The following is a 67,340-nucleotide window of genomic DNA, read 5'->3' on the forward strand; positions in this document are numbered from 1 at the left end:
CACCATATCGCATAACCATCACATCCACATAATGCAAAGGCACTCACATAAAGGCACGGGTCCCTGGGGGTCATCGTAGAAGGTGGCAGCCACTCTTAGGGAGGAAATTTAGCATGGATCTGTCTCTGTCTGTTTTTGCACTTAGAGGAATGTTTTACCTCTGCCGATGGAACCCTGTGTATTGTTACTTCCTCCAGGGAGTCTGCCCTGGCTTCCCCCAGGCTGTGTGAGGAGTCTCCCCTGGCTCCCATGTCCTGGGCAGCCTCCATGAGTGCCTGACCGTGCAGTGAGACCTGCTCAATAGGCCTTGGAAGTCGGTGGACTCTGGGGTTGGGCACATTCCTGGTCCAACCACTTCCGGGTTGCAGGAATTACTTCCTGGTGACCGGACACTACATTACTTCCTGGTTCTGTGGTTTGGCCATGAGACTTCAGATGGCCTTGCCTTACCCCGCTGTGAAACGGGGATCGCACCCCTTCTGAGTGGAAAGGCCCATTAGCTCGGGGCCTGCTGGGGCTGCCACAGGCGCCTTAAGAGACGTCAGAAGGGACGAGCATCCTGGCCGGGCACCGTGGCCCGCGCCTTTAATCCGAACACTTTGGGAGGCCGAGGCAGGTGGATCACCTGAGGTCAGGAGTTCAAGACCAGCCAGATTAGCTGGGTATGGTGGCAAATGCCTGTAATCTGAGCTACTCAGGAGGCTGAGGCAGGAGAATCATTTGAACCTGGGAGGCCGAGGTTGCAGTGAGCCAAGATCGTGCCATTGTTCTCCAGCCTGAGCAATAGAGTGGGACTCCGTTTCCAAAAACAAAAGAAAAAGAAGGGAGCCTCTTAAGCCTGTGGGAGGCATGGGCCTGCCCCCTGGGTCCCCTGTCCCTGGGGATGGCCGACAACCAGTGACTCTCTTGGCCCATCCACTCTGCCTTTGGTCTAAAATGCATCTCTGGTTCCTTACTCGACTTGTTTGAAAAAGGACGTTTTATTTTTAGTCTCTGGCCCTGGGAATCCAGTCATTACTCCAGATACCTTCTCTAGCCCCTGACCCCACTTTCTAGAGAGGGAGGGAAGGCGAGTGGCAGGTTCCTTCTAAAGCCTTCGGCTGATCCTCCTGGGATCGGGGTGGATGGAGAAGAACCTCCCAAGTGCAGGGCCTCTGGGCAGGAGTGACAGCCCTGTCCCCAGGGAAGGGTGGGTACCTAGAAAGGCTAAATGGTTTACCTGGCTGGCAGGCGGCAGGGCTCAGAGTCTGAGGCTGGACAAGGAGCCTGATCTAGTTGGGGTGGGGGAAACCATGCCCCCAAAACACCTGGTGTTGTTGGCTAGAAACAGAAACATCTGGGACCTGCAGGGGTGCAGGGGTGCGCATCTGGGCAACTGCTTGGTTGTGCATTTGAGGCTCTGGAGGTCCCCTCACTGCCCTGAAGCCATATCTCCTGCTTGGCCTTTCTCCACAGCACTGTGCAGTGGGTAGTCTGTCTTCTTGATTCCCACTGCATGCCCTGGGAGGTTTTGTGAGCTCACTGAGACGGTGAGGTTTTTTACTGGCTTTTCCCCTCCACATTGCTATGACCCCAGCTCCCAGGACAGGACCTGGGGTGGAGCCCCAGTCTGGACTGTGGGTGGGAGCGCTGCTGGGCCTGGAACAGCTGCAGCTGAGGATTCTGTGTGATCTTATCCATGTCTTTGGCTATTTGATTCTGTTTTTGTTTGTTTGTTCGAGACGGAGTCTCGCTCTGCTACCCAGGCTGGAGTGCAGTGGCACAATCTTGGCTCACTGCAAACCTCCGCCTCCCGGGTTCAAGCAATTCTCCTGCCTCAGCTTCCTGAGTAGCTGGGACTACAGGCACGTGCCACCATGCCCGGCTGATTTTTGTATTTTTAGTACAGAGGGGGTTTCACCATGCTGGCCAGGCTGGTCTCGAACTCCTGACCTTGTGATCCGCCTACCTCGGCCTCCCAAAGGCCTGGGATTACAGGCGTGAGCCACTGTACCCAGCTGATTCTGTTTACTTGTCAGCATGAGGGACCTGATGACATCCCTTGAAGGGCTACACAGAGGATCCGGGGGGGTTGGGGGAAAACTCCACCTCCCCATCTGGGTCCCTGAGACTCCTCCTTGGACTGGAAAGTGCTGGACACAAGGCTGGCCTGAGTTTCCTCCCGTCACTGTCTCCAAGGGGCTGCTAGGCTGTTCTGAAAACCAGTTAAATCCACACCGCCTTTTCAGGGACAGCAGGTTGCCCGAGACCATTGACTTCAAAACCTTTGTTCACCTTCTGGCTGCAAAGTGGAGAATGGTATGGAGAGTAAGCGCCAGTCTTAGCCACGCCCATCTCTCTCTCTCTCTTTTTTTTTTTTTTTTTTGAGAGAAGGTCTCGCTCTATTGCCCAGGCTGGAGTGCAGTGGTGCAATCTCAGTTCACTGCAGCCTTAACCTCCCAGGCTCAAGCGATCCTCTCACCTCAGCTTCCTGAGTAGCTGGGACTACAGGCATGTACTATCACATGAAGCTAATTTTTCTTTGTTTGTTTTTTAGACGGAGTCTCGCTCTGTTGCCCAGGCTGGAGTGCAGTGGCCGGATCTCGGCTCACTGCAAGCTCCACCTCCCAGGTTCACGCCATTCTCCTGCCTCAGCTTCCCGAGTAGTTGGGACTACAGGCGCCCGCCACCACGCCCAGTTAATTTTTTGTATTTTTAGTAGAGACGGGGTTTCACCATGTTAGCCAGGATGGTCTGGATCTCCTGACCTTGTGATTCATCTGCCTCAGCCTCCCAAAGTGCTGGGTTTACAGGCGTGAGCCACCGTGCCCAGCCACTAATTTTTTGTAGAGATGAGGTCTTGCTATACTGCCCAGGCTGGGTGTCCCATCCCTTTTGTAATGCCTCTGGGTGGGCAGGTAAATGAGGGGGCCTGAGCTGGGGACCCCTTTCACTATTGCAGAGACCCAAATGGCCTGAGGCAAAGGGGATGGAGGTGGGATCCGCACCTCTGGGCTTTCCTGGCCTGTCAGCCAGCTGGGCAGCACATTCCCATCTGTGTCCCCACCCCGCATGGCAGCCGCTTTGTGTGGTTAATGCTGACGTGAAAGGAATGTTTGGGGTGAGCTGGATGCCAGGGGTTTTTACACGCACGAATGCACGGAGACATCACCATGAAGACCCTGTAAGGTAGGGGTGGGTCCACATCAGACAGATCAGCCCTGAGTTCCAGCCTGCTTGTGGACTTGGGAAACGGTGTGGGAGGCTGGAAAAATCCACTCATTCAACAAACAAGTACCGTCTGCTTCTCCATCAGGGCCCATGCTGGTTGTCTGGAATACGTGGGCAGCAAAGACGTGAAAGGTCCCCGCTGTCATGGGACATAGATAAATGTCGCTGAGCATGTAAGAGGGACACCACCTAGCACAGGAGGCTTTCCAGCGGGATCTTGCTGGGCAGGGATGGGTTAAGGGCAGGAGGGCCTTCTGGCCTGAGAAACAGCATACGGAATGGCCTTCGGGCCGAGCGGACTGCCTTTGAGCAGTGGCTCTCAACTAGTGCACATTTGGCAATGTCTGGAGCTATTCTTTTTTGTTGTTGTTGTTGTTTTGACACGGAGTCTCACTCTGTCACCAGGCTGGAGTGCAGTGGCACGATCTTGGCTCACTGCAACCTCCAACTCCTGGGCTTAAGCGATTCTCTTGCCTCAGCCTCCTAAGTAGCTGGGATTACAGGCACCTGCCACCGTGCCCGGCTAATTTTTGTACTTTTAGTAGAGTCAGGGTTTCACCATGTGGGCCAGGCTGGTCTCGAACTCTTGACCTCAAGTGATCTGCCTGCCTCAGCCTCCCAAAGTGCTGGGATTACAGGTGTGAGCCACCGCGAAGATCTCCATCTGGAGATATTCTGAGCTCTCCTAAGGGGTGTGTGGAGCGGGGCTGGGGAATGCTACCCGCATCTAGTGGGTGGAGGCCAGGGATACTGCTCACCACCCTACAGTGCATAGGACAGTCCCCACGGCAATGAGTCCATCCCAAATGGCACTACTGCTCTGGCTGAGAAACTGCGTTGAATGACCCTCAGAAAAGCCTGCGTGGCTGGAAAGCTGGGTTGGGGGGGGTTGAGTGTGGAAAAGGGTTCTGGAGCAGCTCGGTCTCCCACGAAAACCCTAGACCCCGTAAGGGGTCTCTGGATTCCAGGCTCCCTGAGAGGACCTTTGCCCAGCAGGCACCAGGTTTCTGCAGCGTCTGGATGAGCATGCACGAAGCACACGCCCGAAAATCCTGAGCACGTGGCTCTACTGAGGGACGGGAAGCGCTCCAGGCCTCGGTTTCCCGCAGGAGCGATTACACCCTGGGGGCGGGGCCCGCTTCATGGGAGGGAGTTTTGTACAACTGTGGTGCATGGAAGGATTTTTCTGCAGATGAGAGGGAATCGGGACTAATAAAGGGGAACTTGCGACCGCGCGTCTCGAGCTGGTCGTCCCCGGCCTTGGGCTCACCGGGGCCTGGGCCCCCAAGACCTGACAGCTGGAGTCGGGGACCACAACTGGGAGAACTACAACTCCCAGGATGCCGCGCACCGCCTGCGCCCGACCTCGGCGAGGACTCGGGCAGCCAATGGGAGGGTCCGGGGGCGGGAACTCGGCGTACGTGCGTCGTGACGCGCCGACGGCGACGTCGGGGTTTGTGTGCGCGAGAGGCCGCCGATAAAGGTTGGGTGCCTCGCGCCGGGGGCCGTTGGGAGGGAGTGCGCCCCCGCCCCCCCTCCCCGGCCCCCACAGCTGCACCGCCGCTGCCGGGGCCCCACCTTCCCGTCGACCCCCGCGAGAAGGTCCTGGGGCTGCCACCCTCGTTCCCCCGATTGGGGCCACAGGTGAGAGACCGGAGGGGTGGGGGTGGGGGGAGGGACCGGAGGGCGGAGACGTTGGGGGTGGGGGGGGGAGCGTGAAACCGGAAGGGGTACCTTAAAGGGGAGGTCGCTATTTCACCGCCGACTTTTGCCCGCTGGGCCGGCTCCGCCCTCTTAAAGGGCAAGGGGCTGCATTGAGAGGGCGGATCAGGCTTTGCATTTTTACAGAGGCTTTCTGACTTAAAACAAATTTCTTCCTTTAAAAGGCGGTTATCTCATTAAAGGCCAGTGGCCGTTTCCCAAACATTGAAGCAAAAACTCCTGAGTCCTGGTTGCTTCAAAACGATCCCTAGTTTAGCTCAACAAAGGTGGAGATGGGTCTGCAGTGGCAGCATCCCCTTAAAGGGGAAGTCCAGCCTGCTGAAAGGGTGTGGCGCGGCCTTTTAAAGGGGATGCCCTCTTCTTGCTAAATGGGACCCCGCTGTTTCAGGGCACGGATATCTCGTTTAAGGAGATGCTCGGCCTTCTCAAAGGCACGTGCAGCTTCTTAGGATCAGTAGGTTCTTTTTTTTTTCCTTTTTTTCTTTTTTTGGAGACGGAGTCTGTTGCCCAGGCTGGAGTGCAATGGCGCAATCTAACCTGCTTATATATTAAAGGGTACGCTTATCTTTTAAAAAGGAAGTTCTTGGCTGGGCGCGGTGGCTCACGCCTGTAGTGCCAGGACTTTAGAAGGCCGAGGCGGGCGGATCACTTGAGACCAGGAGTTCAAGACCAGCCCGGCAACATGGTGAAACCCCGTCTCTAGTAAAAATACAAAAATTAGCCGGGCGTGGTGGCACGCACCTGTCATCCCAGCTACTCGGGAGGCTGAGGCAGGAGAATCGCTTGAACCCGGGAGGCGGAGGTTGCAGTGAGCCGAAATCGCGCCACTGCACTCCAGCCTCGGTGACGGAGTGAGATCCTGTCTCAAAAAACAAAACAAAACAAAAAAACCAGGAAGTTCTTACAGCTTGTCCGAAGGGGATGCCCAGGTTTCGTTCATTTAAAACTTGTTTACTGAGTACACACTCTGCCAGACATTATTGAAGGCACTGGGATGGCATACAACAGTGAAGCAGACAGAAGCCCCTATTTTCGCGGCGTTGACATTCTAGCATGGTGAGACAGAATAAAAGAGAAAACACACACTGGTCATATAGTAGCGGTTCTCATCTGGGGGCAGCGGTGCTCCCCTGGGGCGACATTGCGGCTAAGACTTGGAGGTGCAGGAGTGCGCTTTGTGGACAGTGTAGAGGAGAGCTTCATAGGCCAGTGTCAGGCGTCCAGTGGGTCAAGGCCAGGGGCCAGGGATGCTGCTCAACACCCTACAGTGCACAGGACAGGTCTGGCCCCACAGACCATTCTGAGGCTGAGAATCCCTGGCTGTGAAGGTGATAATCGCTGTGGGGGAAAAAATAAGGCAGGAAAAGGGAATGGGGAGTTGGAAGGGATTGTAGGTTTCAATAAGGCTGTCGGGGAAGCTCTCACAGAGTGGATTTCAGTGAAGACTCGGAGGCGAAAGAGAGCAGCGGGCACAGGTGGAAAGGAAGGGCGGTTCTAGGCAGGTGCCCTGAAGTGGGAGCAGGCCTGCCTGGCCATCCTGGGTGACCAGAGTGACCAGGGGTAGGTGGCCAGTGAGGATAGCAGGAGGACAAGTCAGGGAGGGGACAGGCCGCAGCCTGCAGGAAGTCAGCAGGCTCGAAGACCAGAGCTGTGGCAGATTTCTGAGCACAGGAATGCAATGCCCAGCCCTCCCTGTTGACTGGTTCACTTCAGCTGCTGTATTGGGAACAGAAGGGTGGGCAGGGCACGGGTGGAAACACGGAGATCCGTGGGGAGGCTGTTGCAGCTGCCTGGGAGAGAGACAGTAGTGCCTCAGATCAAGGTGGAGGCCTGTGAGAAGCGGCCGGATCCCGGATATGTTCCGGCTGGAAGGGGAATCTGCTGACAGAGGTGATGAGAGGAGGCGAGGAGCCTCGGGCCTGAGGTAGAAGACTGCTGCCGTTTTCAGAGATGGAGAAGCTATGGATGGAGTAGAAGTTGGGGGCGAGGAGCAAAAGACTATAGATTTTGGGCACGTTAAGTTTGAGGTGTCTACGAGTCGTTCAGATGGCACAGTCTAGCAGGTGGTGTGGCATTCAGAGGGTAGGTCTCATAGAGCTGGAGACCTGGAGTCATTGTTTGTAGACGGTGGAGTCCTGAGACTGGGTAGGGGCTCCCAGGGAGAGAGGACAGAGAGAAGAGGACCAAGGGGTGCCCAAGCCCCCGATGCTCCCATATCTAGAGGTCAGGGAGGTGAGAAGGAACCAGGCTGGGGACTGAGATGGGGTGACAGGTGGAGGACAGCGAGGGAGCGAGGTATCCTGGAGGCCAAGGGGAGGTGGGCCACGGACCCAGTGACAGGTGAGCCATTGCGGGCCATGCACCACTGAGGCCGTGGTGGAGTGGGGGCACCAGTGTAGGACTGAAGGGGTTTGAACGGGGAAAGAGCGGGTTGACACTGGAGTTGCTCTGCTATGAAGGAATGGAGAAATGAGTTCGCAGCTGGACAGGGAAGTGGAGTGAAGAGATTTTTGGTTTTTAAAGATGGGAGACATAGATTGTTGGTTCTGCAGATGGGAATGGTCCAGGAGAGGAGGAAAAGTGGAGGATGTGGGTGGGAAGGCAGGGTCCATGGGCACAGGGTCAGGCCTGTGGGAAAGGACCATGCAGGGTTTCTGGACCTCGCACTGTTGACATCGTGGCTGGGATTGTTCTCGGCTGTGGGGCCGTCCTGTGAATTGTAGGGTGTTGAGCAGCATCCCTGGCCTCCGCCCACCAGCTGCCGAGAGCACTTTCCTCTCTAGTTAACAGATAACCCAGAATGCCTCCAGGCACTGCCAGATGTCCCCTGGGTCAGACGCACAATTTGTCCCAGTTGAGAACCACTGGTGTCGTGGTCAGAATGTGCGAACCTTTATTTTCACAGAGGCATGATCAAGGACAGGGTTGCCTGCCAAGAACAGGAGGGGAGGGAAGGGGCTGGAGGTTTCAGGAGAAAGAAGCACACTTGCGGAGTGCATGGACCAGAGACATGCAGTGTGAGCCAGGGAGGGTGATGGTGAGGGGGCCGCAGATTTCATGGGCATGAAGGCAAAGTGAGACTTAGGCCAGGCAAAGTGAGACTGAGGCCAGGCAAGGCGAGGCCAGGCAAGGCAAGGCCAGGCAAGAGGGTGCCTGTCATGGCCACCTGCAGCATTTGTGCAGGGTCAGGCGGGAGTGAGGATGTGGGCTGGCTGGAGGAGGCAGGGCGGGCTGAGTGGTAGATGGGGATGGGCTACAGTCTAAGGATTTTGGGAGTTGAAGCACCAAGCGGGAGTGACCTAGAAGGCTTTGCGGTGGTGGGAAGTAGATTGTTCCAGACTCAGACCATGAGGACAGTTTTTTTTTTTTTTGAGACGGAATCGCTCTCTATTGCCTAGGCTGGAGTGCAATGGCATGATCTCAGCTCACACTGCAACCTCCACCTCCTGTATTCAAGCAGTTATCCTGCCTCAGCCTCCTGAGTAGCTGGGATTACAGGCACCCGCCACCACGCTGGGCTCATTTTTGTATTTTTAGTAGAGACAGGGTTTCATCACATTGGCCAGGCTGGTCTCAAATTCCTGATCTCAGGTGATCTGCCTGCCTTGGCCTCTCAAAGTGCTAGAATTGATTACAGGCGTGAGCCACCGTGTCTGGCCCCATGAGGAGGATTTAGTTAGCAGGAAAAAGTTTAGGGTATGGCAGTGGGAGGAGTGTGGAGGCCGAGGCGGAGGATAAAGTCTTAGAGGGAGAGCAGCAAGGAGCAGAGCCAGGAGAACCCCTGTGTGTGTGGTCTTCAGGGACCTGCCGGTCTGTAGAGGGAGTGAGCAGGCTCCTAAAGGCAGCGCTTGCTGACTTGAAGGCGGGGCCCCGCCTTCTCAGACCTGGCCAGCCTCCTAAGGAGGGTGACCACCAATTTGCTGGGGAGTTTCCATTTCAGCACTGAAAGTCCAGCATCGCTGGCACCTGCTCAAGTTCCAAGCAAACTGGGACCACTGGAAACCCTAATCCTAAGGAAGGTCCCCTGCAAAGGGGGTGACCTGGGGAGGTAGTGTGTGGGTTTGGGGTTGAGATGACCCAGTGCGGGGGTGAGCCTCTGACCCGGAATCCCTCCCCCAGGTGTGATGGTTGGCTCCCACGCGGACATGGCCCCGGCCTCTACTGCGGAGGGGGCCGGGGAGAAGCCAGGCCCTGCGGCCCCTGCCCCGGCAGCCCAGTACGAGTGTGGGGAGTGTGGCAAGTCATTCCGGTGGTCGTCCCGGCTTCTGCACCACCAGCGCACGCACACAGGCGAGCGGCCCTACAAGTGCCCAGACTGCCCCAAGGCCTTCAAGGGCTCCTCGGCCCTGCTCTACCACCAGCGAGGCCACACAGGCGAGCGGCCCTACCAGTGCCCCGACTGCCCCAAGGCCTTCAAGCGTTCCTCCCTGCTGCAGATCCACCGCAGCGTGCACACCGGCCTGCGGGCCTTCATCTGCGGCCAGTGCGGCCTGGCCTTCAAGTGGTCGTCCCACTACCAGTACCACCTAAGACAGCACACAGGCGAGCGCCCCTACCCGTGCCCGGACTGCCCCAAGGCCTTCAAGAACTCGTCCAGCCTGCGGCGCCACCGCCACGTGCACACTGGCGAGCGGCCCTACACCTGTGGCGTCTGCGGCAAGAGCTTCACGCAGAGCACCAACCTGCGGCAGCACCAGCGTGTGCACACGGGCGAGCGGCCCTTCCGCTGCCCGCTCTGCCCCAAGACCTTCACCCACTCCTCCAACCTGCTGCTGCACCAGCGCACCCACGGCGCCGCCCCTGCTCCCGCCCCGGGTGCCGCCCCCGCGGCCCCGCCCCCCCAGCCCCGGGAGCCCAGCGGTGGTGGCGGCAAGGTCTTCGTGTGCGATGCCTACCTGCAGCGGCACCTCCAGCCCCATAGCCCGCCCGCGCCCCCCGCCCCGCCGCCCCCGCCCGTGGTGCCCGAGCTCTTTTTGGCGGCAGCGGAGACCACGGTGGAGCTGGTGTACCGCTGCGATGGCTGCGAGCAGGGATTCAGCAGCGAGGAGCTGCTCCTGGAGCACCAGCCGTGCCCCGGGCCGGAGGCGGCGCCCCAGCACCAGGACGCACCCGCCGAGGCGCCCAAGGCCGACCAGCCACCGTCCCCTCTGCCGCAGCCCCCTCCTCCTGCCGCCGCCCCCGCCCCTGGCTTTGCCTGTCTGCCCTGCGGCAAGTCCTTCCGGACGGTGGCCGGGCTCTCCCGCCACCAGCACAGCCACGGGACTGCCGGCGGGCAAGCGTTCCGCTGCGGCAGCTGCGACGGCTCCTTCCCGCAGCTGGCCAGCCTCCTGGCTCATCAGCAGTGCCACGTGGAAGAGGCGGCGGCCGGGCGCCCGCCTCCGCAGGCTGAGGCCGCCGAGGTGACCTGCCCCCAGGAACCGCTGGCGCCTGCCGCCCCCGCCCCGCCACCACCCCCGTCCGCCCCCGCGTCTGCGGAGCGGCCCTACAAATGTGCCGAGTGCGGCAAGGCCTTCAAGGGCTCCTCCGGGCTGCGCTACCACCTGCGGGACCACACGGGCGAGCGGCCCTACCAGTGCGGCGAGTGCGGCAAGGCCTTCAAGCGCTCCTCCCTGCTGGCTATCCACCAGCGCGTGCACACCGGCCTGCGGGCCTTCACCTGTGGCCAGTGTGGCCTCACCTTCAAATGGTCGTCCCACTACCAGTACCACCTGCGGCTGCACTCGGGCGAGCGGCCCTACGCCTGCGGGGAGTGTGGCAAGGCCTTCCGCAACACGTCGTGCCTGCGTCGCCACCGCCACGTGCACACTGGCGAGAGACCCCACGCCTGCGGTGTCTGCGGCAAGAGCTTCGCGCAGACCTCCAACCTGCGGCAGCACCAGCGTGTGCACACGGGCGAGCGGCCCTTCCGCTGTCCGCTCTGCCCCAAGACCTTCACCCACTCCTCCAACCTGCTGCTGCACCAGCGCACGCACTCAGCCGAGCGCCCCTTCACCTGCCCCATCTGCGGTCGCGGCTTCGTTATGGCCGCCTACCTGCAGCGGCACCTGAGGACGCACGCCCCGGCCAACACGGCTCCCAGCACCACAGCCCCCGCCGCAGGCTCCCAGCCCCCTGCTCCACTGGCTGCTGCCCGGGCCCCGCCAGCCACCCAAGATGTCCATGTCCTGCCCCACCTCCAGGCCACGCTCTCCCTCGAGGTAGCGGGGGGCACGGCCCAGGCCCCGAGCTTGGGGCCAGCAGCGCCCAACTCTCAGACGTTCCTCCTGGTGCAAACTGCCCAGGGCCTCCAGCTGATCCCTAGCAGCGTGCAACCCCCTACACCTCCGCCCCCTCCCGCACCTCCCAAGCTCATCCTGCTGTCCTCCTCCAGTGCTGGGGCTGGGAGCGGCCGTGCAAGGCAGGGCCCGCGGGCAGTGGGGAAAGCGGGCCAGGGGGCGGGAGTTGTCTGGCTGCCAGGCCCTGGGGGTCTAGGGGTGCAGGGAGCGGCCAGCGCAGGGGCCAGCGGGGCAGCGCAGAGCCTCATCGTTCTGCAAAATGTAGGGGGTGGGGAGGCAGGGCCACAGGAAAGGAGTGGGGTGCAGCTCCAGTCCCTCCGGCCAGCCCCAGAAGTAACCACGGTCCAGCTCCAGCCAGCACAGGAGGTGACCACGGTCCAGCTCCAGCCAGCACAGGAAGTAACCACGGTCCAGCTCCAGCCAGCACAGGAGGTGACCACGGTCCAGCTCCAGCCTGTGGCCAGCCAGCTCTCCAATTCCAGTGGGGGAGCTGTGGCTACTGAGGCGCCCAACCTGCTGGTTGTTCAGAGCGGGGCAGCTGAGGAGTTGCTCACGGGCCCCGGCCCCGGGGAGGCGGGGGATGGTGAGGCCAGCACCGGTGTGGTCCAGGATGTCCTCTTTGAGACACTCCAGACGGACGAGGGCTTGCAGAGCGTGCTGGTGCTGAGCGGGGCCGATGGCGAGCAAACCCGGCTCTGCGTACAGGAGGTAGAAACTCTTCCCCCTGGGCTGACGGAGCCGCCTGCCACCGGCGCACCCGGACAGAAACTCCTCATCATCCGCAGCGCCCCAGCCACTGAGCTGCTGGACAGCAGCAACACTGGAGGAGGCGCCGCCACGCTGCAGCTCCTAGCCCCACCGCCGTCAGGCCCAGCCTCGGGCTCCGCGGGGCTCCCCGCGGCTCCAGCCTCCCAGATGGTACAAGTGGTCCCCGCAGGAACTGGGCCTGGTGTTATGACCCCTCAGGGCCTGCCCTCCATCCAGATTGTCCAGACTCTACCCGCAGTCCAGCTGGTGCACACGTTTTGAGAAGAGCCAGTGATTCTCCTCCCGCCCCACACAGAGACCCCGACTCACTGCCAGGCAGGGCGCGGCGGGGTGCTGCAGGCTGGGCTTGCCTAATAAAGACCCGAGTCTCCCCGCCTGTGTTCTGTTTTCCTGAGAGGAGGGAAGGGGGCAAAGTCATGGTCCTGGCCCCCGCCTGGGCGCGTGGAGTCTTAACACTTGCGTCCTAGGGCCAGCCACTACGTGGGGCTCAGTTCCCCTGTCCTGAAACCAAAAGACGTAGGGGTCATTATAGTGGGGAGGTGGTGGCATCTGACTCCAGGGAGTGCCACTTGTTCACTGTAGGTCGCCCTGCTGCCCCCCTCGTCTGAGAAATAGGGGGATCTTTATGCGGGAGGGCCCTGCGAGCCCGGGCGCCCCGTGGGTGGAATGGGGTCCCTGGGGATGGGGGGTCGGGCGCCGCTGGGCTGGGGGATGCTGAGCGCGGCACCCAGGAGAATCCACCCGCGGGCATCGCTGCCCGGCGCTCAGGTTGCTCAGCAACGAGGGAACGTGGGACTGGAGCTCACGCTGGTCCCCAGCTCGGCGTCCGTCTCCTGCCGGCGCCCGCTCCCGTTTTTCCCCAGGTCCCCTTTCCCCGTTGCTCCTTCTCTAGGGACAGGAGAGGTCACCTCCCGGCCCGCCGCAGGGTCACTGCTCCCCGCCCGCCCTCCGGGGAGCTTAGCAACGGTTGCTACGACCCGCAGCGGGCAACGCCCCGTCCCCAGCGCGCGCGGTCTGACGTCACTTCCGCCGGCGACCCCCTCCAGACCCGCTCCCGAAACCTTTTCAAAGGACCAAAGGCGACCCGTGCAGGTGCTTGCGGGTCCTTGTTCTTGTGGCGCGGGACGGGGACGACTGTCGGGGAGGGGGCGCTGGGGACCGGGGCGGAGCGAGCGTGGTCCGTTCTCTGGCATGTGGGGAGGGGGCTCGTGGCTCCGTGCCTGGGAGGGAGCCCCGTGCTGCAAAGTGTGGGCGTCCACAGCGTGTTTAGGAGTGTAGATCGCTGAGTAAAACGGGGGAGGGGGATCCCAGGAGACTAGCAAGGTCGCTGAGTATTGTGGGGGGCGCCTGTCCTGTCCAGATCCTCGCTTGTGGGTTCCAAGGGCTCTCATTGTCCTGGTCGGGGAAGTGCTGCTGCTGCTGCTCCCCACCCCTCGGGGGGCTTTGGGGACAGAGGTGCCCCCCTGGCGCTGACCTGCTTGTGTTCTCACCAGGTGCACGACGCCAGCTCCCTTCTGGGGGGCGGGGGCCTGGGGGCTGCCATGGCCCCCAGCCACCTGTCAGTGCGGGAGATGAGGGAGGATGAGAAGCCCCTGGTGCTGGAGATACTGAAGGTGAGAGGCAGGGGCCCCAGGGGGCCTGGGAGTGGCTGGAGTGGGGGGCATTGCAAGTGGATTCAGCCACCCCCTCCCACCCACCTGAGCCAGCCTGAACCCCTGGAGCGGGATCTTTTCTTCCTGATCCTCAGCTGCACTGGGGGTTGGGAAGGTGTTCGGCAGCTCCAGGTGCTGCTGAAAACCGCAGCAGGTGTGGCAGCTGGGGACTCACCCCCCAGCCCTATTGGGACCCCAGCACCATCGCCCTCCCTAGTCTCCCATCTCCAGTCGGCCCGGCACTCCAGCACAACAGCCAGCTCTGTGCCTCCGACCCCAACTCTTCAAAGCACAGCCAGCCCCCCAGTCTAGCCTAGCAGCCCCCCTCCAGCCTCCACTCCAGCCTGAGGCACGCTCCCTGTCCTTACTTCCCTGGCGCCTCACTGCGGCATTGCTACTGAATTGAGTGCCCCCACAGCTCCTGATTCATTCTTCCATCCATCATTCACTCTCGTTCATTCACTCCATACCCAGCGTGCCACACTGGTGACCATCGGACTATACTGCCTTCCCTTCCCATTTGGGAGCCCTCGCCCCGCCCCGGCAGGGTCTATCTCTCTTTGTCCAGGAGGCCTAAGCGTTTTGGATGGCTGAGCCACCCCTCCTGCCCACAGGCCGGCGTGAAGGACACGGAAAACCGCGTGGCCCTCCATGCCTTGACACGGCCACCGGCCCTGCTCCTCCTGGCAGCGGCCAGCAGCGGCCTGCGCTTTGTTCTGGCTTCCTTCGCCCTGGCCCTCCTCCTGCCGGTGTTCCTGGCTGTGGCTGCCGTGAAGCTGGGCCTGCGGGCCCGATGGGGCTCATTGCCTCCACCGGGTGGCCTGGGGGGGCCCTGGGTGGCCGTGCGGGGCTCTGGTGACGTGTGTGGGGTCCTGGCCCTGGCCCCTGGCACGAACGCAGGGGACGGGGCCCGGGTCACCCGCCTGTCTGTCTCTCGCTGGCACCGCCGCCGGGGCGTGGGCAGGAGGCTGCTGGCCTTCGCGGAGGCCCGGGCTCGGGCCTGGGCTGGGGGCATGGGGGAGCCCCGGGCCCGGCTCGTGGTCCCCGTGGCTGTGGCTGCCTGGGGGGTGGCGGGGATGCTGGAGGGCTGCGGCTACCAGGCCGAGGGAGGCTGGGGCTGCCTGGGCTACACGCTGGTGAGGGAATTCAGCAAAGACCTGTGACGGACAGCCAGGGCAGGGAAGGAGGGAGGGGCGCCAGCACCTGAAGAGCACCTACTGTGTGCAGGTACTTTTACGTGCTCTCCCTCAGTGAGTCCTCAGCCACCCAGGGCCCAGAAACAGAGGCCTGCCGAGGGGAGGAGCCTGGCCTCTGCCCGGCCGTCGGCAGTGTGAGGTCTGTAGTGTTTGAGCTTCTAAGAGTGAAATGACTCCTTTTCCCTCCTGGCCCTCAGGGGCCTCTCAAGGTCAGCCTCTCCAAAACCCCTACCTCAGCTCTGTCTGCACTGAGAAATCTCCCCGGTGGATGTCTGCACAGCCTGTGCTGTCTGTGCCCCAAGCCTGGGAGAGCTATTTGGGGAGGGGGAGAGGAGGCCCAGCAGAATATGCCCTAGAGTTAGGGTTTGCGACTCCGCCTCCCTGGAACCCGGATTGGGTCAGATGCCTGTGCTTGGAGGGGACAAGGTGGACTGCTTAGCGGGCGCGGTGCACAGGGCTGCCAGGCCTGGCCCCTCCCCGGGAAGGTCAGTCGAGAGCTGAGATGGGCAGCGCTGTCCCTTCCCCCAGACCCGTCTGGTTTTTTACACCGTTTGTTAATAAAGCCCGAAACTGCTATGTGCCTGCCTCATCTCTGATGCCTTTCCCAGTCTGTCTCCGGACACCCCCCGCCCATTTCTGTCTGGCTCCTCCTTTCCCCAGTTAACATGAATTGTTGGGGGCGGTGCTGGACTGGGAGAAGGGGAAGCTGTGAGCTCAGGGGCAGCCCCGGGCCCTGCCAGCCCTTCTGAGTCACGCTCCCTATTACCGAATTTTTTCCACCTCACAGCTGCCTGGTGTGCAGGGAGTGGGGTGTGTGTGTGTGTGTGTGTGAGTGGAGGAGTGTGTGGAGCCCCTCCCCTTCCCAAGCCTTGACCCTTGTGCTGCTTATCCCCCGACCCCAGCTCCCTCTGGGACGGTGAAGTTCAAACTCCTCTCTCAGCTGGGGACTGAGGGCTTCACACTCAGATCCACCAGTGACGGGGAGGACTGGAGGGACGGGCCTTTCAGTCTCTTTTCCTAACCCAGGAAGTCCCTCCTGGTGTCTGGCTGCAAATCTTCTTGCTGCTGCACCAAGAGCCCCCAGGTCTGCCCAAGCCCCAACCCTAGCAGTGGTCTCACTGGATTTCCCTGACCAGACAAGAGAGGAGACAGAGGTGGGCGCCCTCTCCTGCTCATGCTGCACCCCCACGCACACGTCCCCCAACCCCTGTCCTGTGCCTTCCTGCAGCCAGCCACCCCCTGAGCATCTCTGAGCACAGCACTTCGCTGGCTACAGCCTGGCCGGCGTCTCCGTCTCCCGTGTGGGTGTCTGCAGTTGGACACCCTCCCTCCCGCCCGCCACCCCCCTTCCCCCCATGCCTCAGCCGCCGGCCAGCCCCCTCCCGCACCCCCCCCCCCCCCCCGTCCCCTGCCGCCTCCCTGCAGCCTCTTTCTTTCTCCTGGCAAAGCGTCCAGCCCTGCCTGCTTCTCCTCGGGCCTGGGCGCCTCCGGCAGGCGCTTCCCTCCCTCCCTCTCTCCCCAGTTGCCTCCTCCTCTTCTCTCCCGCTCTCCTTCCCCTTTCACCCCATCCCCTGCCCTGGCTGCAACCATGAGGGTCTTGGCCTGCCTCCTTGGTGAGTGATCCGTTCTCCTTGGGGACTCAGGGGGCCTAGGCCCCCACCTCTGACCCCTTAGCTTATCCAGTTTAGGGTTTCAAACTTCCGGGCCTGGTCCCTGGTGCTCCTGCACACCCTGACATCCCTTCTAAGGATCCCTGCCTGATCTGCTCAGCTTTCTGCGAGCTCAGAAGCCCAAGGGACCTGCCCCCTGCCCGTCCCCCAGCCCTGAGCCTGCAGGGGATATCCCAGACATCTGACCTTTAGCCAAGCCCATGTGAGAGTACCAAAGCCGTGGTCCCCAGCCCTGACTTCAGGGGCCAGGCATCTGCAGCCCCACCCGCCTCAGAGACCTGTGCCTCAGCCAGCCCCTCTGTCCAGAGTCCTGCCTCCCAGCAATGGGGTTTCTGGTTCAGAGGTATGAGGACTCTGTGTGTGTGCGTGCGTGTGTGTGTGTGTGTGTGTGTGTGTGTGTGTGTTGGGGTATTCAAGATGAGGGGCCTGCGCTGGAGAAAGGGCCACCCCCCGCCTGCCCCTCACTCTGCCCCACCCTCTGCCCTCCCTTCCAGCGGCACTGGTGGGGATCCAGGCTGTTGGTAAGTGCCCAGACTCCTCCCATCTCCCCCCTCCACCCAGCGCCAGGACTCCCCCTTCTGCCCGTCCAGGCCTGGCCTCACCCCCACTGGATGCCGGGCCCACCTGAATTTCACTGTGACCTTGGCCCCTGCTCTGCCCTGGGATCCCCCAAGTGTCTGGCCGCATCTCTCTGAGCACCCAGGAGTCTGGACCCAGGGGCCAGTGAGCAGGGCCACTGGCCTAACGACAGTACCTGCAGGATGGCCCCCTGCCCCCAGTCACCCTGGCCCTGGGACCCCAAGGATGCCCCTCCTCAGTCACAGTCATTCCTCCAACCCTCAGAGCGCCTGCGCCTGGCCGATGGCCCCCATGGGTGCGCTGGCCGCCTGGAGGTCTGGCATGGCGGGCGCTGGGGCACCGTGTGTGATGACGGCTGGGACCTGCGTGATGCCGCTGTGGCCTGCCGGGAACTGGGCTGTGGAGGGGCGCTGGCCGCCCCCGGAGGCGCCTTCTTCGGGGAGGGGGCAGGGCCTGTGTGGCTCAGCGAGCTGGCTTGCCGGGGCAACGAAGGGCAGCTGGGCCTCTGCCACCACCGGGGCTGGAAGGCCCACATCTGCTCCCACGAGGAGGACGCGGGCGTCGTCTGCGCAGGTGAGGACACCCTGGCTGCTCCTTCAGGGGGAGTTCCTTTGGAGATGACCCAGGAATCCCAAGTCCTTAGCCCCAGAAAGTCTGAGTGTGCAGCAGTCCAGAGACACTCAACCTCCCATCCCCTCCAAAGCCAGGTGTCTCAGTCCCTCTTCCAGGGACCCAAGTGACCTGGATTCCCCTACTCTTCTCATAGCTTCCGTCCCCGCCTCCCCCGCCGCAGGTCAGCGTGTGGCTAACTCCAGGGACGATTCAACGTCTCCCCTGGATGGGGCTCCCTGGCCAGGGCTGTCGGTGGAGCTGAGCCCCAGCACGGAGGAGCCCCTGGTGACACATGGTGAGCCCAGGGGACTGCCCTGCCCACCCCCACCCAGTACGCCCTCCTGCTCCCGCCGAGAGGAGAGGGACCTCTGCACTAAGAACTCCCAGGGGACACACTGCCCGCCTCTCCGCCCCACCCAATCTCCTTCAGAGCCCAGGGAGTCCTCCATCACTTCAGACCCTCCGAGACAGAGGCCTGGCCCCCAGATGGGAGGATGAGGGGCTCAGCTCCTGACCCCTGGCTGTCTCCCCTCCCAGTCCCCCGCCTAGCTGGGAACCCCCAGAATGCCTCCCGGAAGAAGAGCCCACGGCCCAAGCAGGCCAAGTCCACCCGGGCTCCTCTGCTGACAACTGGAGCCCCCCGCCAAGGTAAGCTCCCTGCAGGCTCCCCCGACCCCAAGCCTGGATGCTGTGAGGCCCAGGGCCCAGACAAACGGAGGACCTGCGGGTGCCCTCTCCTTAGCCGGGATCCTGGAAGGATCCCAGTGTTCACCGCGTCCCTCCCCTGGAGATTTAGATGGCCCTGTCAGGAGGCCCAGGTGTTCTGGCCCACTCAGGTCGTGGACTCATCTCTTAACGGGCTGCTGACGGGCAGATCTCAGGCCACCACTCCCTCAGGCCTGTTTTCCCTGGGTGGAAATCGAGGAAGGGGTGTTTGAATCATTTCTCATTGGCCGCACCGTCCCCTCCCTGCTCACCCCACAGAGCGGCTGCGCCTGGTCTCTGGCCCCCACAGGTGCGCTGGCCGCCTGGAGGTCTGGCACGGCGGGCGCTGGGGCACCGTGTGTGATGACGGCTGGGACCTGCGTGACGCTGCTGTGGCCTGCCGGGAACTGGGCTGTGGGGGGGCGCTGGCTGCCCCCGGGGGTGCCAGATTCGGGCCTGGTGCAGGGCCCGTGTGGATGGACGATGTGGGCTGTGGAGGAGGAGAACAGGCCCTCCGAGACTGCCCCCGAAGCCCCTGGGGCCGGAGCAACTGTGACCACAGCGAGGATGCTGGGCTGGTCTGCACTGGTACGTCGGGGCTGGGGCCTAGCCCCCTCCCACCTTCCTCAGACCCCGGCTCCCTCTCCCCACTCCAGGAAGCTGCAGAGGGCCTGCTCCCAGCTCTGCCTCCTGCCCGCCTGCTCTCTGCAGGTCCAGCGCCCACTCGCCACGCTCTCCAGCCCCTCCTTCTGCAGCTCCTGCTGTTCTCCTTGCCAGGAACGGGAGGAGAAGGCTTGAGGCTTGGGCTAGCGCTCACCCCTGTCCCGGGCCCTAGGCCAGTTGACAGTTTGTTTAAGCCTCAGTTTTCCTGAAGGAGCGATGGAGCTAAGAATGCCTGCCTCAGGCTCGAGCCAAGTCCTGGAATGCAAGAAGCCCTGCCTGCCCTCTGCCACTGGGCTGGCCACAGCAGGGGACCCTCTCGGAGAGCCCTTGTCTCTGTGGTCAACCTCTGCTCCTCCCCTGTCCTCAAGGGAGCTGGTGGGAAGGAGGGAGGGAGGGCGGTGACTTGGGGGCATGGAGGGAGACTGAGGCAGGGTGGGGACACCCACGGGTGAGCCTCTACCTCCCCTCATACACGCCCCCTCAGCACAGGGTCTAGCTGTCTCCCAGGGGTCCCTCCCCGTTCCTGTCCCCCTTGGAGGTGGGATAGAACCCAGCAAACGGCTGTTGGCGGGGTGTTAGGTGAGAGCTCAGGGGCTCCCTCCCTCCTCTCCTCCCTTCTTCCCTCTCTTTCCCTTTCTCTTTCCTTTCTTTCCTTCCACAAATCTTTACACAGCACCATGGCAGGGCCTGGAAACCACAGGAGAGAGGCCAGTCCCCACCCTGCTGGACTTTGCGGTCCATTGACTGTAGGAGGCCGGCAGGCGGAGGGCACCCACCTGGCGTTTCATCAGCGCTGGGCGGGGGGAAGCACAGGGGCTGCAGGCAAAGCTGGGTGCCTGCCCAGGAGGGGTGGGAAACGCTGACGTCAGTGGGTGTCCATGGGGAAGAGAAGAGAGAAGGAGGCTGACTCAAGTCCCTTCTGTGTGCTGGGCCCTGCGCTGTGCACGTTACCTGGGGCCACTCTGAGCCTCCGGCAGCCCCAACGGGGTGGATTCTCATCCCTCTCTTCACAGATGTGGGGCCCAGGCTCAGAGTGGTGATGTAAATGGCCCAAGACCCACATGCCTAGCAAGCCCCAGCCCCAGCCGCTGACCCTTCTGGGTCTGTATAGACCCACGGCCCACGCCTCTCCCACCGCACACTCGGCCATAGGGACGTGGTGGGGATGGAGACCAGGACGCGGAGGTCAGAGTGGGAGTGAGGGGCAGAGAAGGCTTGTGTGGGGTGGGGGTGGTGCCTTCGTGTACAAGCTGTGGGGGCAGAAGTGGAACCTTCAGGGCAGAGTTCATTGGAGGGAAGTTAAGGCTCCAGAGAGGAGAGGGTGAAGGTGCCAAGAGAGGAAACGAAGGAACTAAGGCGCCGGGTGAAGCTGGGAGCTTCGCCAGCATCTGATTTAATTCTCATGGCAACCCCGCGAGGGAGACGCTCCCCTTCCCTGTCTGCAGATGAGGAAAAGCAGACAGGTGTGTTAGAACCCTCCCTAGTTCTGTGCTCTTCTCTAGAACAGTGACTGGGGGCGATTCCACACCCCCTACGTTGGGGGACAGAAAGAGGGACTCCAGAATCCTCTATTAGACGCGTCAACTCTTACCTCAACAGAAATGTACCCTAAGAGTCAGGCATGGTTACAGGTTCACACCTGTAACCCACATGCTTTGGGAGGATTTCTTGAGGCCAGGAGTTCAAGACCAGTCTGGGCAACACAGTGAAACTCTTTCCCTACTATATATATAAATAAAATAGCAGGGCATGGTGGCACATGCCTGTGGTCCCAGCTACTTGGGAGAGGCTGAGGCGGGGAGGATCACTTGAGTCCAGGAGGTTGAGGCTGCAGTGAGCCAAGATTGCACCATTGCACTCCAGCCTGGGTGACACAGATCCCCTCCCCTCAAAAATAAAAAAATGAAATGTACCTTATGCACCCCAAGGCCAGCAAGAGGTTAGTATCTAGACTAGTGGCTCTCAGCTGGCGATGGAGTGAAAGCTTTCTCATCCTCTTCCTCCCCAAAGGACATGAGGCAATGTCTGGAGACGTTTTTGGTTGTCACAGTTAGGGGAGGGGTCGCTACTGGCATGTGGTGGGTAGAGGATGCAGCACAGGACAGTCCCCATGATAAAGGAGGATGCCCAGTGCCAGTGGTGCTGAGACTTGGAAATCCCGCTCTCTAGGATCTGGGGGGCCAGGCATGGGAGGTGGATCCAGGGGACCAGAGCCAGAGCTCCCAGCATTCCCAACCCCCACCACCCCGAGGCAAGGGACATGGGGTATGCGCTGGAGCTGGACTCTGGGCCAATGACTTCCTGTCTTGGAACCTTTTCCTCACTTGGATAGTGAAAATGGAATATTTGCTCCCCAGAGTCATCTTGGGGTTGCAGCCTGCCCGAGCATAACTTAGTCCCGGCTCATCCACCCTCGTTTCCTGGCCCTGTGTTCCCTCTCCCACTATCCAGGCCCAGCACCTCGGCTGCGCCTGGCCGATGGCCCCCACGGGTGCGCTGGTCGCCTGGAGGTCTGGCACGGGGGGCGCTGGGGGTCGGTGTGTGATGACGCCTGGGACCTGCGAGACGCTGCTGTGGCCTGCCGGGAGCTGGGCTGCGGGGGGGCGCTGGCCGCCCCCGGGGGTGCCTTCTTCGGGGAGGGGTCTGGACCCATCGTCCTGGACGACCTTCGGTGTCGGGGAAACGAGACGGCCTTACGATTCTGCCCAGCTCGGCCCTGGGGCCAGCATGACTGTCACCACCGTGAGGACGCTGGGGCCGTGTGTGACGGTGAGGGGGCTATGGAGGAGGACTGGGAGGTGGGCGTGGTGGTGCTTGGAGCAGAGGGACAAGACGGGGGGGTCCCTACACGCCCTTCCTGCCCTCTGTCCGGACTTTCCATTCCCCCATCTTCTTCCACTCTGAATCCTCACCCTGCGTCAGTGGTTCTCAGCTGGGGGTGGCTTTGCCCCCCAAGGGGACATTGGACAGTGTTGGAAACATTTTTGATGGTCACAGCTGGGGGTGGGGGTGCTCCTGGCATCCAAGGGTTGGAGGCCAGGGGTGTTGCTCAACATCCTGCAGTGCACAGGACGCCCCCACAGCCGAGAACAATCCAGCCCCAAATGGAAACAGAGCTGAGGATGAACCTCAGCCCTGTGACAGCCCTGGCTGGCCCTGCCTCCTGGCTCCTGGTGGAAGTCAGCCTTCTCCTCTGCATAAAGTCACCTCCCGCTTCTCTGTCACCCCTAAGCTACCATGCCCTCTGCTCTCTCTGCTCTCTTGCCCCCCATTCACACCCCCTCTCCCCAGGTCAGGGACGTGGAAAGCGTGGGCTGTGTCTAGGGAGGAGGTTCGGCAGGAAGAGATCTCCGCGTGCAGCTGAGAGGACTGAGGAAGGATGATGCGGGAGGTGGGGATGCCAGCTCCAGCTCCCGGATGGGGCGTGTGGGTGGCAATCACTCATCCCCTGCTCCACAGGCATGCCCCTGGGCTATGTCCCTCCCACGGCCCCCACCGACAGCAACAACTCTACGCCCAGGGAGGCTGCCTCCAGGCCCCCGTCCACCATGACGAGCCAGGCTCCAGGGACGGCAGGCGTTTCAACTCCTCCAGCCTCCCCTACTGTCCTTTGGGAGCCTGGACCGGAAGCCGGTGAGTCCCTCCATGCTCCCCAAGAAAGCAAGGTCCTTCCTTCTGTTTCCTTCCCTCAGCTCTGAGACTGTCTCATGGGGGGCCTCTCGCAAAGAGAAAGGTGGAGAAGAGGAGCACAGAGGCCTCGCCCAGGACATTGAGCTGGGTTCAATGCTCTGCTGTCACGTCTGGAAGCGTGTGATAATTTTTGAACAAGGGGTCCTGACTTTCATCATTTACTGAGCCCCCAAAATTCTGTAACCAGTCCTGGATAAGAGAAAGGATGGTGGGCTGAGAGTCTGCTCTATTCCTGAGCTGCACGGTGTGGCTGTAGGATCCATCATGGGGTACTCGGGTCAGCTTCAAGGAACAGCCCTGCTCAAACATTACCTTTACTTTCCAGAGTCTCTAGTTTTTTAGCAAATATGATCAATTGTTCTGCCTGCCTCCTTTCCACCAGTTTTTATTTTGTTTTGTTTTGTTTTCTTTTTTTGAGACAGGATTTCATTCTGTCACTTAGGCTGGAGTGCAGTGACGTGATCATGGCTCACTGAAGCCTCAACCTGCAGGCTCAAGTGATCCTCCCACCTCAGCTTCCTGAGTAGCTGGGACTACTAATTTTTTGTATTTTTTGCAGAGATGGGGTTTTGCCATGTTGCCCAGGCTGGTCTCGAACTCCTGAGCTCAAACCGTCTGCCCACCTCGGCCTCCCGAAGTGCTGGGATTGGAGGCGTGAGCCACCGCGCCTGGCCTCTTTCATGAGTTTTGAAAGGATTGTTGTTTTAAAATATAGGTGTTATTATTACCCAGGTGTGGTGAGGCCAGGAGATCAGGAGATGACAGCCACTAAAAAGATTGTGACTCACGGTTCTTGAAAGGGCAGCGTGCACACGGGGCCACACAGGGAAGCCCCAGGGCCAGGCAGGAGGTAGAGGAAGTGAGAGGGAGGCATGGCAGGAATCTTTATCTATATATTTATTTAGAGACAGGGTCTCACTTGGTTGCCCAGGCTGGAGTGCAGTGGTGTAGTCACAGCTCCCTGCAGCCTCAAACGCCTGGGCTCAAGTGATCCTCCCACCTCCGCCTCCTGGGTAACTAAGACTACAGCTGCATGCCGCCGTGCCCAGGTAAGTTTTTTTTTCTGTAGAGACAGGTCCTCACTATTGTCCAGGTTGGTCTCAAATTCCTGGCCTCAAGTGATCCTCCTGTCTTGGTCTCCCTAAGTGCTGGGATTATAGGCGTGAGCCACCATGCCCGGCCAGGTGCAGGGGTCTTTCTTGTGTTTTTTGCAGGAAGGAATAGGTGAGACAGGGTAAGCAGGCTTAGAATTGGCTGTTTTGAAGAATTTCAGCGGGGGGTGGGGGTGGCTCAGAAGGGTTGTCCTCAGTCGGCTGGTACTTGGCCCTGGGGCAGTGAGGACAGGTGCAGAGTGGCCCAGGGTGTGAGAGCCCAGTGGAGAGGGTGGTTTGCACACAGAAGGCATGCTCAAGCCGTTTACCATCTCTAGGAATTAGCTAACCCTGGGAGGGGCAGTCCCTCAGGATCAGGAATGCTCCAAGATGTCAAAGCATCAGAAATACAGAAAATAAGAAGGCGTGGTTAACACAGCTGTCTCCTCAAGATGGGAAAAGGCCGAACAAAAGCAGCAACTTGTTTTCACCATGGTCACCATTCCCAGAGGCCTCTTTCCCCTTTTCCTGAGTAATAACGTCATCTAACACTGATGGAGCATGCGCTGGCTCCTGGTCACTGATGCTGTTCCCAGTTCTCTCCATGTCTCAGTCCAGGTGATGCTTGCAGCCACTGTGGTGTGGGTATTGACAGGTCTTCATGTTACAGATGAGGCAGCGCAGCTGAGAAATGGGAGAGCCAGGATTCAAGCAAAAACACTTGTTCCAGGGCTCACGTTCTTTTAAAAAAATTGTGATAAAACATACATGACATAAAATTTACCATTTTTACCAGCCTCTTTTTTTTTAAAAAAAAAAAAAAAAAAAAAAACAGGGTCTCGCTCTGTCACCAAGGCTCGAGTGCAGTGGCTGCTCACTGCAACCTCCGCCTCCCAGGTTCAAGCGATTCTCCTGCCTCAGCCTCCTGAGTAGCTGGGATTACAGGCGTGAGCCACCGCGCCTGGCCCATGCCTGGCTAATTTTTGTATTTTTAGTAGAGACAGCGTTTCTCCATGTTGGCCAGGCTGGTCTCGAGCTCCTGATCTCAGGTGATCTGCCCGCCTCAGCCTCCCAGTGCTGGAATTACAGGCTTGAGCCACCGTGCCTGGCCTGCTGCTCCCTGTCTTTTAAAGGACTTCCTCTGAGAAGGCTTCTCCAGCTTCCTCAGGCAGAATTTTTCTCACCTTCTCCTCGTTGTGTGTCTGCCTTGCCTTTTGGTACTTCCACTACTCCCTTTAGCTCGCTGAGTTGTGATGAAGTGTGCGCATGCCACCTTCTCTAAAGACCGAGAGTTTTTCAAAGCAGAGGCTGTGCCTGACTCAAACAACAACAAAACACCTTATTATCCCTGGTGGTCTAGTTGTTAGGAAAATAAAATCTAAAAAAGAAGAAAAAAAACCCCTTATTAAACCAATAATAATGAGAGAAAATTAAGGGTGGTGAACAATTGCAGGGAAAAAGACTTTTATTTTAATTGAGGTGAAATTCATGTAATATAAAGTTAACCAGTTTAAGTATACAACTCAAGTGGTATTTATACATTCAAAATGTTGTGCAACCACTACGATTTGGCTACTGTGAATGGTGCTGCTGTGAACATTCACATACCGGCGTCTGTCTGAATACCTGTTTTCAGTTTATTTTGGGTATATCCCTACTATAGACTTTCTAGATTATATGGTAATTCGACGTGTAGCTTTTTGAGGATCCTCCAAACTCTGCCTGGCTCATTATCCCTCGTGCCTAATGCAGAAAATGGCACAAAAAAGGCTTCATTAAATACTTGCTGCCTGGAGGAAAGGATGGTTGAATGGAGGGGAGGCCTAGATGGATGAACGGATGGATGCATGGAAAGGAAGATGGAGGGAGAGAAAGGTAGATGAAGAGTCAGGAGGCTGGGCGGCTTCCCTGACTCTGAATTCTTTGGGTCTCTTCTACCCCAGGGTCCCCCCAGCTGCGCCTGGTGGCTGGGCCCAGCAAGTGCTCAGGTCGACTGGAGGTGTGGCATGACCAGCGCTGGGGGACCGTGTGTGACGATAGCTGGGACATGCGGGACTCAGCCGTGGTCTGCCGGGAGCTGGGCTGTGGTGGACCTCGGCAGCCAGACCCTGCTGCTGGCCGCTTTGGCTGGGGTGCGGGTCCCATCTGGCTAGATGATGTGGCCTGTGTGGGGACCGAGGCTTTGCTGTCTGACTGCCCTGCTGCTCCCTGGGGAAAGCACAACTGCGCTCACAATGAGGATGTTGGGGTCACCTGCACTGGTAAGGAGGCCCTAGCTATCTGTTGACTCCAGGAGGGCTTCCTGGAGGGGGAACAGTAACTAACATGGGCACTAACATTGATTGAGCACTTCCTAAGCCCCAGCCCTGTGCTGGGTGTTTTTGCACATATGACCACATTGAAATCACATAATAAGTCTAAGGTGGTATGTGTTATGCCCATTTTACTGATAAATAAGCTGAGGCACAGAGAGGTTAGGTAACTTGCTCAAGATCACACAGCAACAATTAACTGGCAGACCTGGGATTCCCACTCAGAGAAGCTGCTGCTTCCTCTTCCTTCCAGGAATCAAGGAAATCTCCCACTAAGAAGGGAGCTTTAGCTTTCCTAAGATGAAAGGAAGCAGGCAGGACACTGGGAGATGGAGAGAAGCCAAAGCGAGAGCCAGTTAACATAAATTCAGGCAATGCCTGTTATTACATGGCAGAGGCTGAGCTAGGTGCAGGGTCCTCATGCTGGGCTCATGAATGGAATGAACATAGTCTTGGTCTTTGAATAGCTCACAGCTCATGGAGAGAAAGAAATACTCTAACAAATCATTGCAAACCTGTGTGACTCGTTATACTCTGGGGTCACCAAGACCACTCTCAGAGTCAATAATTTGCTAGAATATCTCATAGAACCAAAGAATCTGTTACACTCAGGGTTATCGTTTATCATAGTGAAAGGATACAGATTAAAATCAGCCAAGGGAAGAGGCGCCTGAGGCAGGGCTCAGGAGAGAGCAGGTGTGAGCTTCCAACTGTCTTGTCCCAGTGGAGTTGTGCCGACAGCACTTCATTATCCCAGCGACGAAGTGGGACAACACACACGAGGAACCGCCAACTAGGGAAGTTCCCCCGAGCCGTGGTGTCCAGAGTGTTCATGGGGGCTTGGCCATGTACATGTGGCTGACCATAAATCACACTGTTAGCATAGGCGATCCAGCATGGCCCAAGTCCCCCAGGGAAATAATCTCTTATCAGGCAAGGTGTTCCAAAGGCTTCGAAGCCATCTCCCAGGAGCCGGGGAAAGGGCCAAACCTTTCTTTGGGCAAGGTTAATCCTTTACTGCACACGTGTGCTAATCAGAAGGATGGAAGATGGAGTGTGGTGCCTCAAAGGATGGAGGTATCACCTCTGCTGGAAGCTACGGCTCTTCCCTCTGTCCCCATCTTCCTGAGGGCCATGGGGGCACCACAGAAGGATTCTGAGTTCAGGAGTGGCCTGTCGGACCTGGGTACCCCTCTGGTGGTAAGAACTGACAGGGAGGTAGGGAAACCCATCAGAAGGTACAGGAAATGAGGCCCTGACTCAGAGCAGAAGCTGAGGAGATGGAGGGGGGGGGCGTCAGATGTGAAGGGGTGAGGGGGTCAGTCATGTCCAGATTGTAAATGCCAAGAAGGCAGGGGGTGGTGTCAGGTTGGGCTTACCACAGGCTCCCCAAGGTCTAACATAGTGTGTGGCTCATAGGAGGTGCTCGATAAATATTTGTGACAATAAATGAATGAATGATGAATGAATGGGAACTGGGCAAGTGACTGGAGAGGAGGGGTCTGGGTAGATGATCTTGTCATCATGGCATCTCTGTCTTCTCTTCCTGCCCCACACACCTTCCAGGGCCCCCAGGCCTGGACTCCATCTCAGACCCCTTCAGCTGGAGCTGGATTCCTGGACTGGGGAGAGATCGGGATGCCTGGCTCCCGGGAGAGCTGGCCACCAAACCCTCTGCAAGTGTGACTGCCAGTGTTCTGGAGAAAACAACCACGAAGGCCCCAGGGAAAATGCCTAAGAGTACTAAGAAGTGGGTGACAAAATACACAAAGAGACCAACCACCCAACCTCCACTGACGCCAACCACAAAACACTCCAGGGCCCAAAGCCCCCCAGACCTAACCTCACAGACCACGACAGCCCTGACCACTGAGGCCTCCCGAAGACCCACTGCTGAGTTTACCAGAAGGCCGACCACGGAGGCCCGCCGGAGATGGACCTCTCACACCACCGCCACGCTGACCCCTCAGGCACCCCGAGAACGGACCACTAAGACCATAGCAATGCTGACCACTCAAGGCCCCCAAGAAATGACCTCTGAGGCCACTATCAAGAGAATCCCTCAGGCCTCCCTGGAGCCATCTGCTGAGATACCAGAAGGTTCTCCAGAGTCACCCAAAGACCCAGCCCCCTCTCCCAGTGCTGGCACCACCGGGGAATCAGGTGAGTGGCCATGAGGGGTGTGGGGAGAGAATGGGAGAGGCTGACCCTCCCTCCTAACCTCAGGGCCTTCCACGCAGGCCTGTTCCGGGTTCGTCTGGCCGATGGGCCCAACCGCTGTGCCGGCCGGCTGGAAGTGTGGCATGCCGGACGCTGGGGAACAGTGTGTGATGACAACTGGGACCTGCGGGATGCCACTGTGGCCTGCTGGGAACTGGGCTGTGGAAAGGTCCGGCCCCGAGTAGGCAAAACCCATTACGGCCCTGGGACTGGGCCCATCTGGCTGGATGACATGGGCTGTAAGGGAAGTGAGGCCTCACTGAGCGACTGCCCCTCGGGGGCATGGGGGAAGCACAACTGTGACCACGAGGAAGACGTGGGGCTCACCTGCACTGGTACCAGGGCATGGTGGCGGTGGTTGGTGGGTTATGGGGGGTGGTCAGGAGAATGGAGTCAAGGTGGGGCCAGGTGACCGCACCATGGTAGACTCTAAAGAACTGGGCTTGAGGGGTCTGGAAGATTCCAAAAGGGGAGGGAAGAGCAGCACCAAGGACCTCTGAGAAAGAGGATGGGGTCAACCATTGCCCAATTTCTCCAAAGGCTACACAGACTATGACGATTATCCCCCCTGGACCTGGGACCCCACCTCAACAGAGGACCTGGCCAAGGGGACCACCACAGCACGGGTACCCGGACAGACTCTCCCCTGGGGCACCACCAGGCGCATGGGGATCTCCTCTCCAGCAACATCGCGCCTGCCAGACACAGGTGAGGGGCGTGATTGGGGTGGCCATGGGGGGCCTCCATAAACCTCCATTCGCTTCCCTGCAGGGTTTCCAGAAAGACCCTTCTCAGTGAGCTCGCTGAGGTCTCGGGGCACCCCGGAAAGGTTTTCCTCGGCTCCTGAGACTCTAAACGCATCATCTCCTTGGGCTCAATGGTGACACTTCTCGAGAGCCGAGGACACCATCTGAGAGATCAGGCTAAGCTCAGCAATCCTGAGTCCATGGCCCTCCTGTAAACCACACAATACGAGAGCCTGGGTCCCTCAGTCAAACCCACAACCAAGGGCCACTCTGTCATCACATAATCGTCCCCACCCCAGCTCCCCCAAAGCAAGCGAAACCTTACCCATTCTTGAAGCTCATGCTCTGGTCCGGGTCTGGTATGGCTCAGACAGAGGTGGGGACTCCTGGAGTATAGCTTCTCTCCCTACCCTGGCCATCCCCTCCCTCCGGCCTGCAGAATCAGCTTCCAGGGACACAGCTCCGTCCCCCTCTGCTCTGTGGCCTCTTTTCTTTGCCTGTCTTCCTTGTATCCCCATCTCTCAGGGTCCCTCTGAATCCATCTCTGCTCCTGTTTCTCACTTGCTATTGGTCTCTTTTCTTTCATTATCCATTTCGCACCCTCATCATCTCTATCTTTGTGTTGCCCAGGATGGAGTGCAGTGGTGTGATCTTGGCTCACTGCAGTCTTGACTGCCTGGGCCCAAGCGGTCCTCCCGCCTCAGCCTCCTGAGAATTTGGGACTACAGATGTGCGCCACCACACCCGGCTCATTTTTATTTTTTGTAGAGACAGGTTCACTATGTTGCCCAGGCTGGTCTCAAACTCCTGAGCTCAGACGATCCTCCTGTCCTGCTCTTCCAAAGTTCTGGGCTTATGCTGGCCTTATAGGTGTGAACCACCATGCCTGGCCTCACTCCATTTTCCATGGTCAATTTCTCTATCTTTTCTTCTCTGTGCCAGTCTCTTTTTTCCTTTCATTTTCAATTCTCACGCTCATCTTTATGCCGTATTTTTTTTCCCATGGTCATTTCTCTTGCTCTCTCTATCACCATCTTTCTCATTTTTTTTTGTTGTCAGTTTCATATTCCCATTTCTTTTTCCCTACGTCTTTCTTTTTCAATTTGTCACCATTATTACCTGTTTCTCACTCCAGTTTTCGTGGTCAGTTTCTCTTTATTTTTTTCTCCCTTGTCCTTCTGTCTTTTTCTTTCATTATCAGTCTCACATTCTCATCATTTCTGTTTCTCACCTAGTTTTTCCTGGTCAATTTATGTCTTTCCCCATCAGGCTTTCTCTTTTCTTTCAGATCTCACCTTTACCACCTCTGTTTCTCGCTCCATTTTTTCATGGTAAATTTCTCTTTTTCTGAGACAGGGTCTTGCTCTGTTGCCCGGGCTGAAGTGCAGTGGTGTGATCTTAGCTCACTGCAGCCTTGAACTCCCAGGCTCAAGTGATCCTCCCACCTCAGCCTCCTGAATAGCTGGGATTACAGATGCACACCACCATGGCTGGCTAATTTTTTTTTTTTTTTTGAGATGGCGTCTTGCTCTGTTGCTCAGGATGGAGTGCAGTGGCGTGGTCTCAGGTGACTGCAACCTCCGCCTCCCGGGTTCGAGCGATTCTCCTGCCTCAGCCTCCTGAGTAGCTGGGATTACAGGCACTTGCCACCACGCCCGGCTAATTTTTTATATTTTTAGTAGAGACGGGTTTCACCACGTTGGCCAGACTGGTCTCCAACTCCTGACCTCGTGATCCGCCTGCCTCGGCCTCCCAAAGTGCTGAGATTACAGGCGTGAGCCACCACTGCCGGCCTGATTTTTACATTTTTTGTAGAGATGGGTTCTCACTGTGTTGCCCAGACTGGTCTCAAACTCCTGGGCTCAAGTTATCAGCTCGCTGTGGCCTCCCAAAGTGCTGGAATTGCAGGTGGGAGTCCCCGGGCCCAACCTGTTTCTCTATCTTCTGTCCTCTTGTATTTCACTTTCAGTTCTCCGCTTCGCCACCTGCTTCTCACTCCATTTTTCACGGTCGGGTTTTCCATGATCACCTCACACTCTCATAACCGCCATTTCTCACTGCGTTTCCTCCCCAGGCCCAGGGCTGTGGTATTTTTTCCTTTGTCTCTTACCGTTGTTTTCTCAGTCTCCATCTCCCGTGCTTTCCCGCCAGTCTCTCGCGTGCTGTCTTCTCTCTCCCCGTCGTTTCTCTTACGGTCGGCCCCCTTCCCTCCGTTTCTGTCTCCCGCGGGCTCCTCTGTCCGTTTCTTACCGTCCCCGCCGCCCTCGCCGCTCCCTCACGGGAGGTTTCACTCACCACCTGAGGGACAGCGTTTCTGCCCTCCCTCTGTGCCCGTCGCAGTCGCTGTTTCTCCGTCTTCTCCCTCCATTCCACTCTCCCGTCCTGCACGCCCTCCGGGACTGCCCGGGCTTCTGCCTCTGTCGCCCGCGCCCCGTACCTGTGCCCTCCTGAGAGGCCCAAGCCTCCCGCTGCCGTAGGCGAGTCTCGCCGCACGCGTGCTTTCCCGCCTTTTTAGTCTGGCGCGCAGCACGCATGCGCACCGCAGTAGGTCCGGGAGTGGAGGGATGGGAGGGGCAGGCGTTTATCTGCCTCGCACCTCATGACGTCACAGGCGCGCTGCGCCTCCTGATTGGCCAGCTGGCGCATCGGCCAGCGGTAACAATAGCTGAGCGAAGGGCAACCAGGCCCCAAGAAGCGGGTCTTGCGGTGGGGAAAGGGAGGGAGGAAGCAGGCCCTGGAGGCGCCTTGACTTGGGGATGAGTGGGCTCCAGTTGTGAGCTAGAGCTATCATTCCGTTTCCAGAGCCAGAAGCTGGAGCTCCGAGAGTTCATGCTCCTCGTTCAGGGACTGCCAGGGTTGCAGCGCCTCCCTAGTCCATAGCGCCCCCTCGTGGTGGAGGCGGGCACGTGCCGGGCACGGCAGCTGCGGAGACAGCCGGTCCGGCCTCGGTACCCCTCCTCCCATAGGGGAGGGAGGCAGCCAGCCAGTGAGCAGAAATAAATGCAGAATTGGCCGGGCGCGGCGGCTCACGCCTGTAATCCCAGCACTTTGGGAGGCCGAGACGGGCGGATCACGAGGTCAGGAGATCGAGACCATCCTGGCTAACACGGTGAAACCCCGTCTCTACTAAAAATACAGAAAATTAGCTGGGCGTGGTGGTGGGCGCCTGTAGTCCCAGCTACTCGGGAGGCTGAGGCAGGAGAATGGCGTGAACCCGGGAGGCGGAGCTTGCAGTGAGCCGAGATCGCGCCACTGCACTCCAGCCTGGGCGAGGGAGCGAGACTCTGTGTCAAAAAAAAAAAAAAAAAGAAAAGAAAGAAATGCAGAATTACAAACTGCCCCGGGGAAATGAAAAGACAGCCGTGTATACAGCCTTATCAATAGGAAGGCTTGGAGGTGTGTGCGTGGTGGCAGGCAGGCATTCTTAGCTTCAGGAGCAACATAACCTTGAAAAAGTGACTTCGTCTCTTTGAGTCCCTCCTGAGTAGCTGGGACTACAGGCGTCCGCCACCACGCCCGGCTAATTTTTTTGTGTTTTTAATAGAGATGGGGTTTCACCATGTTAGCCAGGATGGTCTCGATCTCCTGACTTCGTGATTTGCCCGCCTCAGCCTCCCAAAGTGCTGGGCTTACAGGCATGAGCCACCGTGCTCGGCCCCCGTTTCTTATTTATATTGAATATTTTATTTTATTTTATTTACTGATTGATTGATTGAGACGGAATCTCACTCTGTCACCCAGGCTGGAGTGCAGTGGCGCGATCTCGGCTGACTGCAACCTCCACCTCCTGGGTTCAAGCGATTCTCCTGCCGCAGCCTCCCGAATAGCTGGGACTACAGGCGTCCGCCACCATGCCTGGCGAATTTTTGTATTTTTAGTAGAGACAGGGTTTCACCATGTTGGCCAGGCTGGTCTCAAACCCCTGACCTCATGATCCACCCGCCTCAGCCTCCCAAAGTGCTGAGGTCACAGGTGTGAGCCACCGTGCCCGGCCACCCATTTCTTTCTCTGGGGGAAAACAAAGGGCCTCCAGGGTTGTTGGAAAGGCGGAAGAAGAGCTCACCTGGTCTGTGCTGGGCATGCATGACTCCAACTGCAGGTCGTAGGAACTGTTGCTACACCTATGTTTCAGATGGAGAAAAAAGTGAGACTCAGAGAAGTTTAACTTAAGAGCCATGATTATAATCTGTTTTAAGTGATTTCACACGTTTTGCTCCTTGGATTGGGAACCATGTATGCTAAAATAGAAGCACGAGTCTGGAGTCCGACTCTCCTACTGGGTTCCAATCATGGTTCCAACCTGGATTAGAACTAGTTGGGTGACCTCAGGCCCCAATTCAATGAGCAGAATGTGTGTGAAATCGTTTAAAACCGCAGAGTATTGCTATGTTAGGGTTATTTGCTGAAAATGAACAACAGCTGCAGGATTCCAGGGACGGAGTGATTATTGTAGTAGAGAAATCAAGGGAACCTCACAGGGGATATGGTATTATTTCATCAGCAGACCACAAGGAGAAATGAATTCTCAGAGGAGCAAAGGGTGGGAGAAATTTGCATTGCCAGAAATTTGCATTGCCAGAAATTTGCATCGGTTATCCATCTCTGCTAGACTTGAAGCTCTGTGAAAGATCTGTATCTATTTCCATTGCTGCCATAACACATCCCCACAAATTTAGTGGTTTAAAACAACACAGACTTACTATCTTGCGGTTTTGTAGGTCAGAAGTCAGACTCGCTTAGTGGGCTAAGCGAGTCTCTTAAGCGAGTCACAGTTAAGGTGTCAGCAGGATGGTTCCCTTTGGAAGACTCTAGGGGAGAATCCGTTCCCCTGTGTTTTCCAACTTCTAGAGGCCACCTGCATTCCTTGGCTTGTGGCTTCATCCCCCATCATCAAAGCCAGCAACATTGCATCTCTCTGACTTTTCCTCTGCCTTCGTATTTTTCTCTCTCACTGTGGCTTGAAAGGTTCTCTGATTTTATTTGGCCAACATGTTGGCCAGGCTGGTTCTGAACTCCTGGGCTCAAGTGATCCACCTGCCTCAGCCTCCCAAAATGCTGGGATTACAGGTGTGAGTCACCAAGCCCAGCTTGATTTGTGTTCCTTTTTTTTTTAATTATTATACTTTAAGTTCTAGGGTACATGTGCACAATGTGCAGGTTTGTTACATATGTATACATGTGCCATGTTAGTGTGCTGCACCCATTAACTCATCATTTACATTAGGTATATCTGATTTGTGTTCTTAATGGAGTCTTCCTAAAACCCAGCATCTTGAAAATACATCTTTTTTTTTTTTTTTTGGATGGAATTTTGTTCTTGTTTCCCAGGCTGGAGTGCAGTGGCGTGATCTTGGCTCACTGCAGCCTCCACCTCCCAGGTTCAGGTGATTTTCTTGCCTCAGCCTCCTGAGTAGCTGGGATTACAGGCACATTCCACCATGCCTGGCTAGTGTATGTTTAGTAGAGACGGGGTTTCACCATGTTGGTCAGGCTATTCTCAAACTCCTGACCTCATGATCCGCCTGCCTCAGCCTCCTAAAATGTTGGGATTACAGGTGTGAGCCACTGTGCCCAGCTGAAAATACATCTTTAGTGATTCACTGCTAATGGGTTTTTTCCCGGACTAATTTTTCTTTTTTGTTTTTGTTTTTTGTTTTTATTTTTATTTATTTATTTATTTATTTTTTTGAGATGGAGTCTTGCTCTGTCCCCCAGGCTGGAGTGCAGTGGCATGATCTCAGCTCACTGCAAGCTCCGCCTCCCGGGTTCACGCCATTCTCCTGCCTCAGCCTCCCGAGTAGCTGGGACGACAGGCGCCCGCCACCTCGCCCGGCTAGTTTTTGTATTTTTTTTTTTTTTTTTTTTTTTTTTTTGAGGTGGAGTCTCGCTCTGTCACCCGGACTGGAGTGCAGTGGCCAGATCTCAGCTCACTGCAAGCTCCGCCTCCTGGGTTTACGCCATTCTCCTGCCTCAGCCTCCTGAGTAGCTGGGACTACAGGCGCCCGCCACCTCGCCTGGCTAGTTTTTGTATTTTTAGTAGAGATGGGGTTTCACCGTGTTAGCCAGGATGGTCTCGATCTCCTGACCTCGTGATCCGCCCGTCTCGGCCTCCCAAAGTGCTGGGATTACAGGCTTGAGCCACCACGCCCGGACCATATAAGCTTTTTAATCAACCAAGCTGGGACTGAATTATCTTTCTATTCTCCCTAAATAAAATGGCATACATATATGTATATATATAAAATACATTTATATGTTATATAAAATTGCTATTGTATAGAGATTAAGTGCATTCGGCCAAAAAAAAATAAATAAATAGGAAAAATAGTATTATAGAGATGTTCCAGGCAGTTAATTAATAAAGATATTATGATTTTTTCCCCTAGGGCAGGAGCCTCAGGAAATTAAAATAACAAATTCCTTTTTTTTTTTTTTTTTTTTTGAGATGGTGTCTCGCTCTGTTGCCCAGGCTGGAGTGCAATGGCACAATCTTGGCTCACTGCAACCTCCGCCTCCCGGGTTCAAGTGATTCTCCTGCCTCAGCCTCCCGAGTAGCTGGGATTACAGGCGTGTGCCACCACGCCCAGCTAATTTTTTGTATATTTAGTAGAGACGGGGTTTCTCCCTGTTGGCCAGGCTGGTCTTGAACTCCTGACTTCAAGTGATCCGCCGGCCTCAGCCTCCCAAAGTGCTGGGATTACAGGCTTGAGCCACTGCGCCCGGCCCAAATGCCCTTATTTTATGTGCTAGTTTAGTGACAGTTTCTGTTCTTGGTAACCAGAAGCATCCCAGCTGAATGGAGAAGGTCTCCACAAGGTCAGGGAGGGCTGCAGTGGTGGTGCAGTTGAGACGGGACGATGCCTGAACTGGGGCTAGGCCCAGGAGGAGAGAGATGGGGAGTCAAACTCAAAGGGGAGTTGAAGACTCAATCCTCTTCCTCATATCTCTCTAGGTGGCAGAGATGGTTACAAGCTTCCCTGGACGTGGGACACACCATCAGGAAGGGGCCTGGCTGAGGGGACCCCTACAGCAGGCAAACTAGGACCCACTCTTGGGGCTGGCACCACCAGGAGCCCAGGCAGTCCTCCAACTCCGAGAGTCCATGGAGACACAGGTGAGGCACCTGGCCAGGGTCAGGGGACTGGGGCGGTATGTGTTGTGGGGTAAAGAGACAGATTCCAGACTCCCTGGTGGAACCCTTACCCCAGAAAGACTCAGCAGAAAGATATCCTAAAATAAGGGGTTATCGGCTGAGCATGGTGGCTCACGCCTGTAATCACAGCACTTTGGGAGACCGAGTTGGGAGGATTGCTTAAGCTCAGGAGTTTGAGACCAGCCTAGGCAACACGGTGAACCCCCCAAGATATGAACATTAGCTGGGTGTGGTGGTACGCACCTGTGGTCCCAGCTGCTTGGGAGGCTGAGGCAGGAGGATCCCTTGAGCCTGGGTGCTCCAGGCTGTGGTCGTGCCACTGCATTCCAGCCTGGGTGCCAGAGCGAGACCTTGTCATAAACAAAACAAAACATAACAAAACAAACAGAACCAAGGGGTTATTATCTAGACCACTGGTCACCAACTAGGGTCGATTTTGCCCCCAAGGGGCATTTGACAATATCTGAAGATATTTTGGATTGTCATGGCAGGAAGTGAGAGGTTACCCATTGGGACCTAATCAGTAGAGGCCAGGAATGCTGTTAAACATCCCACAATGCACAGCACATTTCTCCATAACAAAGAACCACCCAGCCCTAAATGACAACAGTACCGAGGCTGAGAAAACCCAGCCTAGATGGCGTAAGTCACTGTGACAAATAGAAAAATGATAGGAAGCCCTAGATGAGAAAGAGGGAAAGATACAAACAGGTGATTCCCAGAAAGGGAAGCCCAAATGGCTGAGTGTGTTTAGAAATGCCCACAACTCACCAGGAACCAGAAAATACAAATTAAAACAATGGCAAGTACGGAGGAGAATGAGAAAGGTGGGTATTATCAAGTGTATTATCAAGTGTGAGTGAGGATGTGGGGAGACAGGCAACCCCACTGGACAGAGCTGTTTGATAAAGACGGTCCAGCAGTATTTAGTAAAGTTAAGCATGATTAGGCCAGGTGCGGTGGCTCATGCCTGTAATCACAGCACTTTGGGAGGCTAAGGTGGGCGGATCACGAGGTCAGGAGATCGAGACCATCCTGGCTAACACGGTGAAACCCCGTCTCTACTAAATATACAAAACATTAGCTGGGCATGGTGGCAGGTGCCTGTAGTCCCAGCTACTTGGGAGGCTGAGGCAGGAGAATGGCGTGAACCCGGGAGGCGGAGCTTGCCGTGAGCCGAGATCGCGCCACTGCACTCCAGCCTGGGCAACAGAGCAAGACTCCGTCTCAATAATAATAATAATAATAATAATAATATTAGCCAGGTGTGGTGGCAGGCGCCTGTAATCCCAGCTACATGGGAGGCTGAGGCAGGAGAACTGCTTGAACCTGGGAGGCAGAGGTTGCAGTGAGCTGAGATCACACCACTGCACTCCAGCCTGGGCAACAGAGAAAGACTCTGTTAAAAACAAAAAAAGAGAGAAAGAGAGAGAAGAAGGGAGGAAGGGAGGAAGGGAGGAAGGGAGGAAGGGAGGAAGGGAGGAAGGAAGGAAGGAAGGAAGGAAGGAAGGAAATCTGCATGAGCTCCATGACGTAGATCTATAATTTTGCCCATTTCTCAGGTGAGTGAAATTGGGGCACAGACGTCAGTGACTCTGACATCAATAATTATGAGAGTGCTTATTCCATGCTAGACATTACGCTAAGTGCTTTGCACAACCACGATCTCCCTGAGTCCTTTTGACAACTCTGCAAGGGAGATATGTTGATCATCCACAGTCTATAGGTGGGGAGGAAACTGAGATTCAAGCAGTGAAGTAACTTGGCCATGGTCACCCAGCTAGGAAGCCGTGCAGCTGGGGTTTAAACTCGGACAGCCTGCCTTGAGCACAAGCCCTTTACTTAACTGCTTCTCCAATCCTGCAAAGAAAGGACAAGGTGGGGAAGGGATGCGCCAGAAAGACCCTGCAGGAACAAGTGGGAATCTGTAGATATGTGTGGTTCAATACGGTAGCTACCAACACAAGTGACTGTTTAAAGTTAAATGAGCCGGGCGCGGTGGCTCACGCCTGTAATCCCAGCACTTTGGGAGGCCGAGGCGGGCGGATCGTGAGGTCAGGAGATCGAGACCATCCTGGCTAACACAGTGAAACCCTGTCTCTACTAAAAATACAAAAAATTAGCTGGACATGGTGGCAGGCGCCTGTAGTCCCAGCTACTGGGGAGGCTGAAGCAGGAGAATGGCGTGAACCTGGGAGGTGGAGCAAAAAAAAAAAAAGAAAGTGAAACATTCAGTTTCTCATTCACACTGGCTGCATTTCAAGGGCTCAGTAGCCACATGTGGCCAGTGGCTGCTGTATTGGAACTGTAGATCACAGCACATTCCCATCACTGCGGACGTGGGATTTCATTGCCTAGACTCTATGTGCAAACAATTTGGGTTCAAGTCTTAGCCCTGCAACTTGCAAACTGTGTCTGTGTGACCTTGGGTGAGTCACCTGCTCTCTTGCCCTAATTTCCTCCATTTGTAAAATGGGGATAAAACTGGCACTCGCTTGGAAGCCAGCCCCAGAAGAGGGTCAGGCTCCTCCTGCTACTCAGGCCCAAAATTTAAGGGGGTGCCAAAAACGCCAAAGTCAAGATACATAATATCATAATACAATATTTTTGAAAATGAAAATTAATGCCAAATAGAAAAAAACCCATGATGAACTCAGCATCAAAAATGTAACTGAAGACAAGATCCTATCCGCCTCACTGGGCTCACCCTAATCCTGGCCCTGTTGGATCCTGTCTTTGGTTAAAATGTTGACTTTGGTTAACTGTCGATCTTTTGGATTCGTTTTGATTGTTTAAAAATATTGCATAAAAACGCTTGAGCCCAGGAGTTCGACGTTATAGTGAGCTATGATCTTGCCACCGCACTCCAGCCTGGGCGACACAGCCAGACTTCATCTTTAAAAAATAAAAAAATTCCATAAAAGTATTTATTTTGATTACTAAAATTACCCTTCGGAGCATCTTTGGTCTCCCTGCGTCCCCCGGCTCCCCACATCTCCCAGTCCTCCGCTGTCTCGGAATCCTCTCGTATGCTGCACGCTTCTGAGCACTCCCGCCCCCTCCCGCGCCCCAGCACCCCCCGCATCCCTTCCTCACCTCACCCTCCTGCACCTACTCCCTCGACCCGCGTGCCCCTCCGCAGCGGAGGACACCAGGTGGCGCCTGGAGACATCGGAGGAGGCAGGGAGGAGGGGCCCTAGGGCCGGGTGAAGTCTGCCGGTGACCCATGACGTCTCGAGGCTCTGCGCCTCTCCATTGGTCGACTCCTCGAGGGGCGGGGCGGGACGCGTAGTGGGCGGAGTCGGCTGACCTCAGACCGTCCGTCTGTCTTTCCTCCTCCTCCAGGTTCCCCGAGGAAACCGTGGCCAGAGCGCCGGCCACCGCGGCCCGCTGCGACCAGGACAGCGCCTCCAACCCCGTCCCCAGGTCCCTCCGCCTCTCCGGGACCCCCAGGCCCAGCGCTGACCTCTGACTGCAGTCCAGAGCTCACGCCCCATCCAGCCTTGACGCCCGAGGCGACCTCTGACCCTCCAGACACTTCACCACCCACCCCAGACCCGACTTCCCGGACGAACCCCGACCTCATCTTGACAAGCCCTGACTTTGCTTTGTCCACCCCTGACTCCAGTGTGGTTCCAGCGTTGACCCCGGAGCCCTTGCCCACGCCCTTACCCACCTTGCCCAAAGAGCTGACCTCTGACCCTTCTACACCGTCAGAGGTGACCAGCCTTTCCCCTACCTCAGAGCAGATCCCAGAATCTGACACAACCCCAGACTTGGACACAACTCCATACTCCAGTACAGTCTCGGAATATTCCAGATCCCCAGACCCCTCCCCAAGCCCTCACCCCACTACTATCCCTGATCCCACCATGACCCCTGACCACAACACAACCCCTAACCCTACTGTGACCCCTCACTTCCCTACTACCACTCACTCCACCACGACCCCTCAACCCACCACCATCACTCACTCCACCATGATTCCTGACCCTACCACAACCCCTCAACCCTTCACCACCATGCAGCCCACCACAACCCCTCACCCCACAACCCCTCACCCCACCACAACCCCTCATCCCACCACCACCACTCACTCCACCATGATTCCTGACCCCACCACAACCCCTCAACCCTTCACCACCATGCAGCCCACCATGATCCCTCACCCCACCACAACTCCTTACCCCACCACAACCTCTCACCCCACCACAACCCCTCACCCCATCACGACTCCTGACCCCACCACGACCCCTCACCCCACCACGACTCCTGACCCCACCACGACCCCTCACCCCACCACAACTCCTGACCCTTCCTCAACCCCTATCATCACTACTAAGTCCCTTCCAACCTCCTTGGGGACAGAACTCTCCTTTCCCACTCTAGCACCAACAGTCAAGCCCAGTCTGCACCCCCAGTTGACCTTCACAGCACCTGCCCCTCACACCTCCACATCCCAGATGCCCACCTTAGAGCCCTCTCCAGCCTTGGAGTCCAGCCCCTCCAGGTCCTCCACAGCCACAAGCATGGACCCACTGTCCACTGAGGAATTCAAGCCACCCAGAAGCCAGAGCCCCAACCTAACCCCTCCACCCACCCATACCCCACACTCAGCCTCTGACCTCACTATGTCTCCTGACCCCCACCTCTCCCCCATAGCCCACCCCTTGGATCATCCTCCCCTTGACCCCCTCACCCTAGGGCCAACCCCTGATCAGAGCCCAGGCCCCCATGGTCCATGTGTGGCCCCAACACCACCTGTAAGGGTCATGGCTTGTGAGCCACCTGCCCTGGTGGAACTGGTGGCTGCCGTGAGGGATGTGGGTGGTCAGCTGCAGAGACTGACCCAGGTCGTGGAACAGGACCGGCAGGAGCGCCAAGCCCTGCTGCTGGGGCTGACCCAGCTGGTAGAGGCTGCCCAGGGTCTGGGGCAGCTGGGTGAAGCCGTGAAGAGACTGGCAGAGATGGCCTGGACCACCAGCATGCCTGCACCAACCACCACTACCCCAGAGGAAGAAGAAAGGCCTCTGAGGGGAGACGTGTGACCCTCTCCAGGATTTGAGGGGCATAAGACACTCCCGATGAAAACAAACAAACAAAAAAAACCAAAGTGTCTAATTAAAACAAAGTGTGGATGGTGTTTTTGGGAAATTCTAGAGAGATAGAATCAAAAGATTGATCTTGATATGTGAATAGCCCAGGTGCCATGCAAGGTGGTGTTGACGATGGGGATGATTATGAGGGTGGTGATGATGGTGATGATCTTGATGGTGATCGTGATAGGATGACGATCACTGTGGTGAGGATCATGATAATGAGAATGGTAAGATGGTGGTGGTGGTGGTGGTGGTGAAGATGCTGAAATAATGCTGATGATCATGAGGGAATGGTCATGGTGTTGAGGCAGTGACTATAATGATGGTGGTGGTGGTGATGGTGGTGATGATGATGAAGATGGTGAAATGGTGGTGGTGGTGGTGGTGGTGATGATGATGGTGATGATCACAGTGATGATGATGGTGCTGGTCATGAGGGAGTGGTCATGGGGATGAGGGAATGATGGTAATGATGGTGGTGGTGGTGGTGGTGGTGATGGTGGGAATGTTGATGATGATGATGAAGATGGTGAAATGATGGTGATGCTGACAGTGATGATCATGAGAGAATTGTGGTGATGAGGCAATGACCATGATGATGATGGTGGTGGTGATGATGGTGATGATCACAGTGATGATGATGGTGCTGGTCATGAGGGAGTGGTCATGGGGATGAGGGAATGATGGTAATGATGGTGGTGGTGGTGGTGGTGATGGTGGGAATGTTGATGATGATGATGAAGATGGTGAAATGATGGTGATGCTGACAGTGATGATCGTGAGAGAATTGTGGTGATGAGGCAATGACCATGATGATGATGGTGGTGGTGATGATGGTGATGATCACAGTGATGATGATGGTGCTGGTCATGAAGGAGTGGTCATGGTGATGAGGATTGATGGTGATGGTGGTGGTGGTGGTGGTGGTGGTGGTGGTGGTGGTGATGGCGATAAGGGTGATTATGGTGATGATGGTCACATTGATGGTGATGGTGATGGTGGTAGTGGTGGTGATAATGATGGCAATGATGGTGTGAAAGGTGATCATGGTGGTGACGACTGTGAAGGAACAGCCATGGTGATGAGGCAATGATGGTAATGATGATGATGGTGATGGTGATGATGTTGGTGATTATGGTGGTAAAGATGATCCTGGTGGTGATGATCGTGGTGATGGCTGTGACCATGATGAAGCTTCATGTGAGCAAAAACTTGGCCTTGTTCATGGATGGAAGCCCAGTTTCTAGGAAAGAAGCCGATGCAGAGTACACACTCAATAATGATTATCTTTTGAATGAAAGAGTGCATCATCATCGTCATCATCCTGACTAATATTTCTTGGGCACTTCCTATGTGTCAGGCTCTGTTTTAAGGGCTTTGCGTGGATGGTGATGTCACTTTGTCTTAACGAGTGCCTGCCGAGGAGGGTACTGTTACCACGGCTCAGCAGATGAGGAGGTGAGTATTGCAGCCTGGATTCCTGAGTCTGAGTCCTTGCTGGGAGTAAACATAAACCAGTTACTTAACCTCTGGGTCTGATCTTCTCCAACTATAAAACAGGGATAATAATAGTACACATACCTCATGGGGTTGCTGTAATGATTGAATAAGTTAATACCTAGGAGAGTGCTTACGCTGGCTCTTGACAAGCGCCCGTCGTGTGAAAGCAATTATTGTATTTATCCCCATTCTGCAGATCTGGGCATCCAGGCACAGAAAGGTTTGGCCATGCGCCCCGGATCACTCAGGGAACACGTGGTGGACCATGCTTGGCACGTAGGGCCCTTGCTTTTAAAATAATATTTCAGCTGGCCGTAGTGGCTTATGTCTATAATCCCAGCACTTTGGGAGGCCGAGGTGGGAGGATGGCTTGAGGCCAGGAGTTCCAGACCAGAAACATAGTGAGACCCCCATCTTTATTAAGAAAGAAAGAAAGAAAATATTGCACAGCTGTGTCAGACTGACCTGGGTTCAAGTCCTGGCTTAACCATGTCCCGCCTGTGGAACTCTGGCAGTTTCCCTCCCTTCTCTGAGCCTCAGTTTTTTCACCTGTAAAATGGGGAGAGCAATAGCACCTGCCTCATGGGGTTGTGAGGATTAAATGTGGCCGTGCGGATAAGGACAACGTGGCGTGTAGAATGTGCTCGGTTAACGACAGTGCTTGCGACCACGCCTGCCTGCACTTTTCTGTGCTAACACTGCAGGGACTTTTAATATACTACATCCAGTCCTCACCACAGCCCTTTGAGGGAGGAACTTTGATCCCCGTTTCAGACAGGACTCTGAGGCTCAGAGAGGGCAGGCCCCTTGCCAAAGGGCATACAGCAGAGCCAGGGACTCCAACCCTGAATATGGTGATCTGAATTTCCGTGCTTTGACTGTGGCCTGGGCTTCCAGATAAGGGCTTCCATGACTGCCCCACTCCAAGCAGCCGTGGGTGGGCTCCTTCCCATCTCCGTGCCTCAGCTGGCTGGTTTGTAAATTGGGGGCCGTCTTGGAAGATCCCGCTGCTCTGATCCTGGCTCCTGCAGCCTCAGGCAGGAAACCATTTCCTCCTCCTCCTCCTCTCTCAGCTCAGAGGTCGTGGAAGGTGATGGAGGCTGGCGCCCCCGCAGACCTGCAAAGGCCAACAGGGTCCAGTTACTTGCGTGGCGGGGGAAGGGGGGCGGATAATGTCGGGGGGTCCTGATGGATGGACTGTGTGCTCCTGCCAGCGGGCGAAGGAGCACGCTGAGAATTCTGTTCCCCAGATCTCATTAAGCCCCGAGACTTAAATAACTGCTGACTGGTTCCCTGGGGAGGCTGAGGGGAGAGCTTCTGCCCTAGGTAGTCGGGGGTCACAGGGCAGCACCCCAACGTGGAAGAAAGCGGCTCCTTTTCCATGTCCAGGTGGGAGCAGATGAACCCTGGCTTTGGGTCACCCCCATCAAAAGTAACAGAGGGCCCAGCCTGGGGTTCGGGCTCCCGGCCCCTCTCTGCAGGCCAGAGGTGGAGGGGGGTGCTGTGGGGCACTCTGGTCTTAGGCCCCTCCGCCCCCTGCCACCTTCTGCCAGCTCTGTAGAAGGTAGTGCTTAATTACCCAGTCACTCTATCCCTGCTTGGCCAGGCAGTTAAGCCCAAACATCTGGCCCCAGGGCCCACAGCCAGAATGGGTGGCCAGCCCCCGCCCACTGCTGGCCCTGGCTCCGGACACCTCCCACGGGACAGCTGAGCTTGATCCTCTGCCTGCCAGCTTGCAATGAACCCAAAACAGTAGCTGCACAGGCCCAGCAAGCTCAGTTGACACAGAGAAAAACATATGATGAAATTCAACAGCCATTATGGTACATGCTACACACACACACACACACAGACACACACACACAGACACAGAGAACCGCAGAAAACATTTGATGAAATTCAACAGCGGTTAAGGTACACACACACACACACACACAGAGAGAGAGCAAAGCTGGAGCAGAGAGGACTTCCTTCATGAGCTAAGGGGTATGAAGGAAGACACATATCTTTGATTTTCCCTGGGCATTGGACATGGTCTCCTATGAGTGCTGACACAGGAGGGTCCAAAGAACGCAGCAGGTAAGCAGTTTGCGTGAGTGAGAGCTGGGTCCGATGCTGGATCCATACTCTAAAGTCATCTTCTCATATTCCTGGCACCTCAAAATGTGACCCACGGGCCTGCAGCATTGGCCTCACGTGGAAGCTGTTCATAAACCTGGAATCTCATGCTCTGCCCAGAGCCACCAAAGCAAATTCTGCCTTTTTTAAAACTATATATATGTATATATATATATATATATATATATATTTTTTTTTTTGAGACAAAGTCTTGCTCTGTTGCCCAGGCTGGAGTGCAGTGGCGTGATCTCAGCTCACTACAACCTCCCCCTCCCGGGTTCAAGCAATTCTCCTGCCTCAGCCTCCCCAGTGGGTGGGATTACAGGCACCCGCCACCACGCCCAGCTAATTTTTGTATTTTTAATAGAGGCAGGTTTCACCATGTTGACCAGGCTGACCTTGACCTCCCAAAGTGCTGGGATTACAGGTGTCAGCCACCACACCTGGCCTTTTTTTTGAGACAGTGTCTCGCTCTGTTGCCCAGACTGGAGTGCAGTGGTATAATCACCGCTGACTGCAGGCTTGACCTCCTGGGCTCAAGCAATTCTCCCATCTCAGCCTCCTGAGTAGCTGGGACTACAGATGCACACTACCACACCTGGGTAGTTTTTGTAATTTTGTAGATACGGGGTTTCACCATGTTGGCTAGGCTGGTCGCAAACTCCCAACCTCAGGTGATCTGCCCGCCTCGGCTTCCCAAGGTCCTGGGATTACAAGCGTGAGCCGCTGCCTCAGCCCATACAATAGACTATTCAGTGTACAATAGCATCATGTCTAAAAAAAGTATTTAATCTGGGCACGGCGGTGTGCGCCTGTAATCCCAGGAGGGAGGCTGAGGCAGGAGAATTGCTTGAACCAGGGAGGCGAAGGTTGCATGAGCCAAGCTGATGCCATTGCACTCCAGCCTGTGTGACAGGGCGAGACTCTATCTGAAAAAGAAAAAAAAAAGTAATTACATACTTTAATTAAAAATACTTTATTGTTAAACATGCTAACGACCGCCTGAGTCTTTGGCAAGTCATAATCTTTTTACTGGTGGAGGATCTTGCCTTGATGCTGATGGCTGCTGACTGATCAGGGTGATGGTTACTGGAGCCTGGGGTGGCAATTTCTTAAAATAAGACAATAATGAAGTTTGCTGCATCAATTGACTCTTTCTTTTTTTTTGAGACGGAGTCTCGCTCTGTCGCCCAGGCTGGAGTGCAGTGGCCGGTTCTCAGCTCACTGCAAGCTCCGCCTCCCGGGTTCACGCCATTCTCCTGCCTCAGCCTCCCGAGTAGCTGGGACTACAGGCGCCCACCACCTCGCCCGGCTAGTTTTTTGTATTTTTAGTAGAGACGGGGTTTCACCATGTTAGCCAGGATGGTCTCGATCTCCTGACCTCGTGATCCGCCCGTCTCGGCCTCCCAAAGTGCTGGGATTACAGGCTTGAGCCACCGCGCCCGGCCTTGACTCTTTCTTTCATGAAAGATTTCTCTGTAGCATGCGATGCTATTTGATAATATTTAGTCCACAGTAAAAATTTCTTTCAAAATTGGAGTCAGGCCGGGCATAGTGGCTCACGCTTGTAATCCCAGCACTTTGGGAGACTGAGGCAGGAGGATTACTTGAGCCCAGGAGTTTGAGACCAACGTGGGCAACATAGCAAGACCCTGTCTGTAGGAATAAATTAAAAATTAGCTGGCCAGGCACAGTGGCTCACGCCTGTAATCCCAGCACTTTGGGAGGCCGAGGCGGGAGGATCACGAGGTCAGGAGATCGAGACCATCCTGGTTAACGCGATGAAACCCCATTTCTACTAAAAATACAACAAAATTAGTCAGGCATGGTGGCGGGCGTCTGTAGTCCCAGCTACTCGGGAGGCTGAGGCAGGAAAATGGTGTGAACCCGGGAGGCGGAGCTTGCAGTGAGCCGAGATCGCGCCACTGCACTCCAGCCTGGGCGACGGAGTGAGACTCCATCTCAAAAACAAACAAACAAACAAAAAAACAATTAGCCAGGTGTGGTGGAGTGCACCTATAGTCCCAGCTACCTGGGAAGCTGAGATGGAAGGATCACTTAGCCCGGGAGATGGAGGCTGCAGTGAGCTATGATTGCGCCACTGTGCTCCAGCCGGGACAATGGAGCAAGACCCTGACTCTAAAAAAATAAAAAAGTTGGAGTTAATCTTCTCCAACCCAGCCTCTACTTTATCAAGTTAAGTTTATTAACATTCTAAATCCTTTATTGTCATTTAAACAACATTCACAGCATCTTCACCAGAAGTACTTTCCCTCTCAAGAAACTGCTTTTTTTGGTGCTCATTCATGAGAAGCACTCCTTGTCTGTTCAAGTGTTATCATGAGATGGCAGGAATGGAATCCCATCTTCAGGCTCCGCTTCTAATTCTAGTTTTGTTGCTATTGCCACCACATCCGAAGTGACTTCCTACTGAAGTCTTGAACCTCTCAAAGTCCTCCATAAGGGTTGGAATCAGCTTCTTCCAAACTCCTGTTAATGTTGACATTTTGACTTCCTTTTCTGAGTCACGAATGTCCTTCATGGTGACATCTAGAATGGTGAATCCTTTCCAGGAGGTTTTCAATTGACTTTGCCCAGATCCATCAGAGGAATCGCTATGTATGGCACCTACAGCCTTACAAAATGTGTTTCTTAAATAATGATACTTAAAAGCAAAATCACTAAGGCCAGGTGCAGCGGCTCACGCCTGTAATATCAGCACTTTGGGAGGCCGAGGCAGGAGGATCACTTGACATCAGGAGTTCAAGACCAGCCTGGCCAACATGGTGAAACCCTGTCTTTACTAAAAATGCAAAAATTAGCTGGGCGTGGTGTTGGGCACCTGTAGTCCCAGTTACTTGGGAGGCTGAAGCAGGAGAATCACTTGAACCCGGGAGGCGGAGGGTGAAGTGAGCCAAGATTGCGCCACTGCACTCCAGCCTGGGTGACAAAAACAAAATTCTGTCTCAAAAACAAACAAACAGGCCGGGCGCGGTGGCTCACGCCTGTAATCCCAGCACTTTGGGAGGCTGAGGCGAGCGGATCAGGAGGTCAGGAGATCGAGACCATCCTGGCTAACATGGTGAAACCCCGTCTCTACTAAAAATACAAAAACTAGCCGGGCGAGGTGGCGGGCGCCTGTAGTCCCAGCTACTCGGGAGGCTGAGGCAGGAGAATGGCGGGAACCCGGGAGGCGGAGCTTGCAGTGAGCTGAGATCGCGCCACTGCACTCCAGCCTGGGTGACAGAGGAGACTCCGTCTCAAAAAAAGCACAACAACAACAACAACAAAACAAAACAAAAAGAAAGAAAAGAAAAAAAGATAATACAAACTTTCAATAAACTAGTTGCCCAGGCTAGTCTCAAACTCCTGACCTCAAGCCATCTTCCCACCTCAGCCTCCCAAGGTGCTGGGATTCGAGGCGTGAGCCACCGTGCCCGGCCCATGCTTTTATATTCTATTATTTTTGTTTGTTTGTTTGAGACGGAGTCTCGCTCTGTCGCCCAGGCTGGAGTGCAGTGGAGCGATCTTAGCTCACTGCAACCTCCGCCTCCTGGGTTCACGCCATTCTCCTGCCTCAGCCTCCCAAGTAGCTACAGGTGCCCACCACCATGCCTGGCTAATTTTTTGTATTATTTTTTTTTTTTAGTAGAGACAGGGTTTCTCCATGTTAGCCAGGGTGGTCTTAATCTCCTGACCTTGTGATCCGACTGCCTTGTCCTCCCAAAGTGCTGGGATTCGAGGCATGTGCCACCGCGCCTGCCCGTGCTTGTATAATTCTTTCACACACATGCATGCTTTCTCATACAGTGTCTTGGTCTCTCTCACACACTAATCTCACAATCTCACACATCCTCACAGTTACACCTACACCCATACTCAATCTGAAACGTTTATGTTCACCCCCACACATACAGCTCCCTCACGCTCACACACTCACACTCACCCGCACACACACCCTCACCCCCACGCCCCCAAGCCCCTCCTCCCGCTGAGTGCAGCAGGACATCCCTGCAGGTTAACAGCAGGGACCATGCGCGGGAGACCAGCTGGGTTCGACTCCGGGCCTTGCCCCCGGCCTGGTGTGTGGGCGTGGCAGGAACCTGGCTGCCCCGTGGGGTGAGCCCAGAGACCCCCGTCACCCTCTTGGGGACAGGTCGGGGAGCAGGTGTGACCTCTGAGATCCCTGGTTGGGGTTCAGCCTCCGGCCAGCACCAACCATTACTTAATTAGTGTCATCCCTGCCTGCCTGTCAGTGTCAGGCCCTTCCTGGGAAGTTTATGTCCCTCCTCTGCGCTTTGCCGGGTGACAAGCTGGTCATTATCGCCTTCCGGATAATCCTCAGCTGCCGCCAGCAATCAACACCCCGTCCCCCACTGCCCCCTGCCCAGTCTCCACTCCCACCCAGCATGCCACATCCCAGCCACCTCCAGCTTTCTGGGACACTGGCCTAATAGCTCAGGTTATTTCGCATTCACAGATAAAGGGGCAGGAGGTCTTGAAATATTTCACCCCCACCCCCCATCCCCCACTCCCGTTGTTGACACCTGTCTTCTTCTCTCCAATGATCCCTACTCCAGGAAGCTCACCCGGATTGTCCAGGTCAGAGGCCCAGCGCTATGGCTCGAACCTGGATTCAGAGGCTCCTTGGGGTCACTCCACAGGAGAACACCTGCTGTCAGTCCTGCTCCAGGCAACACCTCGGTGGCCACAGCAGGGGCCCTGCGGGGTATGCAGGGTCCAGGCAGTGCGTGACACACGATCCAGCTCCGAGTTGTAGCCTTGCTCTGGGCCTGAGGCCAAGGAGGGTGCCGAGAGGAAGACAGAGTGTTTGCAAACAGGGCAGCTGCCAAGCAGGGGCCGGGGAGAGAGGAGGAAGGTGCGAAGGAGAGAGGGCCCAGGCGGTGCCCGCCCGCGGCGCCTGCGTGACCTTCCCACCCTGGCTACACATTGACAGGCATGTGCGCGCACACACACGGATCCGATGTCCACACATTGCGAGTCACATTCACCCCACATACACACAAGTACGTCAGCACACACAAGCTCAGATGCTCATGGACACACAACAGGCACAAACCTGTATTATCATCCACGCGCAGTGAGACACAACCCCATCCTCCCTCCTTTGCATGCATATGCACTCACACACGCGCACATACTCATGCTCACACGTGAACACTTACACTGGTGTACACGTACTCATGCTAACACATGACACACTTGCACACATGTGCACACTCACACACACACATGCTCATCCACGACATTCACACTTGCACACATGCACACACTCATACATGTGCACACATACACTCGTGGAGACACAGGCACTCACTGGCACACACATAGTCATGCTCACACATGACAGTCACACTTGCACACATGTGCACACGTACTCACATGCACACATACACACTTGGCGACACATGCACACTCACACTGGTGCACACATACTAGTGCTCACACATGACCTTCACACTTGCACACGTGCACACTTGTACTCACACATGCACATGCATACACTCACACACACTTGCACACATGTGCACACTTGTACTCATATATGCACACACATACACTCAATCACACACATGCACACACTTCATGCACCCACAGGACAGTCACACTCGCACATGTGCACACTCATGCACACTCACTTGCGTGCACACACACGGACACATGCACACTCACGCTGGTGCACACATACTCATGCTCCCATGGCATTCACACTTGCACATATGTGCACACTCACATATGCACACGCACACTCCCACACACACGCACTCTCACACTCACACATGCACACACACTCACACACGCACTCACACACTTATCCACACATGCATATAGAGTTCCTTGATGGAAGCTCTGAGGACCGTATTTTTCATTCCATTGTTAGCACACAAACTGGTTTGGTAAAGGAAAGGGATTCTTAGAAGCAAGTGGCTCACTCCCTCTTGCCCACAGCTCTGCGGCCAGGATACCCTACAGGACAGTGGGGAGGCTCAGGCAGCACCATGAGCTCAGGCGGCTCATCCTCACCCCTCCGTCTCTCTCTCCCCCTTCCTCTCTTTCTCTCTCTGTCTGCATCTCTCTCTGTGTGTTTGTCTCTCTCCATCTCTCTGTTTCTCTCTCTCTCTCCCCGTTTCTCTATCTCTGTATGTGTCTGTGTCTCTCTGTTTCTCTGACACTCTCTCTCTCTCTTCCTCCACCTGTTTCTTTTTCTGTGTGTGTGTTTCTCTATCTGCATCTCTCCTTCTTTTTCTCTCCCCCATTTCTGTTTCTCTGTGTATGTGTCTCTGTCTCTCTCCATCTCTCCCTGCTCTCTGTGTCTCTGTGTCTCTGTCTCTCCACCTCTGCACCTCCCGCCCCCTCCACCTGCCCTCTGATGCAAACTCCCCTTCTCGTTCCCGAGCAGACAGACTCGCAGCAGCACTGGGATCTGAGTGCCAGACGGAGTTTATTTGCAGAGTGGCTGGGGCGAGAGAAGGCAAAACACATCACAGAGAGGGTGGTGCCACGTGGGAGGGAGACCCAGCCGGAGAGAAGGAGAGAGGACGGCGGGAGGACGGACGGAGGGGAGGCCGCGCCATACCAGACGGGTTCATTTATTTAACAGACATTTCCTGACCCCTGCTGCAGGCCATGGCTGAGTCCATGAGTCCATCAGCAAATGGGAGGTGGCAAAGACCCTCAACTCCAGGAACTCACAAAATAACCATAAAAAGTAAGCCATGCAGTGAGAAGAGGATGCATGTTCTAGAGAAATAATAGAGTGGGGGGATGAGGAGGCAGGCAGTTAGCGTTTAGGATGCACAGCTGTAACCCCAGCACTGTGGGAGGCCAAGGTAGGAGACTCACTTGAGGCCAGGAGTTTGAGACTAGCCTGAGCCACATAGCAAGACTCACCCCCCACCATCTCTAAAAAATTTTTTAAAAATTAGCTGAGCATGGTGGCGCACGCCTGTAGTCCCAGCTACTCAGGAGGCTGAGGCAGGAGGATTGTTTGAGGCCAGGAGTTGAGACCCACCTGGGCAACATAGCAAGATCCCTCCATCTCTAAAAAAATGCTAAAAATTAGCCTTGAGTGGGGGCACATGCCTGTAGTCTCAGCTACTCAGGAGGCTGAGGCAGGAGGATTGTTTGAGCTGTAGATTTCGAGACGGCAGTGAGCAGAGATCACACCACTGCACTCCAGCCTGGGAGACAGAGGGAGACCCTGTCTCAAAAAGAAAATGAAAACGCAGGGATGAGGGGATGAGCCTAAAGTGTACCCAGCAAACAGCGAGTGCAGAGGCCCTGAGAAAGGTGGCGGCAGGTACCGAGAGACACGCGGAGGTCTGAGACCCTGGCGAAGGTGGCGGCAGGTATGGAGGGACATGCAGAGGTCTGAGGCCCCCATGGACCCAGGGGGGCATGCAGCCTGCAGAGAGGAGGGAGGAGGAGGACGCAGAGGGGAATCCCAAGCCCCATGGATGAAAACACACAGAGGAGAAACCAAAAGCCGTCGGCGTTGGAGGCCTGGATGGGGCAGCTTCCCTTTCTGCATCCCCCCGGGCCTCCTCACTGCCCAGCCTCCTCTTCCACCGCTCCCACTTCTTCAGCCTCACCCTCCCGCTGCCTCCAGGGGCGCCCCAGGTGCTCCCTGATGGAGCTCACAGGGCTCCTCCTTCGGGGGTGAGGGTCCAGCAGCCCCCACAGAAGCGCGTCGGCCGCGGGGGCCAGGCCGAACCAGGGCTGAGGACGGTCCTGGGGCTGGCCCGACGCCTGCCAGATGAGGAAGTCCTCGTAGAAGGGGTCGGCCTCGGCCAGGGGCTGGTCCCAGGGGAAGTAGCCGGTGAGGAGGCAGAAGACCAGGACGCCCAGCGCCCAGGCGTCCAGGGCGGGCTGAATGGGCAGGCCCTCGGGGAGGGGCGGGGGCGCGCAGAGCTCGGGGGCCGTGTAGGGGATGGGCGGCCCGGCCAGGCGCAGCAGGGTCCCGCGAGGCCTCGTGTGGCCGAAGTCGGTCAGCTTGAAGCGCCGGCAGTCCGGGTCGCACACCAGGACGTTCTCCGGCTTCAGGTCGCGGTACACCAGGCCGCGGGCGTGGATGTGCTCCAGGGCGGAGGCCAGCTGGGCGGCGCAGCGGTGCACTGCGGGCTGTGGGAGGCCCACCTGCGGGGAGAGGGGTCACGGCCCAGTGCCCCGAGGCCACGGAAGGCAACCGAGACCGCGGGGCCTCTCCTCTGCCCAGGAAGCAGGCCCAGGACACTAAGGAGGCCGGTAAGGAAGACGGTGAATAGCCCCGCGAGGCCGAGTGTGACCTGTGAGGCCTGTGGGTTTAGGAGGCCTAGGGTGACCCCATAAGGCCTACTGTGACCCCATGGGGCCTGTGGGTTCAGTGGGGCCTGAGGTGACCCTGTAGGGCCTGTAGGTTAAGCGGGGCCTCGGGTGACCCTGTAGGGCCTGTGACTTGATTGGGGTCCAGTGTGACCTGATGCTGCCTGGTGAGTCTCCATAGTGTATCGTGTGGGTTCTGTGATGTCTATGAACTCCAAAGAGGCCTAACAACTCCACGAGTCCTGTGGGCCCCATGAGGAGCCTCCAGGGGGTAGGGGAGGGTAGGGAAGGCCCAACGCAGTGGCTGTGGTTCCTGCGGCCCAGGCTGCTCAGGACGTTCCTGTGAGGCAGGAGAGGCACTCGAAGGCGGCTTGGGGGTCTGCCTACACACCTTGGGCTGGATGAAGGCCATGAGGTCCCCGTGCAGGACGGGCTCCGTCAGGAAGCTGTAGGATTGTGCTGACTCGATGCCAATGCCGTAGGCTGTCACGATGGCTGAGTGCACGCCGAGCGAGAGCCCCACACAGAACTCGTACAGGAAGCCGCGGAGGGACGTGCGGGGTTTCGGGAGCTGCTTCAGTGCCAGGGGTGTGCCTGGGGCAGAGGGACAAGTGTGGGAGGTGTGCAGAAGCCAAGGGCCACCTGGGCCAGCTGCTCTGTTCCCCTGTGGTCCCCCCGATGGTCCCTCAGCTTGGACTGTTTCCCATAGGCCATCTCCATCTCCTCCAACTCCCACCTCCCTCCAGAGCCCACCCTAACAGCACAGCCACCCAAGCATCACCAGCAGTGCCAATAGTTACAGCACGCTGGGGCCCAGCCGGGGGCTCAGGCCTGAAATCCCAATGCTTTCAGAGACCGAGGCGGGAGGATCCTTTGAGGCCAGGAGTTTAAGACCAGCCCGGACAACACAGTGAGACCCTATCTCTAAAAAAAAGTTTTAAAAAGGCCGGGCACTGTGGCTCACGCCTGTAATCCCAGCACTTTGGGAGACTGAGGCGGGTGGATTGCTTGAGGTCAGGAGTTCGAGACCAGCCTGGTCAACATGGTGAAACCCCTTCTCTACTAAAAACACAAAAAACTAGTTGTGGTGGCGCATGCCTGTAATCCCAGCTGCTCGGCAGGCTGAGGCAGGAGAATTGCTTGAACCCGGGAGGCAGAGGTTGCAGTGAGCCGAGATTGTGCCACTGCACTCCAGTCTGGGCAACAGAGTAAAAAAAAAATTTTTTTTTAATTAGCTGAGCATGGTGGCATCTCTAAAAAGTTAAATAAAACAATAACAGTATGTGGTGAATTTCTACCCCGCTTTCTTACAAGCCCATAGCCATGGAGATGGAGGGATACCATGAAATTTCTCCAATGACCTCGTTTGGCTTCTCATGACAGCAAACCCACGTTTGAGGCAAAAAGATATTTTTGAGACACCTGGGGGAAAGGGAACCTATACTGGGCAAGAAAGCCAGTTAGGAATTGTGGATTTTGTCACGGGTGGAAACGACTTCCTAGAAGCTAAACTCCCCGAAGACAGGAACTTCTGATGTTGTCTTTTTTTTTTTTTTTTTTTTTTTTTTTTTAGATGCAGTTTCACGCTTGTTGTCCAGGCTGGAGTGCAGTGGTGCGATCTTGGCTCACTGCAACCTCTGCCTCCCGGGTCCAAGCGATTCTCCTGCCTCAGCCTCCCGAGTAGCTGGGATTACAGGCACCTGCCACCATACCCAGCTAATTTTTATATTTTTAGTAGAGATGGGATTTCACCGTGTTGGTCAGGCTGGTCTCGAACTCCTGGCCTCAGGTGATGACCTGCCTCAGCCTCCTGAAGCGTTGAGATTACAGGTATGAGCCACTACACACGCCCCCCCACCTTTTTTTTTTTTTTTAAGACAGGGTTTTTCTCTGTCGTCCAGGCTGGAGTGCGCAGCACAGTCGTGGCTCACTGCAACCTCCACCTCCTGGGCTCAGGCAAGTCTCCTGCCCAGGCCTACCAAGTAGCTGGGACTACATTCGTGCACCACCACACGGGGCTAATTGCACACCCAGCTAATTTGTTTTTTCCCTGACACCAGAAATTCCTGCTAACTGGCTAAGTTTTTTAAAAAAAAAAATCTGTAGAGGCAGTCTCGCTATGTTGCCCAGGCTGGTCTCAAACTCCTAGGCTCAAGCAATCCTCCTGCCTTGGCCTCCCAAAGTGCTGGGATGACAGGTGTGAGCTGCTGCGCCCAGCTTGGTTTCTTTGATTTCTGAGCCATCAGCTGCCAGGGTGCAACCTTTCCCATCACAAGGCCATGTGTGACTGGGCTAAATTCCCTCATCGGCCCAGCACGGTGGCTCACATCTGTCATCCCAGCACTTTGGGAAGCTGAGGTGGGCAGATCACTTGAGGTCAGGAAGGCTGAGGCAGGAGAGTTGCTTGAACCCAGGAGGCGGAGGTTGCAGTGAGCCAAGATTGCACCACTGCACTCACTCCAGCCTGGGTGACAGAGCAAGACTCCATCTCAAAAAAAAAAAAAAAAAAAAAAGAGAGAGAAAGAAGGAGAAGAAAGGCTGGGTGCGGTGGCTCATGCCTGTAATCCCAGCACTTTGGGAGGCCAAGGTGGGTGGATCACTTGAGGTCAGGAGTTCCAGACCAGCCTGGCCAACATGGTAAAACCCCATCTCTACTAAAAATACAAAAATCAGCCAGGTGTGGTGGTGCATGCCTGTAGTCCCAGCTACTCAGGAGACTGAGGCAGGAGGATTGCTTGAACCCGGGAGGTGGAGGTTGCAGTGAGCTGAGGTTGTGCCACTGCACTCTGTCTCCAAAAAAATGAAATAAAATAAAAATAAATAAATAAATAAATAAATCCTTCCTTATCGAAAACACCGGCCGCCCCCACCCACTCCCCAGCCAGATGCAGTGACGTCTCTTCTGTGTGTTCACAGCGCGCTCGATCGCTGCCGCCGTGGCCACGCCACCCAGTGTTGGCGATCCCTGCCCATCTGCGCTTCCCACAGTGCCCTGAGCTTCCTAACGACAGTGACATGCTCAGGGCCTCAGCATCGTGCAGCCCAGAGGCAGGTGTGCTGGAGGCCTCCAGGTGCAGGTTCAGTGAAACGCCTGTGGAGGGGCCTCCTTGGCAACGCCCCCGCCCGTTACTGCTCATGCCTCCGGCTCTGTGAGCACCCAGGGCTGGATCTCTGAGTCTGCGCCTCTTCCCGAGGTGTGCTGTTGCGTGGCTGCATTATTGTCCTCTGTGTTATTACTGAATTGTGTCTCCCCAAAACTCGTATGTTGGAGTCCTAACCCCTCATACTGCTGAATGTGGCTGTATTTGGAGAGAGGGTCTTTAAAGAGGTAAAATGAGGTCACTAGAGTGGGCAGGCCCTCATCCAATGTGACTGGTGTCCTTATAAGAAGAGGAGATCGGCCGGGCACGGTGGCTCAAGCCTGTAATCCCAGCACTTTGGGAGGCCGAGACGGGCGGATCACGAGGTCAGGAGATCGAGACCATCCTGGCTAACACGGTGAAACCCCGTCTCTACTAAAAAATACAAAAAACTAGCCGGGCGAGGTGGCGGGCGCCTGTAGTCCCAGCTACTGGGGAGGCTGAGGCAGGAGAATGGCGTGAACCCGGGAGGCGGAGCTTGCAGTGAGCTGAGATCTGGCCACTGCACTCCAGCCTGGGCGACAGAGCCAGACTCCGTCTCAAAAAAAAAAAAAAAAAAAAAAAAGAAGAGGAAATCAGGACACAGACATGCACAGAGGGACGACTATGTGAGGACACAGGGGGAAGATGGCCAAAGGCAAGCCAAGGAGAGAGGCCTCAGGAGAACCAGCCCTGCTGACATCTTGATCTCGGGCTTCCAGCCTTTAGAGCTGTGAGGAAACAGAGCTCTGCTGTTGGCCAGGTGCGGTGGCTCATGCCTATAATCCCAGCACTTTGGGAGGCTGGGGCAGGAGGATCACTTGAGGCGGGTTTGAGACCAGCCTGGGCAACACAGTGAGACCTCATCTTTAAACAAAAATTTAAAAATTACCCGGGCATGGTGGCATGCGGCTGTAGGCTCAGCTACTTGTGGAGCTGAGGTGGGCGGATCTCTTGAGCCCAGGAGGTCAAAGCTGCAGTGAGCTGTGATTGCACCACTGCACTCCATCCTGAACAACAGCAAGACCCTATCTCAAAAAAACAAAAAGAAAAGAAAAGAAAAAGAAAAAAGGCCGGGCGCAGTGGCTCACGCCTGTAATCCCAGTATTTTGGAAGGCCGAGGCAGGGGTATCACTTGAAGTAAGGAGTTCAAGACCAGCCTGGCTAACATGGTAAAACCCCTTCTCTACTAAAAATACAAAATACTAAAAATACAAAAATAAGCCGGGCATGGCGGCAGGTGCCTGTAATCCCAGCTCCTTGCGGGGCTGAGGCACGAGAATCGCTTGAACTTGGCAGGCGGAGGTTGTGCCACTGCACTCCAGTCTGGGCACCAAAGCGAGACTCCATCTCAAAAAAAAGAAAGAAGAAAGTAAAAAGTTCTGTTGTGGAAGCCGCTGCCTTTGTTATGGCAGCCCCAGCAGAAGAATGCACACTTTTTCTGCATTCATGCTATGAGGTTCTTGAAGGCAGGGACTGGCTCTGATTCAATTCTGGGTCCCCTGCCCGCTTGACCCCCCAGCACAGGGCTGGCCTCAAAAGACGTGCCCTGAACTGACCGACCTCAGGTTGCCTCCCTATTTTCTCTTTCATGGAAGGACACAGGCTGTGTGTGCGCTTGGTAGAAAGGCTGCAGGGTAGTGGGGAGCTGTTCTGTGCACTCACTGTGTGCCGGCCTTGCTAAGTGCTTAGCAGACAGCATCACTCTGCATCATCCCACGGTGACCACTACAGCTGCCACAGGAGGCTCCTGAGCACGGAGCTCTGTCTTCCCCAGCATTGTCCCCAGCAACTACAGCAATCCACATACACCCCCAGCAACTACGGCAATCCACATACACCGCCAACAACCAGAGCAATCCACATACACCCCCAGCAACTACAGCAATCCACATACACCCCCAGCAACCAGAGCAATCCACATACACCGCCAACAACCAAAGCAATCCACATACACCCCCAGCAACTACAGCAATCCACATACACCCCCAGCAACCAGAGCAATCCACATACACCAACAACCAGAGCAATCCACATACACCCCCAGCAACCAGAGCAATCCACATACACCCCCAGCAACTAGAACAATCCACATACACCCACAGCAACTACAGCAATCCACATACACTGCCAACAACCAGAGCAATCCACATACACCCCCAGCAACTAGAACAATCCACATACACCCACAGCAACCAGAACAATCCACATACACCCCCAGCAACTAGAACAATCCACATACACCCCCAGCAACTAGAACAATCCACATACACCCCCAGTAACTACGGCAATCCACATACACCCCCAGCAACCACAGCAATCCACATACACCCCCAGCAACTACAGCAATCCACATACACCCCCAGCAACCAGAACAATCCACATACACCGCCAACAACCAGAGCAATCCACATACACCCCCAGCAACTAGAACAATCCACATACACCCACAGCAACCAAAACAATCCACATACACCCCCAGCAACTAGAACAATCCACATACACCCCTAGCAACTAGAACAATCCACATACACCCCAGTAACTATGGCAATCCACATACACCCCCAGCAACCAGAGCAATCCACATACACCCCCAGCAACTAGAACAATCCACATACACCCCCAGCAACCACAGCAATCCACATACACCCCCAGCAACTACAGCAATCCACATACAACCCCAGTAACTAGAACAATCCACATACACCCCCAGTAACTACGGCAATCCACATACACCCCCAGCAACCAGAACAATCCACATACACCCCCAGCAACCAGAGCAATCCACATACACCCCCAGCAACTAGAACAATCCACATACACCCCCAGCATCCAGAGCAATCCACATACACTGCCAACAACCAGAGCAATGCACATACACCCCCAGCAACTACGGCAATCCACATACACCCCCAGTAACTATGGCAATCCACATACACCCCCAGCAACTACGGCAATCCACATACACCCCCAGCAACTACGGCAATCCACATACACCCCCAGCAACTACGGCAATCCACATACACCCCCAGCAACTAGAACAATCCACATACACCCCCAGCAACTATGGCAATCCACATACACCCCCAGCAACCAGAACAATCCACATACACCCCCAGCAACCAGAGCAATCTACATACACCCCCAGCAACTACGGCAATCCACATACACCCCCAGCAACTAGAACAATCCACATACACCCCCAGCAACCAGAGCAATCCACATACACCCACAGCAACTATGGCAATCCACATACACCCCCAGCAACTAGAACAATCCACATACACCCCCAGCAACCAGAGCAATCCACATACACCCCCAGCAACCAGAGCAATCCACATACACCCCCAGTAACTATGGCAATCCACATACACTCAGAGGATCAACTCTTCTTCCAAGTAGAAATCATTACCCACGTTTTTCAAAGGAGGAAGCTGAGACTCAGAGAGGGCAAGGGAGTTCCTTAAAAAGCACACAGTTTTTGGCGGGGCACCGTGGCTAGGATTACATGCCTGTAATCCCAGCAATTTGGGAGGCTGAGGCAGGCGGATCACTGGAGGCCAGGAGTACAAGACCACCCTGGCCAATATAGGAAACCTCATCTCTACTAAAAAAGAAAAATGTACACACAGAAATGCAGCTGGCTGTGGTAGTGCAGGCTTATAATCCTGGCTACATGGGAGGCTGAGGCAGGAGGATCACTTGAACCTGGGAGGTGGAAGTTGCAGTGAGATTGTGCCACTGCACTCCAGCCTGGGCAACAGAGCCAGACGCTGTCTCAAAAACAACCAACCAACCAAAACAACAAAAAACACACAGTTTTGGAGGGCAGAGGTAAGACTTGATTCAGGCCTACCAGCCTCCCCAGCCTGGGCTACCCCAGGCCTGTGCCCCACCCCTAGCTGAACCCTGCCACCTCGGACCCCACAGCCTGGTACCTTTCTGACGATGGGTGACCAGAAGGACACGGCCATAGCGGCCCTGGCCCAGGGGACGGACTTCCTCGTAGAGCTCGTCCACCTCGGCTCGGACCAGGGTCTGAGCACTCAGCGTCATCATGTCCTCCAGCGCCCGGGCAGCCTCCTGGCCCTGCTGGAGCTCCTCTAACGTCAGGCCGCCCAGACCCTCCTCCTCGCTATCCTCCGAAGCCCCTGCCTCCACCGGCCCTTCCTCAGACTGTTTGCCGGGCATCTCTGCAAGGACAGAGAGGGGCTCCCAGGCTCAGGTCCCAGGCCCAAGGGAGGAGGGGACTGGGGGTCTGGACTCCTGGGTCTGAGGGAGGAGGGGCTGGGGGCTCATCGCACTTCTAACTGTGACTCAGTCTCCCTCTTGGTGAGAGGCGGGGGACCAGTCTCTGGTGTGAGTTCAAACCCTAGGTCACAGATGTCCCTGCCCCCACATCCCTGCGTGCCGCAGCCGCCACCCGCCACCCGCCACCCTGACATTGAAAGATGAACCAGATCCCCACTGAGACTCCCCCATCTTGTTTCCAAAGCAAACAGACTTGGGCCCTGGGGGTGGATGAGTAGCCTCTGTCTCCTGAGAACAAACAGGTGCTCTTGGGCTCAGGGCTGGGAGGGCGGGCTGTGCAGAGGGCCTGGGATGGCTGGGTCCTGCATGGGACCAAGCACTCGGGATCAGTCCCCAAGCTCCTGACAGGCCTGGGGTTGCACTTTCACAGCCCAGCCACCTCCCTCAGACCCAGACCTGCAGCACCTCCTCCGCCAGACCCAGGGGTCCAGGCCCCCAGCCCACCTCTCTCCCGGAGCCTCATAATTCACACGACTGAGGACCCCCAGATTCTGTTTCCCTCACCCTCCACCGCTCTACAGCCTCCAGGTGCAGCCCGGGCTCCCCTGAGGGACTAAGGACTCGGGCCACCTGGCGCAGTCACCCTCAGGTGCTGCCCACCTCAGGCCAGGGCACTTTGCCCACCTCCCAACCTAGGCTCAGACCTCCAGACCTCACCTCCTCCAAGGCCCGCCTGACCCTTCGGCCGCCGGCTGTGGTCAGTGCCTGGCACTTAGGGCCCATGCCAGCAGACGCCTGCCCAGGACCAAGACCCCGCCCCGACTTTGGGGGTCGTAAGGCCCCGCCCCTCGGCCCGCCCCTTCTGTCCCCACTGGGAGCAGAGCGACACCGTGTGATGACTCCTGGAACTGGCTGTGGTCAGGCGAATACCCTGACCCAGGAGCTAAGCCCTCCTCCCTCAGACCCAAGAGTCCAGACCCAGCGCCTCCTCCCTCAGACGCAGGAGTCCAGACCCAGTGCCTCCTCCCTCAGACCCAGGAGTCCAGGCTCCAGGGCCTCCCCCTCCCTCAGACCCAGGAGTCCAGGCCCCAGGCCCTCCTCCCTCAGACCCAGGAGTCCAGGCCCCAGCCCCTCCTCCGTCAGACCCAGGAGTCCAGGCCCCAGCCCCTCCTCCGTCAGACCCAGGAGTCCAGGCCCCAGCCCCTCCTCCGTCAGACCCAGGAGTCCAGGCCCCAGCCCCTCCTCCCTCAGACCCAGGAGTCCAGGCCCCAGCGCCTCCCCCTCCCTCAGACCCAGGAGTCCAGGCCCCAGGCCCTCCTCCCTCAGACCCAGGAGTCCAGGCCCCAGCCCCTCCTCCCTCAGACCCAGGAGTCCAGGCCTTAGCTTCCCCCACCCATCTGAAGTTTTCAGGCACAGAACTGAGGCCTCCCCTACCCCCCTCAAGGCCCCTCTCTTCCCAGTTGCTCCACCACCTGCTTCCCGCCCCCCTAAGTCTGAGGTCATCCCACACTGCATCGTTCTGGAATCTCATTGTCTCATTCTTTCCCCAAACAAGACCCCAGCATCTGATCCCCTGCACACCCCTCTCCAAGCACTTGTGTCTGACCTGTCAATGGGGCATTGATGGGGCAGCTGGGTGGGGTCAAGGCGGGGGTGGGTTCCAGAGATGATTTCATTTTCTACACAGGACCCTGACTCCTGGGCCTGAGGGAGGAGGTGGTTGTGGACCTGGACTCCTGGGTCTGAGGGAGGAGGGTCTGGTGGGCTCCTGATTCCAAAGACAGGAATAACAATACAAATCGTTTGAAAGCACACAGTAGGAATACAGGCCAGTGGGTGCCTCCCTGCTCGAAGCACAGGGAGATTAAGCCCCACTCCGAAGTCTCCAAGCCTTGGGCCACAGTGGGACTTCAGACCCCTGTTTTTTTCTGGGACGGTTGCACCCACCCTTCAGGGTTTTTCATTTTTTTTTTTTTTTTTCCTTTTTGAGACGGAATCTCGCTCTGTCGCCCAGGCTGGAGCGCAGTGGTGCGATCTCGGCTCACTGCAACCTCCAACTGTCTGGTTTGAGCGATTCTCTTGCCTCAGCCTCCCGAGTAGCTGGGATTACAGGCATTCGCCACCATGCCTGGCTCATTTTTTTTTTTTTTTGAGGCGGAGTCTCGCTCTGTCGCCCAGGCTGGAGTGCAGTGGCCGGATCTCAGCTCACTGCAAGCTCCGCCTCCCAGGTTTACGCCATTCTCCTGCCTCAGCCTCCTGAGTAGCTGGGACTACAGGCGCCCGCCCCCACGCCCAGCTAGTTTTTTGTATTTTTTTTTAGTAGAGACGGGGTTTCACCGTGTTAGCCAGGATGGTCTCGATCTCCTGACCTTGTGATCCACCCGTCTCGGCCTCCCAAAGTGCTGGGATTACAGGCTTAAGCCACCGCGCCTGGCCTCATTTTTGTATGTTTTAGTAGAGACGGTTTCACCATGTTGGCCAGGCTGGTCTTGATCTCCTGACCTGGTGATCCACCTGCCTTGGCCTCCCAAAATGCTGGGATTACAGACATGAGCCACCGCACCCAGCTTATTTTTATTTTTTTGAGACAGGGTCTTGCTCTGTTGCTCAGGCTGGAGTGCAGTGGCCCGATCTCAGTTCACTGCAATCTCCACTTCCCGGGTTCAAGTGATTCTCATGCCTCTGTGTCCTGAGTAGCTGAGACTACAGGCGTGTGCCACCACGCCTGGCTAATTTTTATATTTTTAGTAGAGACAGGGTTTTACTATGTTGGCCAGGCTGGCCTGGAACTCCTGACCTCAGGTGATCCACCCGCCTCGGCCTCCCAAAGTGCTGGGATTACAGCCTTAAGCCACCGCGCCCGGCCTACCCTTCAGGTTTGTCCTGACATGACTGATTTGAAGTCACTTAATTTTTTAAAATAAACTTTTTATTTTGGAATCATTTTAGGTTTATAAAATGGTTGCCAAGATCCTGCGGAGAGTTGCCATGCACCCCCCCCCCCCCCCACCCTCCGCCAGTGCCAGTGTCGCAATGCAAACCAAGAGACATTTGTCAAAACTACAAGGTTCACAGTTGGCCCAACACCAGACTGTTACTTCACAGCGCTTCCACGATGGATCGAGCCCAGGATGCCGTGTCGTATGTAGTGAGCTCAATTCTCAGCCTGAAAGCATACCTTCCTGCATAGGAAACAGTTTCCAGTTCCTGACCCTCCGCTGGGTGCTGGGGTCTCGGATTTGGATCTGGTTCGTCCCCGTCCTGCGGGCGTGAACCTCCACAAGTCAGTCTCTGTGTCCTATCTGGGAGGTGCCGTGGGACTGCGGGACTCGGGCTGGCCTTGGTGAGGAAGGAGACCCATCGACACCAGACCTGGCTCTTAGGAGGCTCTCACTGTGGGTCTGAGAAAGGTGGACGGAGCTGGGACAATCGCAATCCATGGTGCTCTGTGGGAGCAGAACTGGGAAGGATCTAAATATGGAGAAGACCAGGTCCAGCCTGGAGAGTCAGAAAGAGACACGGATTGTTCCAATACAAGTTCCCCTGGAGGCTAGAGAGGGCTGGGGCTGGGGGCCGCTTTCTGGAGCCATGCGACAGGGGGAAGATGCTCTCGGTGGAGGCCACACAGTGTGCCAATGTCTGCCAGCAGCTGTGCGTGCGTGTGTGCGCATGTGCGTGCATGTGTGCATGTGTGTGCGTGTGTGCGCATGTGCGTGCGTGTGTGCATGTGTGTGCTTGTGTGCGTGCGTGTGTGTGCTTGTGTGCATGCATGCATGTGTGTGCATGCATGCATGGATGCGTGTGTGTGCGTGTGTGTGTGCATGCATGCACGTGTGTGTGTGCATATGTGTGTTCAGATGTGTAGATTTAGGTCCAGAACAGGTGAGTGACTCCCATGACATCACCCAGAGCCCAGAGAAATAAGAGAGGCAGAGGGTGAGGTTTACACGGTGTTGGGTCCTGAAGTTCAGATCTTGGGACATGGACAGTGGGAGCCACCGAAGGTCTTAGAGGAGAGGAGTGATCCCATCAGAACTCCATGATGGCTGGGTGCAGTGGCTCACGCCTGTAATCCCAGCACTTTGGGAGGCTGAGGCGGGTGGATCATGAGGTCAGGAGATCGAGACCATCTTGGCTAACACAGTGAAACCCCGTCTCTACTAAAAATACAAAAGATTAGCCGGGCGTGGTGGCGGGTGCCCGTAGTCCTAGCTACTCGGGAGGCTGAGGCAGGAGAATGGCGTGAACCTGGAAGGCCGAGCTTGCAGTGAGCCTAGATTGTGCCACTGCACTCCAGCCTGGGCGACAGAGCGAGACTCTGTCTCAAAAAACAAAAGACACTCTGGACGGAGGGAAGAGGAAAGGTCCTTGAGGGAGGAAGGGCTGGGAGCCTGGACCCCTGTGTGTGAGAGAGGAGGGGCAGGAGCTGGACTCTTGGGTCCTCAGTTGGAAGAGGAATGCGTGTCCAAGCCCAGCGTGCTGTAGGGAGAGTGCAATGTGTTCCCTCTCTGTCCTCCCGGGTGCAGCTGTCTCTCCATCCAGGTGGCCCTGGGGGCTGGGGGAAGGGCCTCTGGCCCAGGCTGTGGCCACCTGTCTCTGTCACCTGGTCAGGGAGCTCCCCCATCTGTCCCCGTCCTCCCGCCACTTTTGCCGTCATCGCCGTCATCTGTCCACTCCTCCAGGCTTGAGCCTCCCTCCTCCCCGTCCTCATAGGACACGCTCCCCAAAACCCCAGGGCCCTCTCTGTTCCCCTGCAACCCCCAGTCGTCCCCCAGGAAGTCCAGGACAGCCAGTGGGGGGCTCCTAGTCTCAGGATCCAGGTCTAGAAGCCCCTGAAGCAAGGCCATGGCTGGGGGCGCAAACTGGTCCCAGGGTGGTGGTGGCCGAGGTGGCTGGGGCTTGGTGGTCACCCAGCCAGCGAAGGCCTCAAACTCAGGGTTGGGGGCCAGTGCCACATCCCACGGGAAACAGGCAGTGGCAGCACAGAAGAGAAGCACCCCCAGGCCCCAGGAGTCCACGGCTGGCCGCAGAGGCAGAGTGTCGGGCGGTAGCAGGAGGCAGAGCTCAGGTGGTGCCGTGGGCAGAGGCACTGGTGGGGCAGGGGTCGGGCTGCCCTCCGGCCGGGTCAGACCCAGGTCTCCCAGGGCCACACGGCTGCAGACCGGGTCGAAGACCAGCACATTGTCCGGCTTGACATCTGCATGGACCAGCCCCCGGCTGTGGAGGAAATCCAGAGCTCCTGCCAGCTGGGCTACCACCCGTTTCACCAGCAGCTCGGGAAGGCCCTGAGGTCAAGAAGACAGGAGGAAGGTCAGAGTGTCTTGGTTTTGTCTTTTGTATGTTGTCCAGGCTGTTCTCAACTTCCCGGCCTCAAGCGATCCTCCTGCCTGGGCCTCGCAAAGTGCTGGGATTACAAGCCTGAGGCACCACGCCAGTTGGTTCCTTCTGAGTAATTCTTGAAAGAGGCTGTAGACTCCTAAGTCCTAAAGGTTTGACTCTTGGGGTTTGAGAATCTAGAACCCCAGACTAGTGGCTACCTCCAGTGTTCCCACCACTTGCTCCCAAAGACTTTCTCTCCGTCATCCTCAACCTCAACCTGCAGCCATATCTGCACTCCAATAGACCAACTCCTCGCTGGTCTCCCAGTTTTCCCCACTGGAACCCCAGTTATAACCAGTAGCTCCTTTGAGCTTCTTTCAAAGATTCTCCTAACTCAAATACTCAGGCATTTCTTATATATCTTTTATAATCTGATCGTCCAGATCTTCTCCAGTGAGAACTCAAATTTCATTCTTAACCCTAATGTTAGTCTTATACGAGTCTAGACCCCATCTCTAACGCAGAGTCTGTTCTAAAATCCCCTGGTTTATTTCATCAATTGATTATCTATCCATCTAGCCAGCCAGCTTCCAACCTTCCTTCCAACAGTATTCAACAGTGTGTCCATCCAACATCCGTTCCACCAACCAGTCAGCAATCCAATAAATTATGCAATTATTTAATATCCAACATCCATATATTCATCCTCCCTTGCTTCCTTTCACCCATCCATTCACCGTTCATTTATCATCCATCCACCAATCCTTCCATCCACCCACTCATCCATCCACTCAACCAATCCTTCCATCCACCCACCCACCCATCCACTCATCCATCCATCCACTCACTCACCCACCCACCAAACCTTTCATCCATCCACCCATCCATCCACCTACCCATCCATCCACCAATCCTTCCATCCGCCCACCCACCCATCCACTCATCCATCCATCCACTCACCCACCAAACCTTTCATCCATCCATCCATCCACCCACCAATCCTTCCTTCCATCCATTCATCCACCCACCAGTCCTTTCATCCATCCATCCGCCCACTCACCCATCCACTCATCCATCCATCCACTCACCCACCAAACCTTTCATCCATCCATCCATCCACCCACCAATCCTTCCTTCCATCCATTCATCCACCCACCAGTCCTTTCATCCATCCATCCACCCACTCACCCATCCACTCATCCATCCATCCATCCACTCACACACCAATCCTTTCATCCATCCATCCATCCATCCATCCACCCACCCACCCACCCACCCACACATCCACCCACCCATCCATCTACCAAACCTTCCTTCCACCCATCTATTCACCCATCCATCCATCCAC

General features: G+C 56.3%; 5 protein-coding genes across 10 annotated transcripts in view; 3 read left to right on the plus strand and 2 right to left on the minus strand.

Moving 5' to 3' along the window:
* The first annotated feature begins 4,550 nt into the window (after positions 1–4,550).
* Positions 4,551–12,351, plus strand: ZNF628 (zinc finger protein 628). The gene is made up of 3 exons (XM_030942351.1): positions 4,551–4,627; positions 4,694–4,854; positions 9,052–12,351. Exons 1-3 carry the CDS (start codon positions 4,551–4,553, stop codon positions 12,234–12,236), a joined length of 3,423 nt encoding a protein of 1,140 aa, XP_030798211.1. The 3' UTR covers positions 12,237–12,351.
* Positions 4,792–15,398, plus strand: NAT14 (N-acetyltransferase 14 (putative)). 2 transcript variants are annotated; one of them, XM_030913236.1, is made up of 3 exons: positions 4,792–4,854; positions 13,469–13,588; positions 14,242–15,398. In XM_030913236.1, the coding sequence occupies exons 2-3, from the start codon at positions 13,517–13,519 to the stop codon at positions 14,788–14,790; spliced, it is 621 nt and encodes a 206-aa protein (XP_030769096.1). In that variant the 5' UTR covers positions 4,792–4,854; positions 13,469–13,516; the 3' UTR covers positions 14,791–15,398. The 2 variants fall into 2 exon arrangements, with proteins under 2 accessions (XP_030769096.1, XP_010377498.2); XM_010379196.2 differs by lacking the exon at positions 4,792–4,854 and adding an exon at positions 12,486–13,067.
* A 917-nt stretch (positions 15,399–16,315) lies between these two features.
* Positions 16,316–41,406, plus strand: SSC5D (scavenger receptor cysteine rich family member with 5 domains). Of its 4 annotated transcripts, none has more exons than XM_030913838.1 (14): positions 16,316–16,436; positions 16,988–17,014; positions 17,337–17,645; positions 17,839–17,979; positions 18,222–18,332; positions 18,669–18,977; positions 21,504–21,821; positions 22,512–22,685; positions 25,777–26,094; positions 27,712–28,308; positions 28,386–28,700; positions 28,906–29,073; positions 36,064–36,225; positions 39,610–41,391. In XM_030913838.1, exons 1-14 carry the CDS (start codon positions 16,412–16,414, stop codon positions 41,310–41,312), a joined length of 4,677 nt encoding a protein of 1,558 aa, XP_030769698.1. In that variant the 5' UTR covers positions 16,316–16,411; the 3' UTR covers positions 41,313–41,391. The 4 variants fall into 4 exon arrangements, with proteins under 4 accessions (XP_030769698.1, XP_030769699.1, XP_030769696.1 ...); XM_030913839.1 differs by having other exon boundaries at positions 17,866–17,979; XM_030913836.1 differs by lacking the exons at positions 16,316–16,436; positions 16,988–17,014 and having other exon boundaries at positions 17,054–17,645; positions 39,610–41,406.
* A 10,019-nt stretch (positions 41,407–51,425) lies between these two features.
* On the minus strand, positions 51,426–61,470 carry SBK2 (SH3 domain binding kinase family member 2). The gene is made up of 4 exons (XM_010379198.2): positions 61,391–61,470; positions 60,361–60,615; positions 53,695–53,897; positions 51,426–53,138 (listed from the first exon to the last, which is right to left on the minus strand). The coding sequence occupies exons 2-4, from the start codon at positions 60,611–60,613 to the stop codon at positions 52,548–52,550; spliced, it is 1,047 nt and encodes a 348-aa protein (XP_010377500.1). The 5' UTR covers positions 60,614–60,615; positions 61,391–61,470; the 3' UTR covers positions 51,426–52,547.
* Positions 61,471–64,897: 3,427 nt separating this feature from the next.
* SBK3 (SH3 domain binding kinase family member 3) overlaps positions 64,898–67,340 on the minus strand; it is a 5,162-nt gene continuing 2,719 nt past the window's right edge. For both annotated transcript variants that reach the window (XM_010379199.2, XM_030913120.1), the window contains exon 4: positions 64,898–65,958. In XM_010379199.2, coding sequence (XP_010377501.1) covers positions 65,281–65,958 — 678 coding nt within the window. In that variant the 3' untranslated portion in view covers positions 64,898–65,280. The remainder of the gene's footprint in view (positions 65,959–67,340) is intronic.

This window comes from Rhinopithecus roxellana, chromosome 12, assembly GCF_007565055.1.
Source record: "Rhinopithecus roxellana isolate Shanxi Qingling chromosome 12, ASM756505v1, whole genome shotgun sequence".
In the NCBI taxonomy this organism is placed as follows: Eukaryota; Metazoa; Chordata; class Mammalia; order Primates; family Cercopithecidae; genus Rhinopithecus; species Rhinopithecus roxellana.

What these genes read in the sequence shown, in the direction of transcription:
- ZNF628 (XM_030942351.1), top strand. Translation starts at nt 4,551, where the DNA reads ATGCCGCGCACCGCCTGCGCCCGACCTCGGCGAGGACTCGGGCAGCCA. An exon ending in TCCGGGGGCGGGAACTCGGC is followed by an intron (nt 4,628 to 4,693) that starts GTACGTGCGTCG and finishes CCGCCGATAAAG; the next exon opens with GTTGGGTGCCTCGCGCCGGG. An exon ending in TCCCCCGATTGGGGCCACAG is followed by an intron (nt 4,855 to 9,051) that starts GTGAGAGACCGG and finishes TCCCTCCCCCAG; the next exon opens with GTGTGATGGTTGGCTCCCAC.
- NAT14 (XM_010379196.2), top strand. Translation starts at nt 12,642, where the DNA reads ATGGGGTCCCTGGGGATGGGGGGTCGGGCGCCGCTGGGCTGGGGGATG. An exon ending in ACCAAAGGCGACCCGTGCAG is followed by an intron (nt 13,068 to 13,468) that starts GTGCTTGCGGGT and finishes TGTTCTCACCAG; the next exon opens with GTGCACGACGCCAGCTCCCT. An exon ending in TGGTGCTGGAGATACTGAAG is followed by an intron (nt 13,589 to 14,241) that starts GTGAGAGGCAGG and finishes TCCTGCCCACAG; the next exon opens with GCCGGCGTGAAGGACACGGA.
- SSC5D (XM_030913836.1), top strand. Translation starts at nt 17,255, where the DNA reads ATGGCCCCCTGCCCCCAGTCACCCTGGCCCTGGGACCCCAAGGATGCC. An exon ending in TGCTGGGCTGGTCTGCACTG is followed by an intron (nt 18,978 to 21,503) that starts GTACGTCGGGGC and finishes CCCACTATCCAG; the next exon opens with GCCCAGCACCTCGGCTGCGC. An exon ending in CGCTGGGGCCGTGTGTGACG is followed by an intron (nt 21,822 to 22,511) that starts GTGAGGGGGCTA and finishes CCTGCTCCACAG; the next exon opens with GCATGCCCCTGGGCTATGTC.
- SBK2 (XM_010379198.2), bottom strand. Translation starts at nt 60,613, where the DNA reads ATGCCCGGCAAACAGTCTGAGGAAGGGCCGGTGGAGGCAGGGGCTTCG. An exon ending in GGTCACCCATCGTCAGAAAG is followed by an intron (nt 53,898 to 60,360) that starts GTACCAGGCTGT and finishes CCTCTGCCCCAG; the next exon opens with GCACACCCCTGGCACTGAAG. An exon ending in TGGCCTTCATCCAGCCCAAG is followed by an intron (nt 53,139 to 53,694) that starts GTGTGTAGGCAG and finishes CTCTCCCCGCAG; the next exon opens with GTGGGCCTCCCACAGCCCGC.